Below are 72,089 nucleotides of genomic sequence, written 5' to 3' on the forward strand. Positions count from 1 at the left end.
CGCTAGCAATAGTAGGAACATACGACATATATTCATGGAGCACGTGATTATTACAGGAGGAGCATTTCTCAATAGATAACAATGTCAAAAACCACATCATCCAGGCCCCATTATGCGGTTTCATTTTAAATTAAGAACAAAAAAAATTAAAACCACACCCACAAGGCAACCCACAATCAAAAATAGCAGCACGTGCTCCCCAAGAGGGGTGATCCCAACTATACACAGAAGTGTGAAGAGGGGGAAGAGAGCAAAGCGAGGACTGGGGGACCCAATGCCCGGCAGCGGGGGAATGAGTCGGCTAAGGGGATGGGGCTGGCGAGGGATCAGGCAGCAGCGGTGGCGCGCAGATACCCCCTCGGTAGGCGTTCCAGGGGCCCCATACTTTCACCCATGTCCCAGGCTTACCCCTCGCCACATACACCACCTTTTCGCGAAACATGCACCAGTCCATGTGTTCTTTCCAGGCCGAGACCGTCGGGGGCCTCTGGGATCCCCACAGTTGAGCAATATCACGCTTGGCTACCATATATCCCAGAGTCACCCACCACGTCTGCGGCGCTGAGTAATCAGTCGGTTCCCACACATTCAACAGGCATCTTCTCGCTTCAGGCAGCAGCGCCACATGCGTAACCAGACGCAGCACCTCATGTACACCACGCCAGAACCCCTCTACCTCCGGGCACTCCCACAAAATATGCATAAAGGTCCCCAAAGCACCACACCCACGCTTACATAACCCATCTCCGGCATAGCCCATACGCAGAAGCTTTGGCCCCGTCATGTAGACCCGGTGGAGTATCTTGAGCTGGACGAAGCGAAGGCGAGCCGGTATGGCCACCTCCTTCGGGGAGGCCACCGCAGAGGTCCAGTCCTCGTCGTCCAACTCCAGCCCGTCGGCAACCCAAGCCGCACGAAGGGCAGTCAACAGGCCCGAGCGGTCGTTTATCAGCTTTTTGTATATAAGTGAGATCGTGCTGTCCGGGACGTGCCCATCCAGCACTCTATCTTCCAGGGGGGAATATTCCGGGATGGAGGCAACGTCCGTGAAGACGGAACCCAGCGCATGACGGACCTGCAAATAGCGGAAGTATTCACTGCCCTGCAACTGAAATTCCGTCTGCAGCATATCGAATGTTTTAAATCCTCCCCTCGTCCAAAGATCCCCCACTTTACTGATACCTATTATGTCCCACTTCTCAAAGCCCTTAGAGGTCCACAGGGAACCTAACCGCTCAGACGCGTATAGTGGTGATGCCCAGGTCAAACGATCCTTCCACCCCATAGCTGCATTGGCCGCGTGCCAGACTTGCACCATGACACGCGTGGGGCCCGTCAGACGAGCGTCGGGCGCGCTAGAGTAGAGCGCTCGATTATAGTCGCCACCTGGCAGGAGCATCTTGTCCATTTCAAAAGCCGGGTTTAAGGCGGGCCCGTAGAGGCCATGGTTAATGGCAGCGAGCTGGGAGGCCCAATAGTACCGTTTAATATCCGGGAGGGCAATCCCCCCGTCAAACCATGGGAGCGTCAGCTTAGCCAGAGCAATGCGCGGCCTCCCGTCCCAGAACAGGCGGCGTTGCAGACTCTCCACCTCGCGGAAGTAGCGCGCCGGGACCAAGTCCATAGTGTTCTGCAAAGCGTACAGAAAACGCGGCAGAGACATCATCTTGAACAATGCCGCCCGGCCGAGCGGCGAAAGCGGCAGGCGCCGCCAGCGTGCGACATCTACCCGCAGACGCCGGAGGGGGGGAAGCAAATTCCGTTCATACCGGGCCTCCGGGTCCAGAGTAATGAAGACACCCAGGTACCGAAATCCCTGCGGGGCGATCTGGATCGGACAGCCCCGCGGGAGAATAGGAGCCTCCCCAGAGAGAACATACACACACGATTTAGCCCAATTGATGACGAGACCGGAGTTACGACCAAACAAGTGTAAGACATCAACTAGGACTATAAGTGATTTGCGTGGGGAGGCTAGGTACAGAAGGATGTCATCAGCGTATAGGGATACGCGATCCTCATACTCGGGGGTCCAACGGAGACCACGGATGGAAGGCTCCCACCGCAGCCACTCCGCCAGGGGCTCCAAGGCAAGCGCAAAGAGAAGCGGCGACAGGGGACAAACCTGCCGCGTGCCCCGGCCCAGCTCGAACGGGGCCGATACTCTTCCGTTCACGACCACCTGTGCCAATGGGCCCGCATACAGCAATTTGACCCAACTGATGAATCCTGGGCCAAACCCGAACTTAGCAAGCATCGCCCAGATGTATGGCCACTCAAGCGTATCAAACGCCATGGTGGCGTCTAAGGACGCCAAAATGTCCGGTTCCCGTATGAATGGGACGCGCGCAAGCACCCCATGCAAACGCCGCAGATTAAGGGCTGTATTGCGATGGGGGATGAAGCCAGACTGGTCCTGATGAACCAGATCTCCCACCACACCGACCAGTCGATTGGCGAGTACCTTAGCGAGAATTTTGGGCTCCGCATTCAGTAGTGAGATAGGCCGATAAGAAGTAACCCGATCCCGAGGTCTCCCTTCCTTGTGGATCACCACGATTGTAGCCAGACGCTGGTCAAGCGGGAGGGAGCCCACTGAGTGGGCCGCAAGGAACATTGCGCGGAGGTGAGGCGCCAATGTATCCGGTCGCAGCTTATACAGCTCGATAGGGATACCATTCGGGCCCATGGCCTTGCCAGAAGCGACCGAGCGTATGGCGAGGGCGATTTCGTCGGAGGTGGGAGCGGCGTCCAGCAACACCCTGTCCTCCCCGGACAGGGAAGGCAGTGCGATATCTCTGAGCAGGGCACGGGAATCCTCTTCCGAGCAAGAAGAGACCGGGGAATACACCTCGCGGAAATACTCCGCGAAGCAGGAGACAATTTCTTCTGGTTCAGTTACACACACACCATTCGTTTTCTCAATCAGCGGGACCACACGATTCGCTCTTTCCTTTTTATCCAACCACGCTATCAGTTTACCAGCCTTATCACCCACATCATACAACCGCCCCTGTTGCTCTCTACTAAGGCCCCTGGCCGCCTCCGTAACGAGGGCCCTATAAGTCGCCTGCTTGAGCTGGAGGACATGTAGTGCAGCGTCCGTCACCCCATCTTCTAGATTACCCTCCAGCTCCGCTATTTCAGCCTCCACCCGGGTCACCTCCTCCCGCTCACGCCTCTGGGCGTGGGAAATAAGGGATAGGGCCTCCCCTCTAAGTACTGTTTTGAAGGCCTCCCACAGGGAGATAGCTGAAGGCACTGACCCCACGTTCTCCTCAAAATAGCGCTGGAGGGATTTAATCAAGTCATCGCGAATGGTGGGGTCGCGCAGGTACCAGGAATTGATTGGGACCACCCTGCTCTCAGCCCTCGGAAAGACATCAACATGCAACAATAGCGTGGAGTGGTCCGAGATACCCCGTGCCAAATGGCGCACCTCCCCCACCCTCCCGACATGGGCCGCCGGGACAAGGACATAATCAAGCCGTGAGAGACTACCATGGGCCCCCGAGTGGAAAGTGTATTGCAACTGTGTGGGATGTTTTAAGCGCCAGCAGTCCACCAATCCCAGTGTATCCAAGAGGCCGGATAGCCACGCCTGTGCCCGGGGGAGGTCCCTAGGGGGGTGACGATCCACAGTTCCAGAAACCACCGCGTTGAAATCCCCCCCCACCACCAGAAGCCCCCCCGGAAGGCCAAGGAGGAGGCGCCCCAGATCTGCAAAGGTGGTCGACTGCAACCCCGGTGGGACGTACACTGACACAAAGACAACCACTTTGCCCTCCATTCTACCCACCAAGACAGTGTACCGTCCCCTGTCATCATGGAGCACCTCATCAATTTCTAACGGGAGCGAGTTCTTTACCATGATACCCACACCCCTCGAGCCTGACGTGAAGCCCGAGTGGGCCACAAGGCGGTAGCCACGCCGATTCATGGCGCAGAAGGAATTGCCAATAAGGTGTGTCTCCTGCAGGAAGACCACATCAGGCGAGAGTCGCTTCAGATACTGTAGGACCACACCTCGTTTGAACTTGTCCCCCAGTCCATTAACGTTCCAAGACAACAAAGTCAATTCCCTACCCCCCATCATACACAAAGACCATCATTCGTCCCCCCGAGAGCACAGTAGAGCCTACACAAAAAAAGGGTTGCCTTGTGAGAATAACAAACAACGCCCCATCCCTACCCACCCACCCCAACAAAACTCCCCCCTCCCTGCACCCCTGCATGAGCCCAGACAGCCCCCCCAATGTGCAGTGTGCCTGTCGCCCCATAGATAGTTAAACTAACTAGACCCCCAGAGGAGGAGGGAGAACCCCCAAGAGACCCCACACAACCTCCATAGGAGGGGAAATTAAGCAATCCGACGTATAGTCAAAAGTGGCATCATTTTTGTCCCGAGCGAGGCATAATACTAGTCCCTCAGTCTTGATCCGGCGTGCCCTCTCCCCCGGCCGCTCCCCCCCGCCACCCCGATCCCGATCTCCAGACAGAGTATCCAGCCAGTCCCCGGCCGCTTCGGGACGATCAAAAAAGTGTGTGCGACCTTCCACCTCCACTCGCAGCTTAGCTGGGAAGAGCATGGCGTACTTGATGTTTAGGTCCCGAAGACGGCGCTTGACACCAAGGAAGCTCAGTCTCTGCTTCTGGACCGCAGGGGTGAAATCGGGATAAAAATTAATATCCATATTATCAAGTCTAATCGGTCCCTGTAGTCTGGAGGATTGCAGGATAGCGTCTCTGTCCCGAAAATTAAAAATCCGGGCGATGAGAGGTCTCGGAGCGGCTCCGACCTTAGGCCTTCCCCCGGGAACCCTGTGGGCTCTCTCCACAGCAAAGAATTTACTCAGCCCTCGTGGCTGGAGATGGTTGACGATCAGGTCTTCCACGAAAAGGTCCGCCGCCGCTTCCTCACGTCCCTCAGGCACCCCGATGATACGGATGTTGTTACGCCGGGCCCCACTCTCGGAGTCCTCCAGGCGACGATCCATCAGCGCACTCGCCCGAGCAAGCCGGCGCACCTCCGTTTGCAGGGCCGCCACATCTGTCGTAAGGCCCGATGCGGTGTGGGCCAAAGAATCAACTCGGTCGTTGGTCTTGGAGAGATCGGCCCTTATCAGGCCAACATCTACGAGGACCGAGTCGATCTTCTGCGCCAGTGTGTCAAAACGCTGGCCCACAGAGGCCTTCATCTCGGCGATGGCGCCCATGACATCCCGCAGAGTCAGATCCGTGGGCAGATCGGGGGCATCAGTAGGGCCCTCAGGGGACTTGCGGGGCACCTCAGGAGATCCCTTCTGGAGGGTATAGCGATCCATGCTGTTGGACTGTTGGGCTGCGCCACGCCGGGTCGATTTTACCTTTGCCCGATCGCCATCTTGTTTCGTGGCCATGGTCCCAGTCTCCCGATCGCACCAGCCACGTCGTGAAGGGCAGGCAAGCCGGTCCACGGGCTCCGGGGGGGTGCCACCCCAGATCTGCGGGGCGGATCACAGCCGGCGGGCAGGCGGGGTCCCCCAGAGAGGCCACACCAACACACAAAGCCCCGTGACCCAACCTCGCATAGACAGCCAGGAGGGTACGAAAGCGAAAGTGAAAGTGCGGGGTCCGCGAGCCACCAAGCCCTGCCCGCCGCTGTTATTCACTTCGTCACTGGATCGCCCCACAACGCAAATCCGGGGTTCGGCTAGGAGAAGGCCGCAAACCTTGATCGGTGGTAAAGTCGGTGTCCGAGGTCCGATTTGGAAGCGGAAAACGGGCGCCACCTCAGCTCGGGCTCACCAACACAGTCCCCTCATCTGGGACAGGATATGTTCAGGATAGTGATAGGAGGTCGCGGAGGTCCTCGGGAGCCTCGCACCTACGCGGCCATCTTGGTTGCGCGCTAGGCTCCTCCCCCGTCGTTGACACTCTTAATGCTTCATTTGAATTCTCCACAGTCCCGTCCTGTTGGAAACACGCCATGATTACACCATTGTTAAAAAAGCCCACGGCTGACCCGAAAAGTCTGGCTAACTACAGACCTATATCCCTGCTTCCTGCCTTCTCCAAATGCTTGGAACGTCACGTCCACGCAGTCCTATCCACCTTTGTAGAAGAAAACTCGCTTTTGCACCCCTCTCAATCGGGTTTTCGAGTGGGGTACTCGACAGAAACCACTCTTCTCGGAGTTACGGAACACATCCGTAATCTCCTTGATAAAAGCCAAAGGGTCGCGCTCGTGCTTTTAGATCTGAGCGCGGCCTTTGACACCATATCCCAAGAAATTCTCATCAAGGCATTATTCAGAAATGGTGTCCGTGGTAAAGCACTCAACTGGATTCAATCCTTCCTAGCGGATAGGACCTTCCATATAGCATCCTCATCGGCTTGCTCCGACACCTTCAATGCCCCTCATGGCGTGCCACAGGGGCCCATATTGAGTCCCCTACTTTTCAATCTTTACCTCAGACCCCTAGCTGATTTAGCCGAAGAATCTGGACTCACCCTTATGACCTACGCCGACGATTCCCAAATCATTTTCTCCCTATCTGAAGCCGATCCGACTTCCCCTTCTCCCCTTAAATCAGGGCTTCAAAACATCCTTAACTGGATGACAAGAAACCAATTGAAACTCAACGGAGACAAGACAGAGATTCTACTCTTAGGGAAACAGCGAGATCTTTGGACCCCTTCACATTGGCCCGACCAGATGGCTACTTTCCCTACCCCAGTGACTCAAGTTCGAAATCTCGGAGTCATCTTGGATAGCTCCCTGTCAATGAGCCAACAGGCAAATAAAGTCGTGGGTCTATGCCTCACCATCATCAAATGGTTGAGGAAAGTAATTTGGATGTTGCCCGTTTCCACTCAAAAGACCGTTGTTAATGCCCTTATAACATCACGGCTGGACTACGGCAACATCCTGTACCTAGGTTCAAATAAAACGGTAGTCAATCGACTACAACTTGCCCAGAACGCTGCTGTTCGTTTACTGTGCAGAATCCCTAGAAACTCCGGGGTTTCAAGCTCTCGTCGGGAACTCCACTGTCTCAGGGTGGGAAGCAGAATCTGTTTTAAAGCCCTGAATTTCATGTTCAAAATCAAAGCAGGTACAGCTCCTAAATACCTTCTAGCCTTGGCCCACCCCTATATTCCCAAACGTAATCTTCATTCGCAAGCAGCGTCTAACTTCTGTGTACCAAGATTTAAACTGGCGAGAGTGGGTGGCAGATCTTTCACCCACCTTGGACCATCCATCTGGAACGCACTCCCCCCTTTCATTCGAAAAGAGGAAAACCACGTCAGGTTCCGAAATTACGTCAAGACCTGGCTATTCGAACAATAACAAGAATAGCTAGCAATTTCTCCTGACATTTCTTGCTGTACCTATGCGCCGGGAAACCCTTTTTGGGTAGCTGTTGCGCTTTACAAATCTAAAAAATAAAATATAATAAATAAATAAATTAGCGGTGATGCAGGGTGTAGAGTGGATTGTGAACATTTTTTGCCGATACAGTTTTTTCAGTTGTTTATGGATGATGTATTTTTGGGTGAGATTGTTGAGCAGACTAATTTGTATGCTGAACAGTTTTTGAGGGACAACAGTGACAAACTTAGGCCCCACTCTAGAGCTACCCGGTGAACTCCCACAAATCTGGAAGAGTTTAAGAAGTTTTGGGGTTTGACTTTATTGATGGGTTTGATAAGGAAGCCTTCCCTGGCTTCATATTGGTCTACCAGTCCCTTGATGGCAACAGCCATATTTCCTGCAGTTATGACTTGTGATCGGTATCTACTTTTGCTACGTATGCTGCATTTTGTTGATAATTCTTTGGCGTTGCCACGTATTCACCCTGACTGTGACCGTCTTTTTAAGATTTGGCCTGTTCTTGATCACTTTGTAGATCGATTTTCAGAGATCTATACTCCAGGGAAAGAAATGTCTATTGATGAGTCGTTGGTCTTGATCAAGGGCTGTTTGGTTTCTAGGCAGCACATCCCCAGCAAGAGGGCATGCTATGGAATTAAGCTGTATATGTTGTCTGAGAGTAGGACAGGATAGGTTTTTAATTTCCGTGTGTACACTGGTAGAGATTCCACTATTGACCCCCCTGGTTGTCCGTCCACTTTTGGAGTTTCAGAGAAAATTGTGTGGGATCTTGCTAGAAGACTGTTTAACAGAGGCCACCATTTGTATCTTGATAACTTCTACAATGCTGTGCAATTGTTTAAGGAATTGTTTAAAGTGGACACTTTTGCATGTGGCTCAATCCGCTCTAACAGTAAAGCTTATCCAAAAGAGCTTGTTTGCAAAAAACTTCAGAGGGGACAGTGCAGTTCCTTGCGTAGTGATGAACCACTAGCTGTGAAATTTTTGGACAGGAGGGATGTGTACATGCTGACTACCATCCATGATGAGAGTGCTTCACCTGTGCCTGTTTGGGGTCAGATTGCTGAAGTGCGCAAACCTGTGTGCATTCTAGACTACAATAAGCACATGGGTGGTGTTGACAGAGTAGATCAGAGGTTGGAACCTTACACTGCTATTTGTAAGGCTTCTGTTTGGTATAAGAGGTTGGCCATTCATCTCTTCAATTTAGCAACTTTCAATGCTTTTGTTGTGTTCAAGGAGTGTTCTCCTGGGTCAAAGTTGACATTTGTTCAGTTTCAGCACTCTGTGATAGGCTGCCTTGTTGTTGTGGAACAGGCAAGTGTTCCTAGAGTTGCAGTGGTGGAGGATGTGGCTCGATTGAAAAATTGCCACTTTCCTGATTACATTCCTCCCACATCTTCAAAAGACTTTCCCACTAGGAGATGTAAAGTCTGTTGGCGAAGAGGTTTGCGGAAGGAGACTCGTCTTTTCTGCCCCGAGTGACCTTCTAACCCTGGGCTGTGTGTGCCTACTTGTTTTAGAGCGTACCACACGCAAAATAATTTTTGGGACATCCATGAGTGGCAAAGTGAACTGCCTGGTCTGTATTGTTTAAAAAAATGTATTCTGTTTCAAGGTTGGCATTAGTGCAATGTATTTAGTTTCAGATTTTGTGTTAGTAGATTTGTATCTATTTACAAATTGTTTGTGTTTTTTTTTGTATAAAAAAATCCTAAATGTGATGGTGGTGTGTGTAGGCTGGCGTTTCTTCTGGCGGTGTGGTTGGACTTGCGCTTGACTGGCGGTGTGCATGGACTAGTGCTTAGCTGGCGGTGTGTGTTGATTGGTGCTTGGCTGGCGTTGTGCGTGGATTGGTGCTTGACTGGTGGTGTGCATGGATTGGTGCTTGCTGGTGTTGTGTGTGGACTGGCGCTTGGCTTGCGATGTGTGTGTGCTGATGCTTGGCTGGCTGTGTGCGTGGATTGGCACTTGGCTGGCGTTGTGCGTGGACTTGTGCTTGGCTGGTGGTGTGTATGGACTGGCGCTTGGCTGGCGTTGTGCGTGGACTGGCGCTTGGCTGGCGGTGTGCGTGGACTGGGGCTTGGCTGACGGTGTGCATGGATTTGCGCTTGGCTGTCGGTGTGCGTGGACTGGTGCTTGGCTGGCGGTGTGCGTGGATTTGCACCTGGCTGGTGGTGTTTGTGGACTGGCGCTTGTCTGGAGTGTGCGTGGACTGGCGCTTGGCTGGCGGTGTGCATGGACTGGCGCTTGGCTGGCGGTGTGTGAGTAGTGACTTGCTGCTGGTCACTACACACACTGGTAGCTGAGCGCCACTCCACACAATCCATCAGCTTGTGTGGTTGCTGTGTCAGGAATGTGGACGTGTGAAAGTGATTGGTCCTTGAATGGCGCTGTCTGCTGGTGTGAGTGTTGTAATGTGATGGGCCCACGGCTGGCAGTGTGAATGGTTTTGTATGTGTCACACATATGAAAGGTGTATGAATGGCCTGTAAAGTGGTTGGTGCCTTGTCCTGGCTTTACAGCTCACGAGCTGTGAGTCAATGGTTCAGTTTCTCATCCTTTCAATTATTAACAGTGCATTTCATTTTTGTGAAATCACTTGCTAATACAATTGTACATACTGAACCATCACTCACCCTCGTGCCAAATCCAACCAGTATGTGTGTGTGCCTGAGGATTAGATGGCTGTGCAGTAATATTTGTCTTTTTTGTCTTTCTGAAGCAGGGTGTACCTTGTCCCTTTTTGTGAATGTTGTAATATGTTGGTTTCGTGCCTGGTGGTGTGAATGGTCTTGTGTGTATCACGTATGAAAGGTGTGTGAATGGCCTGTAAAGCGGTTGGTGCCTAGCCGTGGCTTTACAGCTCACGAGCTGCGAGTCACTGGTTCATTTTTTTGTCTATTTAATTACTGACAGTGCAGTTCATTTTTGTGAAATCTCTTGTTAATGAAATTTTATATACTGAACCATCACTCGCCCCCGTGCCAAATCCAACCAGTATGTGTGTGTGTTTGAGGAATAGCTGGCTGTGCATGAATCTTTCTCGTCTCTCTGCCAAGGTGCACATTCCATCCAAGATTAACCTACCAACTGGAGATATTGTCGTAAACCCACGGGAGTACATGGTGATGTCTCTCTTGTGAATTGCAACAAGTTATTTTATCCACAATGTCCTGCAAACCTCAAAATGTCTGTCACATTTTCCTTGCAATATTGTGCCAAAATTCTCACGCTGCAAAAATAAACAACTAATTATGTCAAAACTATTTGGTTTTGCAAGGGGGGTCACCTGGGATTTTGGTCCTGTGCTCGGCGGCCATCTAGGGAAACCTACCAAACTCACACATTTATGAAAAGTAGACATCTGGGGGCTTCCAGGGAGGTATTGGTTGCGTGGATTTCCCCAACGTTTCCTTACCCAGCATCCCTTGCAAACCTCAATTTTTGCTGAAAAAATCACTTTTTTCACAAACGTTTTCCTGTGGGAAAGTGTGGCATACCCGGGCTCACACAAATTTCCTACCACCCAGCATTCCCCCAGGTCTCCCGATAAAAATGGGGCCTCACTTGTGTGGGAGGCCCACGTACCCGCGACAGGCAAGGACCCAAAACGTAGTGAGGCGACATCAAAATTGCCTGTCTCAAAACAACCTGGTTTTCCAAGGGGGGTCATCTGGGTTTTTTGGCCCCGTGCTCACGGGCCATCTAGGGAAACCTACCAAACCCACACATTTCTAAAAACTGGAGACCCGGGGGCTTCCAGGGAGGTATGGCTTGCATGGATCCCCCAGCGTTTCCTTACCCAGAATCCCTCACAAACCTCAATTTTAGCTGAAAAAATCACTTTTTTCAAACATTTTTGTGTGGGAAAGTGTGGCATCACTGGGCTCACACAAATTTCCTACCACCCAGCATTCCCCCAGGTCTACCGATAAAAATGGGGCCTCACTTGTGTGGAAGGCCCACGTACCCGCGACAGGCAAGGGCCCAAAACGTAGTGAGGCGACATCAAAATTGCCTATCTCAAAACAACCTGGTTTTCCAAGGGGGGTCACCTGGGTTTTTGGCCCCGTGCTCGCGGCCATCTATGGAAACCTACCAAGCCCACACATTTTTAGAAACTAGCCACCCGGGGGCTTCCAGGGAGGTATGGCTTGTGTGGATCCCCCAACGTTTCCTCACCCAGTATCCCTTGCAATCCTCAATTTTTGCTGAAAAAATCACTTTTTCACAATTTTTTTCTGTGGGAAAGTGTGGCATCACCGGGCTCACACAAATTTCCTACCACCCAGCATTCTCCCAGGTCTCCCTATAAAAATGGTGCCTCACTTGTGTGGGAGGCCCAAGTACCCGCGACAGGCAAGGGCCCAAAACGTAGTGAGGCGCATCAAAATTGCCAAAATGACAAAAGGCTGTTTTTTTCAACTAATTTTCAATTTTTCCTATATTTAACTGTTCGTTTCTATAAAGAAACCTTGATGGAGCTACACAAAGTACCCCTTGCTGAATTCAGAATTTTGTCTACTTTTCTAAAATGTATAGCTTTCCAGGATCCATTATTGCTTTCACACCCATTTCTAGCATTAACTGGAAGGAGGTTGAAAGCACAAAATATAGCAAAAATAGGTACTGTCCGAGTAAAATGCGATAACTGTGTAAAAAATGTTGGTTTTCTGACAAAAGTCTGTCATTCCGTAAAAGCTGAGAACATTGTGATTTCAGCCCCAGAAACCCTTTTTTTGATAAAATTTGCAGGGAAAAACCCAGACGCTTTCATTTGCAGCCCGTTTTCCCATTTTTCCCCCAAAAAACAAAATGTTGCCGAAATTTTGGCTAATTTCTGGGATCCCTCCAGGGGAATCCACAAACCCTGGGTACATTTAGAATCCCCATGATGTTGGAAGAAAAGGACGCAAATTTGCCGTGGATACCTTATGTGGTCAAAACGTTACAGGGGCCTAAGCGCGCACTACCCCAAATAGCCCAAAAAAAGGCTTAGCACAGGGGGGAAAGGCCTAGCAGCTAAGGGGTTAATCAACATTCTTTTGCCATACGTACTTTACTTTAAATAGTAACAAAAATAAGACTGCATCAAATATAGTGTGCCTTTTCATTTCTCTGTCTGGCTTTAAAGTGCTTACTCTGCAGGTGTTAACACATTAGGCCCAGAGCTATGGAATGAACAAATCTTGTTCTACAAGATTCAAATGCATCATGGTTCTAGCAAGGCCTGGGAAACAGAAGGGTTATGAAAATGTTCACCATGGGGACAAATAACAAATGGGAGTGAGTTCTGTTGTATAATATACACAGGAATTGAATTGCTCAGAAGAACTTTGATGAATTCAGTTGTGTATATTTTCTCATAAAAAATGTATGAATTGCTAGGGTATGTGGATGAAATATACATACAAGTAAATGTGAATGTAAAGTCATCCGGGTGTCTGTGACATCCAATTAACTGCCTACTTTAGTATAGTTATACTAATATAGCCCACTATTTTACAAAAAAATATATGTATATTTATTTGCACTATTTGCATTCACAAGTGTTGTTTTTAGAATAGAGTATTTTCTGTGTATTTACTGCTGCAATATAATCAAATTGTTTTATTACTGAAATGTGCTTACTGCAGAAGTATTCATTTTATAGGGTTCAACCTACATAAAGAAGGATGTTGACTACTGTGACAATGCAAAAAATCCACCTGCGAAGAGATGGTCATTCCTCGAGGGAAGGGAGACGTCAATATGATGAAACCCATATTTGTTTGGCATGTGTTAGGTACTCCTTACAAAATCTGATTTGTAATTTATGTCCCAATTTGTTTGTTGGTGATGTTTGTGATCAAAATATACTTTTAGATACTATGATAAGGTTTAATTGTTGTAAGGCAGTAGCTTAGTAATAATTCTGTAAGCCAATCTATTGCATCCAGTGAGACACTAAACAATAAGAGGCTCCTGAAATTGAATGTGCTTAAAACATCCAGATAATTCCAGGCTCTAAGTCTGCCTTCTCTAATGCAAGCCAGACCTCATTGAGTCTATTTGTTTGTGAGTGCATAAGTCTTCTGTCTATCATACAGGAAATGCATGCCATATCAGTTTCTTCCAAATCATTCACTGACACGATCTAAAACTCAGTGTGGGGAGGTAGGAAAAGGAAGTGACATGTACAAAAATGAATGCCATTGAATTTTCTTGCCACTCCCTCTGGGTCCGTTTTCTAACATGTCATGCAATGCAGTGCTGCACAGCAAGACAACTTGCTGCTCTAAGTTGTGTGAAAAGACGACATCACAAATGCACTATATTTAAAAAGATATGGAGCATTTCTGCTACCTCCTTGAGCTGGGGCACTGTTTGTAACCTAGCACCAATGCAGCACTCTTGTATGATGGTACAGGAGGGACTATGTTATGGCACGGATTGTGTTTGTGCAGGAAGAACCACCTTCCTGCACAGAAATTATCCTTAAAAGCATTTTCCTTTTTCTAAGTGTGAAGCGGAATGCATCACACATAGAAAAAGGAAGTAACATGGAGAAATAATGATATTTCTCCTTGCAACACCTGTGTCTGAGAGGTGTACTATTTTGATTAATTCCCAGGTTTACAACTCTTTGTAAATCTGGGAATGGGCCAAAATCCATGGTTGGATGCGTGGGAACGCCCACATACCATCCATAGAATGCATCCCTGCTACAAGGTAACTCAAGGCAACAAAATGCCTTGCCTTTGCGTTACCTTGGATTTACTAAACCACGCACGGCCATGCAAGGTAGCATTGTGTAGCTTAGTAAATCCCAGTTAAGGGCTTGCATTACCTTGCATCACCTTGCATGTTGCAAGGTCATTGCAAGCCCTTAGTAAATCTGGCCCTCAATGTCTATATTCTCTATTGCAGTTAGCCTTTGTAAGTGGCTTTTGTAGCTCTCCCCCGACAGTATTGTCAGCTACATTCGCCAGATACACCTCTTGAAGCTACACACTGGTGCTTGTAGGCCAGCAGTCATAGTAGAACAGTGACCACAGTTCATATCTCCTACTTGTTTTGTAGAGGATTGGTTGAGTTCCCTTCTCATACAGAAGAAAGCTGCAAAGGGCACATCACCACCTGGTGGCCCTGCCTCATGCATTACTTGCACAACCAATTGAAATTATATATATTAGCAACTGGTGGCAGCCAACTGTTCTTTGTTCTCACCGACAGCAAAAATAACTCACTTATACTGGCCATTGTGAAATCGGGGAAGCTGACCAGGAACACCAGCCCATAAAGTATAGTATATAGTACTTTATGGATGAGTTGACATCCGAATGAATAGAGTTATAAAACCATATTTAATTTATCACAGTATTAAATATGATGCAGCTCTGCTTCTACCTGACTCTACTCCATGATCCCTTCTCCACAAAACTTCAAAGAGGAGTCCCTCTTGTGTTTGGCTCCAGACGTCTGGCTCCTTTTCTTTGTTTTCTATAGTGATAGCTGTTCAGCAGCAGCCTGATTGTAAATGGTGGACACTGCTGGTTGGCACTCTCAGTCCATTTACCATGAATTTACCATGATTGAGACTCGCTCACAGGTAGTCAAAAGCAAAAAGTCAAGGGGATTAAATGGGTGGAACACATTTGCAATAGGTTCCATGTAAAGGGGGTGCTATGACATTCTTGTCATTTACCTCTGAAATATGTTTTCACTGTAAATTCCTTAGGATGAAATAAGAAAATGAAAGAGCATGCACACATTAGAGGAAAAAAAGGGATATTCAAAATCCTAGAAACTGTTCAAGACACATGCAAGAGGAGTCTTAGGCTACAATGTCACCATTTTAAATTGATCTGTCAGTAACTTTTGAGGGGCCAGGCAACTTAAGTATATGGCACTGCAAAAGCACCGCAAAAGCATCCTAAGCTCCTTTTGTGATATATATTTACATTTAGTAATGGGGCATGAATATAACGAAGCATGGAACAAAGAAGTCCAGCTTCTCCCTCACTGCAGGGGCCCTAAATTGAAAATATAACAAGGGATGCTCAGGGATGTCATGAAATAAAAACGTCTTGACTGAAATCACCCTAAATGCTTTGCGTAAAACTAACAGAAGAATGATGTAGCTAAAGTGAGAATTATAACATTTCTTGGAAAATTAAGAATTAGGGGGCAGATTTACAAGAAAGTGACGCATCTGTACAGATGCGTCACTTTCCCTGCGCCACCCTTAGAAACCCTTGCGCCACCATAGATGCGCCGTATTTACAATACGGCGCACTATGGCGCAAGGATTGACAGATGCGTCAGAAATTCTGACGCATCTGTTGACGGAAAAGTCACGCATTGCTGGAGTCGTGTCGCAAGCACGACGCAACTCCAGCTATGCGTGTTGAGGCCTATTCCCACTACACTGCGTCCCTACTTACGCCTGCTTGAAGCAGGCGTAAGGTTTTGACGCAGTGGCGTCCTAAAAGTGGCGCAGTGAAATCTTGTAGATTTCACTGAGTCACTTTTACGAGGCCTTCCTGCGTGGGAACGCCCACCCTGCATACATTATACCTGATGCAGGTATAATGTGACGCAAAGCTTTACAACGTGACGCATCTCCCTAGATGCGTCACGTTGTAAATAGGCCGCATTGTTTGCGCCGCTATTGCGTCAAAAAAGTGACGCAACTGCAGCGCAAAAGTCACGCAAGGGGCTTGTAAATCTGCCCCTAGGTTTCAAGAGGGAAACTAGGGCTAAATACGTTTTTTTTTATATTTGCGGATACGACGATGTGCAAACTGAATGGGTCTGAAACGGCATATTAGCGAGTGAATTATCTTGCTATGTAATTGTTGTTTCATATTTGAGAAGCCGGGAGTTTGTAAGTCATTTATTTTCCCAACTTAGAGGTCGATTCCGATCCGGGTCGGAAGTGCACCGAACGCGATCCGGCCGGAAAAACTACGAGCCGAACGCGTGTTTTCCGGCCAACTCGTTCAGCTGTACGAGCGAGCAAGTACGATGCGAGCTACGTGTAATTCACCGACCGAGTCGTTTCCGGGTCCGAACCGCTCTGTACATCTCGGTCATTAGCTAACCATGGTGTGCAATGGATGCGATTTACGACCGAGCCAGTATGATGCACGTGTCGGACAGCCTGTGCGAGCCAGAGTGTCCGGCTCGCAAAACATCCGGGTGGTTGCCTTTGGGGGTCCACGTCGGACCCCCTGACACCTGCAGCCCTACGACTCGGACACAGGGGGAGACACATGGGTCTCCCCAACACAGGCATGTACGGTGCAGATGGCACCGACACGTACCCACTATAGGGGGCGCACATGTCCACGACGTACTCATTCAGTTAATGCGAGCCCATGTACACGTCGTACGACCGGCACCCATTGACTCCTATGGGAGTCTGGCCGAACCGAGTCCGGCAGCATACGGCCGCATCGTACTCGCTCAGTCGGACTGCAGGCCTCCGGCCCTGTCGGAAAACACTCCGGATCCGGCTCGGTCGGAGTGCTTTCTGACCCGGATCAGAGTCGGCCCCTAATTGTTGTTTTACCCACTGGATGTTATCTCCGTACATAAAAGAAACATTTTGAACAACGGAATATTAATTGTGCAGTAGGGAACGAGGTGCAGTGCACTCATTCACCGTGTATCTATAAAAAGAAGTACATTTGAAGGTCTTGATTTGCCGAAGTGTTAGTATAAAGCTAGAAACTTACACATCATAGACTTGTGCCTACAATTGAATTGATTTCAGACTTTTTGGAGGTTTACAAAAAATGTCTGGAGTACACAAATATTCACAATTTATACATTGGCATGTGTATATTTATTCATCAATGAGTAGCCCTGTGGCTTGTTAGCCGGGTGGACAGTATGCAGGAGTACAGCTACAGGAAATGTGCATTATTGTTTTTCTTTTACTTTTTCACTCCACAGGGACCATGTTATTCCCTGACTGGAGATAAACTGCTTTTCCAAGATGAAATATAGGTGTGCACTTTTCGCTGTTCCATCCAGGAAACACACTTGCTCGTGCAGAAATATTTTTTTTATAATTTTCTAGGGTAGTACACATCCTGCACATTGAATTCTACAAGCCGTCCACTGGCACTCTCTCTTCCTCCCACCTGTAAACGTTGTGTGCGGACACTCAGCCGTTCTCGCAGGTTCTCTGCGGTTCCATCTGTGGGTGGAAATATCTGTTGATTGGGATTCTTTTAATCAGGAGCAAAGCAGCTGAACTCGTTAATGACGGCTGTGCCCACTCACATTTCCCTCAGGTGTGATAACAACCATTGGACTTGGATTAAAACGGTAGGAGTGTGCATGACGCTCCTAATGAGTCGCCATCACGAGTTGCCCTAAGAGGTATTTCCACTCCAGACAAATGCAAGTTTTCCAGTACAGAAGGATGTGTCATGCACTCCCCTGGATACGCACAGATGCCCCGTGGGCTTTGAGCTGCAGTGCAATGATGGAACAGGGTGTTGTCCTTCTTGCCAGTGTGGTAAGTCTCGAAAACTACTGTTCTGCATTGAGCTGTTTCACATGTACACATAACATGTTTATAATCTATATCCAAACCCCTCTCCCCTCGTTCTGCTGTTCGGCAATATTTACTAATGACTGGAATGAAATGACAGGCGAAAGAAGGTTCTACTTGTGAAAGTTAAATAGGGAGCAGTATTTATACTAACAGGTTAACACTCTGAATAATTAATGGAATCTGTTTTCTCAGAAATATCAGGTTAGAAATTAATACAAGTTATCGGCAGGGGCCAAACGGCTGAGATCAAAATATGAAATGTGGGTCCAATACGAGAGACCTAAAGAAGCTCGTATACAACGAGTGCAGGATACCTTTGGGAACCCACAGCGCTATGACACATAAAACACCCTAAGAAATGCAACAGCAGAATTTTTCGAGAAAAAATAAGAAATTCCATTGTCCAAACCATGTAACTTCAAGCACCAGAAAACACCCGTAAGTCTTTGAAACTACTTCAGGAGGGCCATCCGAAATATGAATTAATATTAATATAAAATATTTTTTTGTCTTCAATCACGTTCAGTATTAATATTAAAATCAAACTCTGCAAAAAACAACATTACCGCAGAAAGCTTGCAGTAAGTAGAAAATTGGACTACTCAAAGGGTAAACTCATGTAAAATGCCTGCTCCAGTAAACTTTCAACTTAATATCACATAATTTACATTTTTGAAATAGTAAGCAGAAGACATTAATAAACAAACGTGGCAAACAATAAAGCAAAGCCTCCAACAATTGTGTTAACCTTCATTACTATATTACCTAGTCATTATGGGGTAAAGTTTACCAACTGAGAAATTCTATTTGTATAAATATATGTTATTGTCTTGCAACGTGTGAGTCCTTGAATCTCAGTTGTTGTAATTAAAATGAGCAAGTGATAAAGGTATGCACTGCCCATGCAGGACTAGAGAGGTTAGAAAGGTAAAACAAACAACAGAAGAGATCTGTGAGTGGACAGGTCTTAGCAACAAAGCCACTGCATCCTTCAAACACGTTCTGAAAGAGATGATAGAACTGAACTCCCTCGTTATAAGCGGCCCCCAGAAGATTGGACAGTTTGGGAGGAAATTTTACTTCCTCTGCAAAACAATGAGTAGTAAAGCAGAGACGTAATTGCTAAGAAGTGGAAGTTCTACGCTATCACTACTGGGGCATTTGAATATGTCCCATTAGTACCTGAGAATATAAAGAGCTCCTATAAAATAGGGGATTTGGAAGATGCTGGTTAGTGAGCATCTTTATTGAGCCGTTGCCCATTTTATTTTAGTAAGATGTATCCTTCCCTCTAAGTTCACATACTCTTTGGTTGAGACCCACAGTGGTGCATCTGTGCCGCTCTCAAATATGCCTCTCATGATAGTTGCATTCCCTGTTTCTTGACTTCACGGGTCTAAAATCTGGAAAATATGCTCTTATTATCATAAGGAAGAGGTCTTTGAATCTCATTGCTGCTTTAGAGATCCTTTCTCATTGGTGTGCACATGACCAACCAGAGACATGCCCTTTTCATTAGACTTTGTATTCTCCCACTAGGTCTTTGGTATTGAAGAATCCTTGAATCACTTTTTGTCATGTTAAGCACGTGCACTAAACGTTGTACACTTTCAAACTTGAGATTGGACTAAGTGAAGTTGTCAAACTTTCCCTTTTTCCTTAGCTCTGACTTACATTTTTTATTTACTATTTCAAATGGTGCATCTGAGAATCCAGCTGAAGCACCATGTTTCGGTAGTAATGTGTCCTCTCAATAGTTTGGGGTCCTCAGTATTTGCTGGGTTTGCACAGTCTTTCGGGCTTGAGGAATTGCTGTGGGTTGCAGTGTGAAAAAGCACACTTCTTTTCTTCTGCTCCTCTGCTCTCAACTGGCACTACAGTGTCCCAAGACCAAATATACCGCACTGTGTCTGGACTCTTCAGTAGGCTCTAAGATGATCTCCGTGCCTCTTTCTTTCAGGTTGCGCTGAGAGGTACAGCATTTGTCATAGGAGGATGGAGCACAGCACCCATGAATTTTCCCAAACCTGTGCAGGTTCCTGTGACTTGGGGCAAAATCCATAGGTAGTCCACCAGTTACAACACGCAGGATGGGTGCTAGCGTGCCAGAGTTCTCAGAGATTTTAATTGTATCTTTTAATTGATACATTTGGGTTCTTCCTAACCGTCTTGGTTATCATTCAGAGAAAAGACTTGGTTTTGCTTGCCTCCTTCCTGGAGAACAGAACTTTCCAGGTAATGGAAGGGGACTGTGTCTCAGAGCACCTCCCTATCACATGTGGTGTCCTGCAGGATTCATCCCTTAGCCCGACCTTATTTAATATCTATGTACGACAGCTGGCTGAGTTGGTGCAGTAATTTGGAATATCAGTGGTGTCTTATGGTGTCTTATGCTGTCTTATGCTTAGGCTCCAATCCTAGCAATGATCAGCTGTGCGTTTATCTGAAGAAAGTGGTCAACTGGATGTCCAACAGCTGTCTGAAGCTGAATGGTGGGAAAACAGAGCTCATGCTGCTGGGAAACCTGGACATCCACTCACCCCTGACACACCGGCCCAACTGTATAGGAGATCCACCTCTCCCCAAACCAGCCATGAAAAACCTTGGAATTTGGCTGGAGGATACCCTCACACTGGATTACCAATCCAAGAAGCTTTCAGGGACATGTTTTGCCTTTCTTAAAATGCTAAGGAAAATCATTGATGTGGTTCTTGAGCACCTGAAGAAAACTATGATTCAATCCCTCCTTATCTCACGACTGGACTATGGTAACATGCTGTATCTGTGTTCACAAAAGTATGTTATAAAGAGACTCGAAGTGGTACAGAATGCGGCAGCTAGACTCCTGTTGAAAATCCTCAACTGTGTTTCTGCAAATGAACAACCCAAACAGCTGCACTGGTTGCCTGTCAAAGCCAGAGTTAAGTTTAACATCCTCTGCATAGCTCGCAGGGCCATTAATAACACTGGGTCTGAAAAGCTGAGGAATCTGATATCTGGGTACACCCCGACTAGACACCTTAGATCCTCCCAACAACAGCTCCTTAAGACAACCAGAATAAAAAGGGCTAGATGGGACGGCAGATCTTTTGCATATCTAGTACCCAAGTTGTGGAATGCCCTCCCACTTGAAATCTGAGCTGCATCTAATGAAACCTCTTTCAGAAAAAAGCTGAAAACCTGGCTATTTCCCCGCTAATTATGCGGTGGCTCAGCATTTTACTGGTAGAATTCTCCTTTAGCGTTGGGAAGCCCTCAGGCAGCTATACGCTCTACAAATCCCTTAAATAAATAACTAAGTAAATATATATCTGTTGAGAATAAATATATTGTGCTAGAAACGGTTACAATGCCCAATGCGTTTCGGTCCTCTCCTTGGACCTTGATCAAGGGATGTGCAACATTTGACCCAGGGCATCACTTATTTCCATTACTCATTTCACTTCCTGTTCAGCCACATTGCATGATGGAACATGTAGTTTGGTCAATAATTTAAAGTGACATTGTGCAATTTGTACAAGGTGTTACAACTTCTAATTTTAAGTGCCAAAGTGCTTATGTGCAATTATAATATAAGAAAAGTTAAAAACATTTATTTTCTATTTCACATTTTTTACAGATAATGGCTTTTGAGGTATATCATTTGACATCCATCACAGCACATTTTTAAAGCCCTTTAGCAAGCTGAATTCTTGCCATTCCCCATATTATTTTTTGTATTTTAATTAAAACTTCATTAATATTTGTACAATCTCGGTATTGTCTGTTCTGGATGCACTGATGTTTCATCCATATTAGTACTAGATTGCAATGTGATGTTTAGCTCTCCAGTGAGCAGAGTCATATATTCAAGGTTTTCATGAAATTAGCTGTTTTCTTTATCGCAATACATTATAATGTGTACCCTCCAGTGGGTATAATGTGGTATGAATTATCACCAATCTCAATGTACTGAGTTATTCATTGTTTGTTTCATTAATGCTGTCATCAAATTTAACAATTTCTTGCTTCCAAAATTGATTAAAAACCCAGTGTTTTCACAGTAATCTAAAATGTTCATTGTCCACAACGATCTTTATAAAAGCCTTTGCCGATCTTCCTAAAACCATGATTTACTAAAACCATAATTTAATGTTCAACAATAAGTAAATAAATACTTTGCGATTCTCACTAATGCCCATAAAGTTCCTCATCCTGATTTAAGTCTTTTGGAGTAAGAGTTTTCATAGATAATATGTACCTGGACTCTTTCTGGCGCAGGAGTTTTTCCCGATTGCCTCCTCTTTCTAGTATTGGTATCTGTTCAATGGCATAATACTGTAGATCTTCCCAACTGCTTTTGTGATACTGCTCCATATGTTTTGAAATGATCGTCTTTAGTTGTTGCTCTAATGAGCTCCAGTATTCTGTTCTTAATTTCACATGTTTGACTTCCAATATATTTCATTTTACATGGATATTCAAACACAAACATTTCAAATCTGCTCTTACATGATATGTGTTGTTTTTATATTCCATTTAGTGACATTTTCCAATGACAACCCTTTTTTATTCCCAGCAATTTTGCAAGCTTTACACTGTTTACATGGCCAGAATCCTGCAGGTTTTGTCCACATGTTCATGTGACCTGTTCTAAAGTGACTATGAATTAGCCAGTCCCTTAGATTACGTGCCCTTCTGTACGGTATATTTGGATGGTCTTCCATGATTACCGCAATGGTGGGGCCTACTGTCAGGATCCCCCAATGTTTTTTGATTATTTGACTTGTTTTGCTTGTTTCTGCTGAGTATGATGTAATTAATCCTATTTTTTTATTCTGTTCTTTGGCTGGTTCTACTGACCCATGTAAAATCTGTGCCCGGGTTTTTGTTTTTGCTCCTTGGAGACCCTTTTCAATTATCTCTTTTGGGTATTTTTAGATGCTGGAACATTTTTGTGCCTCATGGCTGTGTTTCTCAAACTCTATATCAGATAAGCAATTTCTTCTTATCCTTAGAATTTCTCCGTAGGGAAAACTCCACTTGAGGGTTTTTTGATGGAAACTTTGAGAAAGTAAAATTGCATTTGTTGCAGTTTCCTTCCTGTGCAATGTTGTTTGTAATGTTTTATTCAACAAATATATTTCTGTGTCCAGGAGGATGACTCTGCTGAAGACATTTTATATGTGAACTTTAGATTAGCTGTGTTGTTATTTAGTATTTGATAATATTCAGCAAATTCTTCATCAGTGTCGTCCAATATGAGAAAAAGATCATCAAAGAATCATGACCACATTATTGTTTTCTGCATAAATGTGTCATTTTCGGGAATCCAGGAACACTTTTGTTTATACCATCCCATTGCCAGATTTGCATAATTAGGGGAAAAGGAAAATCCCATTGTGGTACCTTTTATTTGTTTAAAGATTTTCTTGTTAAACATAAATATACTATTGGTGAGACACATTGTGATAATTTCCATCAGCATTTCATTATGTCAATGGAACTGAATGCTCTTTTTTCCAAGGAAATATCTACAAGCCTGTAGACCAATATGGTGTTCTATACTTCTGTATAATGAGACCACTTTCATTGTTATGAATTTGTTAGAGAGCTACCATAGGATTCCATCTAATCATTGTAATGAACCTATAGTTTCTCTTAGGTATGAACTTAGAGGCTGATTATGATGGCAGGCCTACTTTCATAGGTGCCCCCCAAAATCCACAGCTTAGGGCCAGTGGGGAAATGGGGGCCCACTATGGCCTCAATGTCCCTTCCCGTGGTCCTTTCCATGGTGGATAAACCACCATGAAAAGGTGGGCGGAAAGGGACATCATAATCCCAACGGCGGTCCCCTGTAGGGATTGGATGTGCCTCTAAGGGTCCAACGGGCTCCTTGAGCCCATCGGATCCATGGAGATCGGTCTCTATGACCACCACCTATCCGCCCGCCTTCCTAAAGTGGCGGACGGGAAACATTGTTGAGACCGCACTCGATGGACTATCAGTGGCAGTCCCACCACCATCGTAATTGGGCCCTAGGATCTTTGACTAGTGGTGTGAGAAAGAAGTCTATATATTTGGAGATGGGTTCTAATATTGACCCCTTTGCTGACACATTTGGTCTTCCTGGAGGGTTGTTCTTATTCTCATGTATTTTCGATAGAAAAAATATGGTTGCCAATACTGGCTAGTTTGTTGATAAATACTTTAACTCTCGATTTTTTTAATGGAATTATGTTTGAGACACTCATAGCATGTTTGATCCATGAGTTGTCTGTTTGCTTCTTTTATATTATCCACCTTGTTCAAAATTATGATATTGCCTCCCTTGTCCGCCGGCTTGAGTTCTATTGAATCATCTTCCTGCAGTTGCCTTAGAGCTATTTTTTACCTTGATGATAAATTATTCATGTATTTAATGTTTTCCATTTTATATAGCTCTTGAGTGATGGCCTCATGAAAGATGTCTAATTTGTTCGCCGGCGGGAGATTGGGATAGAAGTATGCTTTTGGCTTTAAACACTCTCCAATTGTGGGAAATTCATTCTTCAATTCTTCAGACTCATGGTCTGTTAGCTACTTTTTCATCATTTTTTTTAAACTTTATTTACCATTTAGTACATCATACAGAAGAATGTCATAGGCGGTAACTGTCAAAGCCATCACAACAGATATAGAAAATATGAAGCAGAAGGGATCAGTACAATAATCGGACTGAAAGATGGTTGTAAGGAAAAACACAGTAGAAATGTATATAAACACAGTACAATAGGCCGTCACCTCATCCCAATGGAACCCCCCCCCCCACCCAGCAGTGGATCTGCATGCCCTCCAGTGCCCATCCCCCCGAATAAAATAGCATGGCGGAAAGAATAGCAGCAATGCTGGGGACCGTAGAATAAAAGAAATCAATTATATGGAAAAGGCAATGCAAGTCACCCGTCCCCAGTAGGGTCAATGCACCGTTCCAGATAAGAGCCAGCGGCGTGTCGAGCTTTATCTACGTAGGTTCTATAGGGACCCCAGATGTCCTTAGGGTGAGAGGAGCCAGGCAGGGTGCAGGTATAAAGTTAGCTATTGACGTTACAAAAGGCAACACTGTTTAGCCAGCCTTGCAACGTGGGGACTGACCTACGGCCCCAGTGAATAGTAATTTCTCTTTTGGCATGCAACAGGCAAAGAGATACAAGCCTTCTAGTGGCTTTAGGGACCACATACCCCATTAGAGCCACTTCAGGTATGGGGACCAAGGACAGCTTAGTTATGTCACCAAGTGTTGCGTGTACCCCCGTCCAGTATGATTGTAGTTTTGGGCAGGTCCAAGTGAGGAGTGCGAAATCAGCATAAGGGGCATCACATTTACGGAAGGAATGGGGTCTGGACGGGTCAAGTCTATGTGTTCTGACTGAGGTGACATACATTCTGCGTAGGAACTTAAAGTGAGGTAGCTTATGCCTGCTGTTGAGTGACACTTCTTTGGTAACTGCACAGCACTTGGCCCACAGTTTGTCTGTGATGGGTCAGCCTAAATCCGCCTCCCAAAGCTTACGGATCTTGTCATCATTGACCAGTATCATCTTGGAACACGCCTTATATAGTTTCAATATGAGGTGGACCCCACTCTTGTTGTCGGTGACAAGTGAGAGCGGAGAGAATGAGTCCGGTTCGATGGGGAGACCAGGTACAGTGGCACGCAGCATCGAGCAAATCTGACCTAGAACAAAACTATCCATAAACATGGCGACGTGGAAGCGGGTCTCCTCCGTCGCCGAGAAAATATGGCCATCAGGGTACAGATCACCCAGTTTAGTGATTTCAAATTTGGCCAGAGTGCGCTGCACCAGTTTTACACCAGTGATTGGCAGCCAGCGGGCATTAGAGAGAGAAAGGGCAGAGGGGAAGGGCAGAGGAATAGAGCAAGGGGGCACTTGCTACTCAACGTAGCTTCCCCCAGGCCCAGCTGGTGGTGGAGACAGTCTGAATACCATTAGGGTCCCTGGTAATGCCTTTGGGAAACACAGTGGATAACCGCTCTGGAAGTGCAAAATCAGCCTCCGGGCGGAGGAAAGGCATCTTGGCATCGGGGTGGTACCACACATAGGCGTAGCTGCATTGGGCACCAAATAATATAAATGAAAATCTGGCACTCCAAACCCTCCCCGGTCATACGGAAGAGTGAGGACCCGCCAGCACACATGGGCCCGTTTGCCACCCCTAACCAATCTGATAAGGTGAGACCGCAATGTCCTAAAGAAGCTGTTTGTGAGGGGTATGGGAATATTGTTGAAAAGATACAAGAATTTAGGGAGCACCACCATCTTAATGACTGCTACTCTGCCGGTCATGGACAGTGGCAACCACAACCACCTTTCCACTTGAGCCTCCAGGGCACTAATTGCCTGCCCATAATTGAGGTGAAGGATTTGGGTGGGATCGAGATGGATGTGTATGCCTAAATACTTGACAGAATCTGAGCACCATTCAAGGGGGAACTAGCAGTCTCACGTTGCTGTGCTGGGGGTTATGGGAAAAATTACCGATTTTTGCCAATTGATGCCCAGGCCAGAGTATTGACCGAATCGGATGATCTCCCTAATGAGGGGCTCCAGGTTCACTTGGGGATCCCTAACATAAAGGATTGTGTCGTCAGCATAGAGTGAGACCAGAAGAGGGCCAGTGTTGAACTGGAGACCTCTCTGAAGATGTCTTTCCTGAAAGTGTCTAATTAAGGGGTCCATAGTTAAAATAAACAATAAGGGGCACAAAGGACATACCTGGCGGGTGTCACGAGAGAGAGAGAAGGGACAAGAGAGCGTGCCGGTTAGGTGGAGTTACGATGTGGAGCGGCAATATAGCAGCGCAGTGGTAACAATAAATCCCACAGGCATTCCCATACGATGCATAACTGAAATAAAAAAGGGCCACTCCAACGAATCAAAGGCCTTCTCGGTATCCAACAATATTGCAGCGGCGGGAATCATAGGGTTGATTCTATGTAGGAATGAAAAGAGAGTTCTGAGATTCAAAAAGGTTGATTGACGGGGGACAAAGCTGGGTTGAGCCGGCGAGATGATATATTCCATCAGCTGGGACAGGCGATTGGCGATTAACTTAGCTAAAATCTTATAATCTAAGTTCTTTATGATCCACACATCGCTTTGTCCTTGCCCGGCTTAGGAAGAAGTATTACTACCGCCTCTCAAAGAGTGGGGGAAGGATTTGTTTCTCGAGGGCCTCCGAGTATACCTCAATTAGTTGCGGGGCCAAAATATCCTTATATGCCTTACAGAATTCTCCTGTAAAGCCGTCTAGCCCGTGGGCAGAAGAGCAGCGGAGGGTGTCGATGGCACCAAGGATATCTGCCACAGAGATTGGCTCAGCTAGGAAGTCCTGCATGTTTTTCTCCAGGTATACCAGGGCGATCTCCGATAGGTAATCTTCCTGAGCCGCGGGATCATGCCAAACCTTGGAGGTATAGAGGGATGTAAAATAATTCCGAAATTCATCTCTGATTTCCTAAGTGCCGGAGAGCATCTGGTTTGTGGAGGATCGCAGTTCCGTGATATAAGCCCTGTAGTGAGGAGGTCTAGGCATCTGAGCCAATACACTGCCCAGACGTTTGCCCTCACCGTATCGCCTAGCAGTGTGGAACTTGCCTAAGTAAAGGATCTCAGGATCTGCAGTGTCCCTGTATTCAGTGAGAAGGGCCAAGCGTAACCCAGCAGTGTCAGGGTTAAGAGTGTGTGTCATAGCATTGTCTAGTTTGGTCAGGTCACACTCTAAATGTGCAAGTGCTGCAGAGATCCTTGAGTACCCAGGCATGCTTGGCGATACAGACTCCCCTGATGTACGCCTTGAAGCCCTTCCATAGAACCGCCCAGGGATCAACTGAACCCGTGTTGATATTGATATAGTCGCTATTTTTCCATAGTTAATAAAGTAATTAGAGTAGATCTAAGTTATTTTTTGGAGTGACCCTTGTTATTTCACTTTGTTTTGATGTTTTCTCAGCAAATATTTTAGCTAATTTTATTAAATGTATTTGTATATATCAATCCTAGTTTGTGCAATGTCCAGATGTGCAGTAGGGCAGAAATTAAAACCTTCCTTTAGTAGTTTTATTTCCTCCTCGGCTATGGTTCTTCCTGAGAGGTCTATGACATTTAATTGTTGTGTCTCATCAGTTCTTATTTCTTGCCCTATTTGACACTGCTTCTCATTTGAACTCCTGGTTTTGCTCCTTCTATATATACATGTATATTCACTGAAAAATAAGATTACAGGGATGTTATAGTTAGGCTCTGACTTCACTCATATAAAACCAGTGAACTTCAGCAGTTGTATTTACCTGAGCTAACTATAACTTATTCCCCCACAAACCACTGCTTAAGACCTCATATATTACATAACTCAAGAAATGGTCAGTGGCATTACTGATGAGATCTCAAATGACATCACTGATAACATCATCCAGTGATTGTGAGTGTTTTCTAAATGTTTTTGTGTATTCAATGTATATACTTAGGTACCACACAAGTTAAATTAGTATACTTTGTGTACTACTGAGTGATTTCGTTTTTTAACATAGTTAATGTGAGTTGCTGTGTGACTGTGTGAATCTGTGTTGAGTAGGTGTCTGAGCGCCTGTATAGGTATGTTATGTGTGAGTGGCTGTATGGGTATATAAGTGGGTGCCTGAGAAACTGTGTGGGTGACTTAGTGGCTGTGTGAGTGACTTTATTGGTGAGTAGTTGGGTGTGTCAGTAGCCAAATTGGTGGGTGAGTGAGTGGCTGTATGGGTGGGTGTATGTGTGAGTGAGTAGATATCTGAATGGTTGTATGAGTGAGTGACTGGTTATGTAAGTGACTGTATGGGTGAGTGAGTGGCTGTTGAGTGAGTGTTTGGTTAAGTGAGTTGGTGTGTGAGTTGCTGTATGGAAGAGTGAGTGTCTGTGGGATTGGATGTATGTGTGAGTGAGTGGCTGTAGGAGTGTTTGTATGGATGTGTGAATAGGTATGTAAGTAGTTGGGGGTATGTGAGTGGTCTATGGGTGAGTGAGTGGCTCTGTTGAGAGTCTACATGGGTGAGTGAGGGTGTGTGTGAGTGGCTGTATAGATAAAAAATGGATGTGTCAGTAGATGTATGCATGAGTATGTAGCTGTGTGAGTGTCTGTATGGGTGAGTGACTGGTTGTATGATCATCAGGCTCTATGAGTGAATGATTGGATGTGTGAGTGGCTTCATGGATAAATGAGTGGTTGCATAAGTACTTGTAGGAGTCGGTGAATGGGTATGTGAGTAGTTGTGGGGGGTATAAGTGGGCATATGAGAGGTTATATGGACAGAGTGGTTCTGTGGATGATGATGTTATCAGTGATGTCACTGACCATGTCATGAATGATGAAATATGTGAAGTCATAAGCAGTGCATTGCGGGGGCGCAAGTTATAGTTAGCCCAGGTAACTATAACAGCTGAATTTCACTGGTATCATCCGAGTGAAATTTGAGTGTATAATGTCCCTGTAACCTTTGGTTTTTTCATTGAATTTCAAACGTTTTTTTCATTCTAATTCCTAACTATACCATCCCTGTAACCTTTGGTTTTTTGAGTAAATTTCTATGTTTTTAAAATTCTATTCCCTAACTATAACGTCCCTGTAACCTTTGATTTTTTAAAGTGAATTTATAAGGCTTTTTTGATTTCATTTCCTAACTGTAACCACTAACCTTTGACACTGAGTTTGTGACTGGTGACTGGCAGTAGGTAGTATATACATCGATATATATATATATATATATATATAGAGTGAGAGAAAGGTACATATATATATGTATTACCTACTGGCGGTCGCCAGTAGGTAGTTATAGTTAGGACCTAGTTACTATAGGAAACTGGCAACATTCTATTTGCAATAACTTTGGCGCCGATTGGTGAATCTTCGCAAATTTTTCAAAACTAATTCTTTGTTGAGATCACCTCCTATGTTGAAAGTTTTGGGGTGATTCACGAAGGGGGGCTGAGAAAAAAGGGGGTCCCAAAAAGGGAGAAGGGTCTTGGTCTAGAAAGCACGCTTTTGTTTATTTGGTGTAAATCCGTTCAGTAGTTTTTGTGAAATATTGAAATTTACAGATATCAATATTTGGGAATTCTGCCATCTGATTGGCTGAGGTGTTACGAGGACGAGCTTGCTGGTGATTGGCTGCGAGCGGTGCAAGCAATAGCAACTAGGAAGTGTTGGCCACCATTTTGTGATTACGTTGAAGCGAGTAAGGGGAAAAAAGGGAGAAAAAAGTGGGAAAGAGGAGGGTAGGAGTGCTGTGAGGTTTGTAGGGTGGGTAGGGTGTGCAATAGAGGGAGTGTGAAGCAAATTATTTATCCCTACTGGTGTGAAAGTACTGTTTTGCCCACTGTGAGATGGTGCTGAGGTGAGGTGCCGGTACAGTCTGGGATGAAAGCATGCATCTAAACTGTGAGTTGAGTGCTGTAAAGTGATGTGCTCTGGGTGCTGTAGCATAGTGGGCGCTGTAGCATATCTGTGCAGGTGGTGTTAGTATGCTTTTAGAGAATAGCGGAAGTGGGAAGCAAAGTACTTAGTGGTATCAGCATGAAGACTAGGGGATGAAACTGTGAGTGTAAGTCGTGAGTTTATTGCTGTGAAGTGATGTGCTGTGGGCGCTGTAGGATAATGGCCGCTGTAGCATACCTGTGTAAGTAGTGTTAGTGTGCATTTATTCTATACAGGGAGTGTGAAACAAACTACTCATCCCTATTGTTCTGAAGAGTGGAATGTAGTGTTTTAGGAAGCAGGAATAAAGGAATAATCATGAAGAATATAATGCAGAATGTTGCAATGCCAGAGAAGGAAAATGGTAAAATGAGTTGTGTCTAAGAAAGTGGTTGCGTGTAATAAAGGGATGGAGTTTGAAAATTATATAGAAAGTGTCTTTATTTCAGTGCCATAATTGGACCCACTGGTGCAAGAGCTAGGGTATCCCGCTGATGCAAAGTTGAACCACTTCTGCTGTATTCAAACGTAAGCTCCAGCATCAGTGAATTGTATAGTACATGTTACAGTTACATGTGAAATAAACAATAGCTATTACACTTGAATGACTACATTCTATAAAAAAGTAAATAAAGGTAGGATACGATTAGTACATGTATCATTTAAGAAAATAAATAAATAAAAAAGAAATTGCAAAATGTAGTCATCAAACTTTTTATGTACCTTGGCAGTGATTTTTTGTAGCAGAAAATTAACAACAGTAGAATAGTTAGAAATCTGTAGTACAATAAATTCAATGTGGTGCTTCTCAGAATTGGTACTAGTTCTACCCACATTTGAACTTTGAGGATGAATACAAACATTTCGCTTCGGAGAAGCACATTCGGTACCTTTATAGTCAAACCGTACATTATTGACTTCGGCTGTTTAAAAAAAACATTCTTGTGTAGAGAGCTAAGGCATCAAGCTTAGACAAACTCCAATTGCTTCTGCTGTAGTCAAATAGTATCTCCTGCATCAGTGAATTGCACATTATATGTTACAGTTCTATGTGACATACAGAATAGCAATTAGACATGAATAAATACATTGTATAATGAAAATAAAGGTAGTTTACGATTACCACACTGTGCCAACCAGTTCCTAAACAAAGTCGTCTTTTAACACTTTTTATCGTGAGGGTCTGAGCAGAGGCTGACTTTGAGTAAAATTGTGTGAAAGGGCTTTGCGACTAACAGGCAGGCAGAGAGGTGTGTGCACAAAGAATAGACGTGGTTTCTAAATGGGTTTCAGGTTTAGGTTAATTTTGGAAGTAAATAGCGTATTTGCATAGGCCATACATCATCGATTCCTGGTTACACTGGAGACGTAAGGGGGAATAATGAGGATAGAGTTCAAATGTCTGAGTATATTTAGAAAGTTATTATATCAAAGTAGCAGGATTGAAGTGTATTATAAAAAATGTAAAAGAAAAAGTCAAAAAAGCTGGAAAAAAATCCATTCAAGAATAATGTGAGTTTCTTACAAGTCTTGGAGATTCCAGTCCAGAAGTTCTTCAGCTGCTTGAGATGCGTAATGTTCCAAAAGGCTATTGTTGCCATCGTGTGAGAAAAGCAAAGTGATCCAATTTATATCCTCGATGGGACAGTAATGTTCCTCGAATGTTGGAGCGGCAATCTGCGATGTTGTGAAAGGTCGCACGTTGCAGGAGATCTTTCGCGGCTGCACAGAAATCCCATTGCGCTGCGATTCCTTTTTGAATTGCATTCGCCATTGCTCCGCTGCCGGAACAATCACGTTCATGGTTTTCAAGATACTCCATTACCTGCTGGATATCTGGAGCGATTATTGAGATGTTGGCAAGGCATACATCCATTCTCCAGTCAAAAAGGCAAGTTTTGCAATCAAACGATGGTTGTACGCATATTGCATAAGTGTAGATAAATGTTATGTTGCAGCTAGCTCTGATAATAGATAGAGAAAGGCTGCCAAAAAGTTTTTCCGTTTTTTTACAGTATTGATATAGCTTGGCGTAGAGGCGTATTCTGTCGGACATAGTTGTTACCATAGAGAGCGTAGCCATCTCTATAAGTAGAATTAGTAGTAGGATGGCCGCAAAGAGGGTGAGAATTATGTGCACTGTTCCTGTTATTCCAGAGATGATCGAAAGAATGTCTGAATGTGGTCTGGTATTAAAAGAAGAACAGTTTGAAAGCGTGTTAGAAAGCTGTAGGAGACCGTGTTAAAAAAGTGTGCCAGACCGTGAGTGTGACATGTGTTGAAAATTGTGTAACAATTCACAAAGTGTAATGGGAGGTTCGTATTTAAAAGGGAGTGTATTTTACTTGAAGTTCATGGTATCTGCAGTCGATAAATTTCTTTTGCAGAAGTGAGGGACACTTCTGCTGTGAACAAAAGCGCTTTCAGTTTGGTTTGTTTAATGAAATCTGTTTTCAAAGTAGGGATTGAAGGCCAAGTTGAAGTTTGGAAGTTAGTTTGTGTGGGTGGGAATAGACATTGCCACAAGAAGTTACTCAGTTTGAAACAGTAAGGACATACGGTATGCCATCTTACATTCCGTAGGAGTGCATGTTATTGAGAAGCAGATAACTGCCGTTAGAAAGCTGTGTGAATGTTGGTCTGATTGTGGGAGTTGGCGTCCTTTTAAGAAAGAACGCAAGATTGGGGGCTGTAAGCTTAGAAGCGTCGTGTAGTTGGACATTCTTGGATAGTAATGAATGACTGCTGACGCTGTGAGCGAAGGTGGGTGCGTGAATGATGCTTCAACCTGCTGGTACTCAGAAACCGCCATGGCCGCTGTGACGCATATATGCCCCACAGTTCACCTTTCGACACCGCTGTATGTGAAAGAGGGCCGACCACGTGCCGGCGGAAGGTCCTGGGCCAAGGTCTGCGAGCTCGGAAGGCTCCTGAGATTAACACTGGCTACCGCGAAACAGGCACACAGAGCTCAGCCTGATGCCCAGGAGCGTGGAGTGCTCTGCATAATAGTAACACAGTAGTCCGACAGGTACCGACAGTGGAACCATAGTGGACGATGTTAGAAATGTATCTGAGAGTGGAGATGAAGGTACTCCCTTCGACCAGCTGTAACCAACTGTAGGTTCCAACAATGGAACGGTGTCTTGATCCCATAATGGACGATGTCTGATATTACCTGCTGCTGAGTTTTCAGAGAACTCCCTCCGTTGAGGTGCATCACACTCTGTGCTTCCATATCTAACTGCTGCACATGATTTTAGGGGTTGGCTGACTGCAGTCGGTGGAGTACACCGCGGTACAGCAGGTCTGAACAGTGGAACGGTGTCTTGATATCACAATGGATGATGTTAGAACTGCATCTGAGAGTGGAGATGAAAGTACCCCCTCCGATCAGGTGCAACCAACTCTAGGTACGAACAGTGGAATGGTGTCTTGATCCCACAATGGACGATGTTAGAACTGCATCTGCGAGTGGAGATGGAGGTACTCCCTTCGACCAGCTGCAACCAACTCTGGGTCCCAACAGTGGAACGGTGTCTTGATGCCATAATGGATTATGTTAGAACTGCATGTGAGAGTGGAGATGAAGGTACTCCCTTTGACCAGGTGGAACCAACTCTAGGTTGCAACAGTGGAATGTTGTCTTGATTCCACAATGAAAGATGTCCGATATTACATTCTGCTTAATTTTTACAGAACTCCTTCTGTTGAGGTGGATTAGACTCTGTGCTTCTGTAGTTAACTGCTGCGCATGATTATTAGGCATGGTTTATTGCAGTTGCAGCGGTACAGCATTTTCAAACAGTGAAACAAGGTCTTAATTCTATGATTGAGGATGTCGGAAGTTAAAGTGTGTGATGATTTTTGTGTATAGCTTCTGATAAGGTGCAACCAACTCTAGGTACAAACAGTGGAATGGTGTCTTGATCACACAATGGACGATGTCCGATATTACCTGTTGCTGGTTTTTCACACAACTCCGTCTGTTGAGGAGCATCAGATTCTGTGCTTCTGTAGTTAAGTGCTGCACGTGGTTATTGGGCTTAGTTGACTGGTATTGCTGGAATACATCGCGGTAGAGCAGGTCCAAGCAGTGAAATTTGGTCTTGATTCTATGATTGAGGATGTCATAAGTTAAAGTCTGTGATGATTTTTGTGTACCCCCTCTGATCAGGTGCAACCAACTCTGTGCTTTCGAATCCAATGGTATGTGGCTGTGAGTTGTGAATGACCACTGGATTTGGTGTAGACTGCAGTTCGCAAGGGTCACAATTTAGATTGCGTGGGGATTGTTTAATTACAGAATCCAGTAGTTAAGTAATTAGAACGTCTATTGAAATATACACAATATTGTTTTAGTATACTTGCTTCAAGGAGTTTTTTTATATCAGTTTTAGGTTTAGTGAAATGACCAAATTTATCTTGGAAGTCCAAAGGAACAGTGAATAGTGTAGACTGTGGAGAGATGAAATCCATATTCAAATTGTTTTGATTTATTCATTGTACAGTTCTCTGTAATTTATGTTGTTTTATTTTGTAAAGTGGGAGTGAGAAAAGTATTGATGGTTGTGTGTGTGAGTACTGCTTTTAATTAACAATGCAGACAGTAGTGTTCACAATTCAGATCGAGTTGCTATTGTACATGATGCAGTCCTGTAAAAGAAGAGATTGCTGTAGTGTGCTCTGTCTGCACCACTCATACGCATCATTGCAGGCTCCGCACATGTTTTCTTTGCTTCGTGTATTGCAAACTGTAGCGCTCAAGTCAATGCTACATGACTGTGGGCCCCTGCTGAACGCTCTCTCTGGCCTATACTGCAGACTTCAGTGTTCACATTTGACATTGAGTCGGTATTGCAGATGATGCAGTCCTGTAGGAAAAGACATTGCTCCAGTGTGCTCTGTCTGCACTACTCATATGCATCATTGCGGGCTCTGCACACTTTTTTTTGCTTCGTGTATTGCAAACCGTAGAGCTCAAGTCAATGCCACGTAGCTGTGGGCCCTTGCTGACCACTCTCTCTGGCCTATACTGCAGACTTCAGTGTCCACATTTGACATTGAGTCGGTATTATAGATGATGCAGTCCTGTAGGAAAAGACATTGCTCCAGTGCGCTCTGTCTGCACCACTGATATGCATCATTGCAGGATCTGCACACATTTTTATTCTTCTTGTATTGCAAACTGTAGATCTCAAGTGAATGCCATATGGCTGTGGGCTCTTACTGACTGCTCTCTCTGGCCTACACTGCAGACAGCAGTGTTCAGAATTCAGATGGAGTCACTATTGTAGATTAGGTAGTTCTGTAGGAAAATAATTGCTCCAGTGTGCTCTGTCTGCATCACTCGTACGCATCATTGTAGGCTCGTACACGTTTTTTTTGCTTTGTGTATTGCAAACTGTAGAGGTCAAGTCAATGCCACGTGGCTGTGGGCCCTTTCTGAACGCTCTCTCTGGCCTATACTGCAGACTTCTGTGTCCACATTTGACATTGAGTCGATATTGTAGATGATGCAGTCCTGTAGGAAAAGATATTGCTCCAGTGTGCTCTGTCTGCACCACTCATTGCAGGCTCTGCACACTTTTTTTTTAGTTTGTGTATTACAAACTGTAGAGCTCAAGTGAATGCCATGTGGCTGTGGGCCTTTGTGACCGCTCACTCTGGCCTACACTGCAGACAGCAGTGTTCACAATTGAGATTGAGTCGCTATTGTAGATGAGGTAGTCCTGTAGGAAAATACATTGCTCCAGTGTGTACTGTCTGCACCATGCATATGTATCATTGCAGGCTTTGCACACTCTTTTTTGTTGCTCCGCTGATGACAAACTGGGTAGGTGAAGTCACTTTACGTATCTGTGGGTCCTTTGTGATCACTCTCTATGGCCTACACTGCAGACAGCAGTGTTCATAATTCAGATTGAGTCGGTGTTGCAGATGATGCAGTGTTGATGGCAACAGATATTGCTCCTAGTACGGGCTGTCTACAGCACACATTATCGGTGGCTGTGCACATGCTGAATGCTTTTGATGTGGTTATGTAGGTGCACTAGAACTGATGGAGCGTTAATCATATAATCTTTTTGTGTATTATTTCAGATCTATTGATTGTGTGTCAGTATACCACAAGTTGTTGTTCTTTTACGATGGAATTATTTCTGTATTATTTCACATCTACTGTCCCTACCTTACTGCAGCATAAATTATTGATTCATTTAATATTGAATCTCTGTGTTTGATCCAATGATTACTGTTGTAGTTGATGCTAGCAGCAACCATTGTCTGAAGGCTGGTTTAGACTTACCGCACACACATCCAGCACAGAGGTCACTGGATATGTCACAATGGTAATAAAAAAAGTCGAGCGTACATGCCCGTATCCACTTCCACCATCTATCTGTGTCCGTGTGTTCATTATCTATGCATGATACTGTCTCTGGGCCGTACTATATTACGTTGTGTTGTGGACAGCGTATTGAACCATGTTACCTGTGGTATTGGATAACATTTCTGTAATGTAACTTTTAGGTGTGTGGGTATCATAGGTGGAAGGTTACTTTAAAGAGCATGAATATTGATGAAAATTATGGTTGCATGTTGTGTGTAGTGTAAGATATGTGTATATTGCAAATAGTTTTGAACAAAGCTCTCTAAGCAGAAGAGGTGTGTCTCATGAAATGCAGTACAGATATTGACTAAAATGGGTGGCGTTTTCGAACTGTTACAATGGGAAATGTTATGAACTAATGAAATGGTTTTTTTTATGGTTACATGGCAATCGCGCAGCCAGTGTGCAATGAGACCGCACCCGATGTGATTTTGAGAAAATATATTTATTATAATATAAGTTTATTAGAGTTAGAAATATATAACTGGTTAAAATATTTGTAATTATTGCTAGCTCTCATATACACATTTTAAAGTTTTTTAGATATAGTTTTGAGACAAAAAAAATGAGGGAATGGCGTATGCGGCGCGACATCATACATCTATGACGTAACACAGGGCATGGCAACGTGCACTCGTCGCATACGTAAGACGCAGCGGGTGCGATCCTATACCTACATGACGTAACGTGAAGCTTGGTAGTGCGTACCCGTCGCATACCAAAGTAGCAGCTGGCGTGACCTCATATGTACATGTTGTTACGCGGGACGCGGTGCCACATACCCGTCGGATACAAAATGCGCATCATTTAAATGTGGTGGATAGGATTTGCATGTTGATCGAGTTTGGTAGACAACCGGTACGGGACTGTACTTTTCTCCCAAAAAAAAAGATATACATATTTTGTTGGGAAGATATAAAAGATTCCATAATTTGTAAAGTTTAAAAAAGGATGATAGAGTTGCAAAATATTAAAAACAATTTGAAAAAATATAGGTTTTATATAATATTAAAATATGAAATTAACATTTAAAAAACATTTGAAATTCACTGAAAAAACCATAGGTTTTACAGACGTTATAGTTAGGAATTAGCATTTAAAAAACCTTAGAAATTCACTGAAAAAAACATAGGTTTCAGGGACGTTATAGTTAGTTGGACATTTGACTCAGATAAAACCAGAGAAATACACCTGTTATAGTTAGTTGAGCTAACTATACCCCCCCACTCCTGCAATGCACTGCTGATGACGTCACATATTACATCACTCATGACATGGTCAGTGACATCACTCATGACATCAGTGATGACATCTCAAATTACATCTCTGATGACATCACTGATGACATCATCCACGTGATAGTCTGACACACCTCTTCACACTGTAATATAACCTTTGATAGACACACTCTAAAATACAGACTACCGTTTTGAAAACCATAGACACACCAATACCAGATACTAGATAGGGGTGGGCGGAATTTGCGAAATTCTCTTTCGCAAATTATCGCGAAAATGTTAAAAATCTCCGCAAATGCGGAAATATCGCGAAGATGTGGACATTTTTTTCCCGCCCGTTCGCGGTATTTTCTGCGTGGTCGCGGCTCGCCAACTTACCCATGCGGTTGCTCGCGGGCGCGGCCATCTTGTTTTCACTTGTGTCGTCTTGCATGATCGCGAGAAGAAAGACGTGATCGTGCGACGAATGACGTTACTGCGGGCGCGAACTGTCGCGAGACAGCGCAAATGGCTACCAACAATCCAACATCTCGTGGAGAATGCGACCGGATCGGGCAAACTTGTCGGCGAACGGGGGGATTCAGGTAAGGCGATCACGCGCACGCGAGAATGTATTATTTGACAGTGCGAGCAAGCAAAAAATTTCCGGTAAAATGCGGATTGCGGAAATTTTGACATTTTCGCGCTCTCCGCGGAACGCGAAAATGTCAAATTATCGCAATTTCCACGAGTGGAACGGAATTTTAGCCTAGGCCTAATACTAGATATCCATCCACTGATTCCTATCTATATATTGTAAGCCAGATATACAGTGATACAGTCACTCATACATGGTGTCACTCATCATTACATCAGTATAATATCCACTCATACACGTATATATACATTTACACAGTGCTACTGATCCATAGAGTTACTCACACATCTATTCAGTCATGCCAAAAATCAATTATACACCCATGTACTAACCTATGCAGATATATACACAACACCTGCCTTATTTATACACACATCACTTTCCTTATTTATATAGATACTATCACATACTTACTCTCCTATACAATCACAAATACATGTACACATTTGTCTATGTAGACACTCTTGCAATCACTGTCTTTCACATAGTCAATTATACACCCCAACACTCACATATAGGTGCCGATTAGGATCCTGGAAAAAAATTCCCCGTACGACTCGTATCCGGTCTTTTTACCGTACGAATCGTACAAGTGCCGTACAAACTGCCAAGTACGATTCGCATGGGAAAAAGTCCATACGAATCGCATTGGGAATAATTCCCCACACGTCCTCGGGTCGGAAAATGTGTACGACACGTCCCCGGACGATTTACCCTACAAATGTGAAAAGTGAAGTCTGACCGCGCAAGTACGATCCATCCCGTGCGTCCGATGGTACAACCGGATGGAAAAAACACCGTCCGCACCGAACTCCTATAGCAACCATGGAGACATGTGCCCGCATACGCGCCCAACACTCCCCCCAGCCCCCGTATGTATGCGCCCAACCACCCCCCCAGCCCCCGTATGTACGCACCCAACCACCCCCCCAGCCCTCGTATGTACGCGCCGAACCCCCACCCATGCATGTACACCCCCGTACGTACGGACCGTACACCCACCCGTGTATATACACCCATGTACGTACGGCCCCTACCCCCACCCGCGTATGTATGGAGCGTACCCCCACCCCAACAGTGTATGTACAGCCCGTACCCTCACCCGCGTATGTATGGAGCGTACCCCCACCCCAACAGTGTATGTACGGACCGTACCCTCACCTGCGTATGTATGGAGCGTACCCCCAGCCCAACAGTGTATGTACGGACTGTACCCACACCCGTGTATGAATGGACCGTACCCACACCCGCATATGGATGGAGCGTACCCACACCCGCGAATGTATGGAGCGTACCCCCACCCCAACAGTGTATGTGCGGACCGTACCCTCACCCGCGTATGTATGGAGCATACCCCCACCTCAACAGTGTATGTACGGACCGTACCCCCACCCGTGTATGAATGGACCGTACCCACACCCATGAATGTATGGAGCGTACCCCCACCCCAACAGTGTATGTACGGACCGTACCCCCACCCATGTATGAATGGACCGTACCCACACCCGCGAATGTATGGAGCGTACCCCCACCCCAACAGTGTATGTACGGACCGTACCCCCACCCGTGTATGAATGGACCGTACCCACACCAGCGAATGTATGGAGCATACCCCCACCCCAACAGTGTATGTACGGACCGTACCCCCACCCGTGTATCAATGGACCGTACCCACACCTGCGAATGTATGGAGCGTACCCCCACCCCAACAGTGTATGTACGGACCATACCCCCACCCATGTATGAATGGACCGTACCCACACCCGCGAATGTATGGAGCATACCCCCACCCCAACAGTGTATGTACAGACCGTACCCACACCCGTGTATGAATGGACCGTACCCACACCCGCGAATGTATGGAGCGTACCCCCACCCCAACAGTGTATGTACGGACCGTACCCACACCCGCGTATGGATGGAGCGTACCCACACCTGCGAATGTATGGAGCGTACCCCCACCCCAACAGTGTATGTACGGACCGTACCCCCACCCGTGTATGAATGGACCGTACCCACACCTGCGAATGTATGGAGCGTACCCCCACCCCAGCAGTGTATGTACGGACCGTACCCACACCCGCGTATGGATGGAGCGTACCCCCACCCGTGTATGAATGGACCGTACCTTCACCCGCGTATGTATGGAGCGTACCCCCACCCCAACAGTGTATGTACGGACCGTACCCCCACCCGCGTATGTACGGAGCGAACACACACCCCACCAGTCTAAGTACGGAGCGCACCCCAGGCCCCAACACCAGCACCCTTACCCAACATCGCGCATGTACAAGTCGTACCAAGCCAGAGACAAGGACAGCACTGTACAACAAAATGGCCGATGTACGCACCGTACAGATGCTAAAAACACACGTACACAACCAGGACAAAGCAAAACAACACAAGAAGACTCCATTTGAATCGCACAAAGCCACAAAACATGTCCAACAAGCACAAATACAACCTATTCACTGACCTGCAACTGCCAAACCCCCAAACAGAGGCCCAAAACACAACCACTCCTTATAACACACCCACCCAAAGTTCAAACACAGCCACACCCACCAATGGACCAATAAAAAGGCCCAACACACACAAACCATGATCCTTTGCAACAGACCCACTGCTGCCAGACCACACAGAGAAACAACTGCACCATACTACAACCTCCACTACACCTTACACCTGCACACCTTCACACAACCACCTTCACAAACACCCCCTCATCACATTCACACACACACCTGCACAACCACACCCACACACCCACAACCATCCACACCCACACCCCCCACAACCATCCGCACCCACACCCCTCACCATGCCCACTAACAAGAATCCAAAGTTCACTAGCCTAGAGTTGGTGGTCCTTGTCGACGAAATCCTCAGAGTCGAGCCACACCTCTTTGGAACATTGGTCAGACAGACCAGCATTTCCGAAAAAACAGCCATGTGGCAGACGATTGTCGATGCTGTGAATGCTGTTGCGTCCACCAGAAGGACCAGGCATGAATGCCAAGCCAGGTGGTATGATCTGCGGAGGACGGTCTGCCGCAAAATGACCGACGACCACAACCAGGCCAACATCACTGGAGGAGGGCCGGCCCGCAGACGCGTACAATACCATCCCTGGGAGGAGAAGGTGATGACCATACTGCCGGTGGTGGCAGTGGAGGGAGTAGAAGGACTCCGAGAGCCTGGTGAGTACACAAACAACTCACCTCACATGGGGGGAACGTCATCCACAACCAAACTCACAATCATGCACGCAACCACCCCAAAGCTATCGCATGACTCAACCACACTCCATAAACACGCACATGCCACTAGCGCCACTATGCCCCATGCACCCAGCTGGACAATGCCAAGTCACAGGCCACAGAAAACACCAACACAAGACACGGTAACCCGGATGGCGGGAGTGTGGGCCTCAAAAATCACATAGTGCAACTCAGAAGCAGAGAACAATGCCCTCTGCCCATATGGCCTAGGTCAAAGCCAGACAAACAGTGTGTCCCCACACAGGAAAGACTTGCCTGCAAATGGCGGACGCCTTGCATGAAGACATGGGGGTGAAGGTACTTTTTGCACATGACAGCAGCCAATGAACAGCCAACACTGTGAAAGAGTGGCAGCACACACCACCACAGCAGCAGCGCAGACAGACACTACACCCAATGGGTGCCTGGAGATCAGAAACAAACTCACATGAACAAGCCAAGGGCCATTCAAAGATCTGCAAAAAGTGTGTGCCTAGGAAGCTGGGCTGAGGTGACAGAGGGTGACACACAGAGGGAGGGAGAGGGGGAGAGAGAGGGAGGGAGACACAGGGAGACGGACAGAGGGAGGAGGCTGACACAGGGAGGGAGGGAGAGGGGGACAGAGAGGGAGTGAGAAAGGGAGACACAGGGAGACCAATTCAGCCTTGGGTGGTGTGGGAATGTCTGCTCGTCAGCAGGTGGACTGCGTGCATGTAGACAAGGGTGGCCAGTGCCTGAATCCCCCTCTCTCCTCCATGGCAAAACACTGGGCCATGTCTCAACCTGTGCACGAGCACAACGCCAGCTACCATTATATAAGTGTGTGGAACAACTCCATGTGCCCATGTACAGTGCAACACGGAAGGCGCCAATGCATGGCTCGCCACACCTGCTCACTCCACTGCTGACTGCAGTCACAATTGATGCAGCAAGTAAGACTGTGTCACACATAGGTAAAGTCTCAAAAGCTGTGGCCAAGGGACATACCCATGCACAAGTGCACTGGGAGTGGAATGCAAGACATATCCAAATACCCAGAGGAAATGTGCCAACTTTGAAACTAATGAAACATGGATGTTGCATGGAACAAAAATAACATTGTCTCTCTCACACACAGGTCAACGTCGTGGATCACCCCCCAACACTGGGGGGGAAGACTCACAGGACCTGGCTCTGCGGGAGGACGATCCCACCGGCAGCCACGACTCTCACCACTCTGTGGACGACCCCGACCAACCTGGCCCCTCTGGTGTCCAATCACCTGCAGCACCTGCGTCAGGTACAACTGGGCCAATCACCACCCCCACTCCTGCCACATCCCAGGAGACATCCAGGATCCCTGCCCCACCAACACAACGCAGCCAGGCTGACCAGGAGGAACACGTTGTACCGGGCACCCAGGAAGAGGCAGGCGACAACGCAAATGCCACCCCTCAGGGGTCCCGGAGACCCGATGTGCCCACAAGGGCAGGCCAGGTGCAAGTGGGTAGGGGTGGTGGGAGTGGAGGACGGCGGAGGCGCGAGCCTGACTAGTTGGCTGCGGAACCGGTATATTCCCATGTAAGAAACATCCTGGACACATACCGGCAGGACACCACGGGCATGAGCCAGGTTGTGTCCACCCTCAACGAGATGAAGGGGACCCTCAAGGAGATCAAGACCCAGCAGGCCCAGCAACATGCGGAGCAACATGCCTGTCAACAGCGACACCAAGGACGGACGGAGGACAGACAGGCTGAGCTCGTGACGGTGCTCACGGGAATTAACCGTTCACTCCGTCGGATAGCCGACAACATGGGCAACCCTCCCTGTGCCACCAGGCGAAGAACATCACCACCCACAGGGAGGGAGCAGGAGGAGGAGGAGACATCCGACAGAGCATCCCAAACATCGTCACGGCCTGCTTCTGAGGGTTCCCGCAGGAGGGCGGGTCGTCCACGGAAAAGACCGTGAGGGTCGGCCCCACAGCACCATCTCCCAGGACACCTGGCCTGGCACCTGGCCCACTGGCCCAACAGCAGCACATCAGCAAATGACATTCTCTGCCACAAGGACTTGCTGGTCACTGTCTGACCAATGTTGACAAAGACTGAGGCATGGACTCTGATGATTTCCATTGGCAAGGACACCAACTCCCCCAGTGAACTTTGGATTCCACACACCCGGAAAGCCCCTCTTGTCATACCCCCCCCAACACGTACCCCAACACAAATAAAAACTTACACGATCAAGAGATGATGCCTACATTTTGCATTATTACCTTTCATGTGTTTTGTAAAGTCTAACCATGCCTGAGTTCTCATATGACTTCAACCATCCATACCCTTGGGCCTGAGTCTGGCACAGGACACACATGGGTCACAATGTATTAGGCAAGACAGACATGGAGCACCATACACACCCGTGATTGGCCCAACCAGCTGAGGGGGTGGCCGCACAACCGTGCCGACAGACATATTGAGTACAGCAACAGTCATGCGCAGAGGTCAGGGATCATGTGGAGTGTCCTGGGGGGCACCCAGGTATGTGTAGACAGGTGGCAGCACCATGTCCTGCAATCTTGAGTCAGGTGGATGCAGAGAATGGGGGCCTGGCCAACGTTGGATGCATGGGGATGGCACATGTCACAATACCCACACAGTCATGGACATCATGCACAATACAGAGTCTAATCCCAGACAAACAGCTTGCATCTTGCTACTCTCCACATAGACACATAGCCACTATCACTGAAAACCATGCCAGACATGCCGTATGCACCGTGGCAACACACCAGCATTGACTGAGAAGAGGCACCTTGGAGGCATAGGGACACCTTTATTAGTCATGTATTCCGGAATGCAGAGGCAACTCGGAGTACACATACACAGGTCCATGTGGAGAGACATGTGGGTCCAACACTGGCACCCCCCTTCTGCACCACAAATGCTTGATATCCATGGAACTGGCACACAAGTGTCGGGTAACAGCTAAACACCCCCTGCTGCTCACGGAGAGCCTGCCATACACCATTGATCATCTGATGTGGAAGTCCCACACCATGTCAAGCCAATGCAAACCGTATGTGTCCGAGGGCAGTGTTACACACATTGAGGCCATCATCACAATCCACTATCCCATTACAGATGACTGTCAACAAGTCTGACCATCTATTCAGGTGTATCCAGCGACATGTCATGTGTCCCATGGTGATGCGACATGTCTGCAGAGGAACCAAACTTCGACAGGGGCAGTGTGCACACATCGTAAACAACTGCCACACCCAATACACCCCTGATGCATCCCTTACCCTAAGGAGACTTCCAAACTTGTCCGTGCGTGTAACGCTGAGTCAGCACACGATGACGTGTCCATGAGGAATAGCAGTGCCACAACAATGCAACCAGCAGACGGCATGCGCAAGTACCTGGGGATGAGAGACACACAAGAAGTCAGCCACAAAAGGCACATCCACTTGCATGTGCATGTACTCGACACATGTAAGGAAGACAACATGCTAGGTCACAATTATGACTGTGGAAATACACTCATCACTGGCACCATCACTCGAGTGACACATCCACACACACCTCTGACTCACGTGGCATACATGCAGATGGACACACACATCGCAACACATGCCACACGGGGACCAATGCGTGCACACTCAGACACTGGTACTCACCACTAAGCAAAGAAGTCGCGTATGAGCCGACTCCGGATGTCCTCTTGCGGAACCACATCCTCCACATCACTAGCCCCATTGCCAAGCCCTTCGTCCTCCACGGGTGGATGGTCCTGATCATCTTGATCCAGGATGAGTGGCACAGCTTTCTCAACTGCCATGTTGTGCAGCATGCAGCAGACCATGAAGATTTTGCAGACCTTCGCCGGTACAGGCGTGTGTACGGTCCGTATCACTATAAGTACGCATACGCGAGCACACCCATAGTGATACGGACCGTACACACGCCTGTACGCTCACTATCACTATGGGTGCGCTCGCGTATGCGTACCCATAGTGATACGGACCGTACACACGCGTGTACGGGCCGTTGCCATGCATTTGGGGTACCCTAGGGCCACGGAACACACCGTACCCGTGTGTGAATCTCCAAATTACATAGGGGACACATGAGGGACAAGTATAGAGCCCTACATGCATGCTGGTTGTCATGGAGACCAAGTTTAAAGTTTGAATTTTTTTCATCAGGTGCCCAGCAAAAGTCGGTTTGAATGAATCTACTTTGTTGCAATGTGGTTGTGGAGTTTACATCATGCTCAAGAAAAAAAAATTGCAAAGCCACTGACTGTGCTAGGTTTAAATGGATTGGAGGAAACATAGGATGCAAATGTGAGTGACCAATCACTCTGTACTCCTGTGCATGAAACAGGCCAGCAAGGCAGATATAAGGCAGCCAGGTCCCATGAGAGAGCACTTGCCTGCACATCTTTTGATCCTACTACACTGCTGCTGCTCGTGATTCCCTGGTACCATGTCAAGGTCTGTGGAGAGGGCCCAGCCATTCACCCTGGAGGAGAATCTGGCATTGCTGGATGTGATCCTCCCACAGTACCCCATGCTGTATGGGCGACCAGGGTTTCAGGTGAGTGCAGAGTCCACTAGCACAGACTGTGTCCCTTTTTTGTGACTGGGACTTCTGGCATCGTGTCCAGGTGTGACACACATGCATTGTACTGTAGAGTGGGTCCCAGGGGGGGAATGCCTGATCTCTCCCAGCCAGAGCATGCTGTGGTGCATGTCTGCCGTCCTCACTTGCATTGTGTTTACTGTGACAATCACTGCATGGTGCATGCCACATTCTGCCTGTCTAAGCCTCCTGGGAATGTTGCTTCTACAGTCCTCATGTGATTATGTGGTCAGCCCAGTGTGACTGGTGACTGTACCCACAGATGTGTGTTAGTTCAGTGTACCTGTGCTGAGAGTGTCCACATGATGTGTTTGTACCCTGGACATCGGTGTGTGTGTAAGTCCCCTGTCATGTGGGTGGGTGCATATGTGGAGTGTAGCGCCCAAGCTGCATGAGGGATGGATATACCCTGCCCATCTGATGCGAGCAGGGAGCAGTGCTGTATGTCTGACGTGCAGAGCCAGCCCCACACCTGTGAGCCCCCCCCCAGTCTAGTGGCACATGTGCAGAGTGAGGTTTGTAGCTGCATTTGGCAATGGCAGGTGAATGTCCTGTGCCTGTGTGTGTCTGTGTACTCTGCTGAGGTAGCGTCACTGGCCTGTGGCATGTGACTGCTTTGAGGTGCTGCACATAATCCTGGTGTACCTTCTGTTGCACAGTGTGAGTCTGGATCATCTATTGTGTCGTACCCCTCATGCCACCTGTGTACTTTCAATGGCACGTGGTGCATTTGCCATTACACAGAGAAAAATGTCCCTATGACAAAGGTGCAATGCTTTTGCTGCATACTATGCCTTGTTGAAACCAGCAAAATTGTACTAATGTGTGTCTCCATGACATGTGGAAGGTGTATTGATGTAGTCTCACTTTTTCAACCCCACAGGTAGGCGCCGCTGCCAAGGAGCAGATCTGGAGGGACGCCGTCAGTGCCGTGAGGAGGACGGAGGGTCGCAAGCGGCGCCTGGCCCAGGTGAGAAAACGCTGGCAGGATATCCGGTGCTGGACGCGGAGGATCGCACGGGTCCTGCTGGGGGATTCACCTGTGGGCCCTAAGAACCATGGGCGTCGCCGTCTGACCCACATCCACAAGCGTGTGCTGGCGGTGGTCTTTCCAGACATGGACAGGCGCTTACAGGAGAAGCAGCAGCAGGAAGGGGGTAGGTACATGTGTGTTTGTTGTGTGTCACCAGCATTTGTAAGTGCGCAGTTGCATGGATCCACTGCCAGTGTTTAAATGTGCGGTGTAGGTACTGTCATCCACAGTATAGCGGTGCTGTCCTTCCTCCCTTCCCCTCCTTGCCATGTGTTCCCTGGTCTGTGTGTAGTCACTCTTTCACAAGGTCATCTGGGCTGCCAGTTTATCCACGTGACCAATGCTTGCAGCATCATGTGTGGGGGTGGTGTGTAACAGGTTTTGGGACCTTGCCTGTGCCCTGTCCAGTTCAGTACTTGTGGGGTCCATGTCAATTGGCAATGATGCTGAGTCCAGACATAGGAGTATGTCTCTGAAGTGTAATGCCTTACAGCAAGCATGTCCTATGTTGTGGCCTGTGACATGATGTGCATGAGTGTGCGATACGCAGAGTGCAGGGATGGTGGCCTGTGTTGCAGTCATTACCATTCAGGACCATGGAATATTGTTGCCACTACTGTCCCCTGGGGCATATTTTGCTAGGTATCATGTGTGTCATCACAATATGTGGACACTCTCAGTGTCTACAGCATAGGATGTGCTCTGTGCCATTGTCCCCTGGCACCATGTATATTTACGTAACGTGTTCTACAAGTGTCCACTGTACAGCCTGACCTATTTTTCCTCGTTCATACTCACGGTGGCCAGTGCCTGTGTGTCTTGTTACAATTACTGATGATGGCGATTTGTAAATGAGATCGTTGTACAGGCGCACATGGGGTATTTTGGGTCCAATATGGGTTTCTGGCAGCCCATGTGTATTTCTCCCAGACTAAGAGATGCAAGTGCTTCCTGTGTCTCATCAAATTGTCTCATGTAGGGGGTGGTTGGTGCGGGCAAGGCCTACATGTCGACACCTGAAATCTCATTGCTAAGTCTGGCCAGTGTGTGATGTTTGTCTGGACATACACTCAGCGTGCAGTGTCCCATTCATGTTGGGCATGTCTTTAAGTCTTACCTTTGCAGCATGTGCCTCAAGTTCATGGAGATGGTCCCTGCTCATCCCTAGTTACGGCAACGCTGTGTTGTGCAGATGCAGTGCTGGATTGTCCCCAGAGCCTGGCTCCTCTGTCCAAATCCATATCATGTCATTTGCAAATGTGTCATGCTCTCCGTAGTTTCTCAGTGGCATGGTGGGAGAACCAACTGTGTGTTGCAGGGCCTATATATGTACCTTGTATTGTAGATGTTACTCATCTTTCTTTTCAGGCTATGCACTGTAACCTACGTAGATTTGACTCATGTGACATATGTATACAGGTGTCTGATTAATTCCTGTTTATTCACCTTGCCCACAGCATCGTCGGGGGACATGGATGGAGACACTGGCACGGACCGTGCAGAGCGACCGGGCACCAGTGCCAGCAGTGACACCTTAGCTGGCACATCGAGTGGAACAGAGGCCGAGGGGAGTGAGCCAGAGGACCTGTCCACTGCCACCACAGATTATGAAGCTGACGGGTCCGAGGCTGAGCACTCCGAGGGGGCGGAGGCTGCTCCAACAGCTGACAGCAGCACAACATCTCTCCCTGCCCCCTCCATTGCCATCGCCGGCCTCCCACTTGCTCGTGTCCCTTCCTGGCATGCTAGGTCACCACGTGTCTCCTTCCTGCCAGGCACCGCACCCCCTGCCCCTGTCTCCAATGCTGCCGCCAATGCCGAGTCTGTGGACATCCTGTGGCAGTTGCAGGTTGGTCAGGCTGCGATGCTTAATGTCCTCCATGGCCACAGCCAAGTGCTCACCAACATGGAGGCATACTTGGAGGGCATTTCGGCATCGCAGTCTGACCAATGCAACTTGCTGCGGTCTATTGACTCGACACTGACTGCAGCAGTGGGTCTCCTGCAGCACTTCGTCCCACCCCCTACCCATGCCCCATCCACACTTCCCACTCCCATGCCTGTCCCACGTACACCCAGACGTCAGCATGCACACACCCCACCAGACACAGGCACCACACCAGCAGGGAAGGACAAGCGCACACCTCCTGGCACGCACACACAGGGTGAAGTAGGCACACCCACTGGGTCGGGGGGAAAACGTAAGACACGCAGCCAGAGTGGGAGTCCGCATTCTGCAAAGTCCACTCCCTCCAAATCCACTCCCCTCAGCTCTCCTGGCCACAAATCCAGCAAGGACTCCTTCATGGCCGCTCTGTCCCTGAGCCCCACAGTGACACCACCCCGCAAGCGGTCAAAGGAGTCCCTGGTCAGGGTGGTTGAGTCCCCCCCCCTGTCCACACCCTCCCCGGGTAGCGCTGCGACCCATCCCTGTGACCCCCCCTCCTTGGGGCCTGTGGTTCCTTCGGGTGCAGGGGAGACGCTGGGCGACCTGGCAGTAGTGTGCAGCGCCGTGCTCGAATCCACCTTTGGCGCTGCCCCACCCCCTGTGTTGGAGTCGTCCGTCCCTGCACCCACAACACCTCCCCTTGCCCCTCCTGTCCCTGCGGTGCCTGGGCCTTCCCCCCAACATGATGCCCCCCCCCCTGTGGAAGACAAAGGAGTCTGACTGTGCAGGCAAGCTAGAGGACACACGTCCCACTGTGTCCCCCATCCGGATTGGAGTCATGGACTGCCCTATGGGGCTTGTATATATTGACATTTATGATGCTTATGACTTACATCCTGCTGAATAAAGCACTTTTTTTTCCCTTTGAACACTACTGTTCATCTGGTATTGCTGTTGGTGGACCTGCTCCATGATTTTGGGTGGTGATAATGTGTTGGATGTGTGGGAAATGTAGTCTTGTGCTGGTCATAGGGTGGACCCTGGTATCTGTGTGCCATCACAAGCTGTTGGCTAAATTACTTTGTTCATGTGAACAGTTACTGCATGGTGACATCGTCCCAAGGTGTGTTCCTTCCTCTGTGTAACCTGACATCTTCCCTGCAGGGTGTATCCACTATGTGGTGCTGAGTTGTGTCTACATCAGCTGGGGGTGTGAAAGACTCCTTCAACTTTGCACATGCATGCTGAGAGATGTCTCCACCTGCATCATTCGTGGCATCCTTGGTGGTCACTGTACTTGTGTATGTAGACTGTTGACATGACTTCATGTGGACATGTTATCTTTTAGGCGCTATGCATGTGTGTACTCCCAGCCTCGCACACATGTGGTACATGTACTGCAGGGTCTTTGTGCACCTGACTGACATTTGTGGGCATTGTATCTGTGGGTACTCCACCATTTGCGTTCCATGGGCACTGCTGGGAGGACTCTACACCCACCCCTCCTGTGGCTGGGCACTGCTGGGAGGACTCTACACCCACCCCTCCTGTGTCTGGGCACTGCTGGGAGTGATAGGCCCCCACCCCTCCTGTGTCTGGGCACTGCTGGGAGGACTCTGCACACACCCCTCCTGTGTCTGGGCACTGCTGGGCGGACTCTACACCCACCCCTCCTGCGTCTGGGCACTGCTGGGAGGACTCTACACCCACCCCTCCTGTGTCTGGGCACTGCTGGGAGGACTCTACACCCACCCCTCCTGCGTCTGGGCACTGCTGGGAGTGATAGGCCCCCACCCCTCCTGTGTCTGGGCACTGCTGGGAGGACTCTGCACACACCCCTCCTGTGTCTGGGCACTGCTGGGCGGACTCTACACCCACCCCTCCTGCGTCTGGGCACTGCTGGGAGTGATAGGCCCCCACCCCTCCTGTGTCTGGGCACTGCTGGGAGGACTCTGCACACACCCCTCGTGTGTCTGGGCACTGCTGGGCGGACTCTACACCCACCCCTCCTGTGTCTGGGCACTGCTGGGAGGACTCTACACCCACCCCTCCTGTGTCTGGGCACTGCTGGGAGGACTCTGCACACACCCCTCCTGTGTCTGGGCACTGCTGGGAGTGATAGGCCCCCACCCCTCCTGCGTCTGTGCACTGCTGGGAGGACTCTACACCCACCCCTCCTGTGTCTGGGCATGTACGCTCCATGCATACACTGTTGGGGTGGGGGTATGCTCCATACATATGCGGGTGTGGGTATGGTCCATTCATACACGGTTGGGGGTACGGGCCGTACACCCACTGTTGGGGTGGGGGTATGCTCCATACATACGCGGGTGGGGGTACGGTCCATACATACACTGTTGGGGTGGGGGTACGCTCCATACATACGCGGGTGGGGGTACGGTCCGTACATACACTGTTGGGCTGGGGGTATGCTCCATACATACGCGGGTGAAGGTACGGTCCATTCATACACGGGTGGGGGTACGTGCCGTACATACACTGTTGGGGTGGGGGTACACTCCATACATACACGGGTGGGGGTACGGTCCGTACATACACTGTTGGGGTGGGGGTACGCTCCATACATACGCGGGTGGGGGTACGGTCTGTACATACACTGTTGGGGTGGGGGTATGCTCCATACATACGCGGGTGGGGGTACGGTCCGTACATACACTGTTGGGGTGGGGGTACGCTCCATACATACGCGGGTGTAGGTACGGTCCATTCATACACCGGTGGGGGTACGGTCCGTACATACACGGGTGGGGGTACGCTCCATATGTACACTGTTGGGGTGGGGGTACGCTCCATACATACGCAGTTGGGGGTATGGTCCGTACGTACCCGTGCCCACGCTGTGGAGTGCTTGTGCGGCCCATACCCAGGCCTTTGGCACATGGGTACGGGCCGTACCGCCATTGTTGGGGTGACGTGGGTGTGGGCGTGGTACAACTCGTACCCACGCTCTTAAGGCATGGGTACGGTACGTACCGGTATTGTCGTGTTGCCGGTTCGCGTCGTCGCTCACTTCCGTTGTGGCGGACGCTGGCGTTGCTGGACACGCCCCACCCCCTCAAAGTGACCAGGGCCTGGAGGTCAGGTATGTCCAGGGCATGTGTGCTGTGTGACTTGGGTGGGGGTTTTGTGTCCTGCCCCTGCCTCCCCCCCTCCTTTGCCCCTGGGTGTTGTTCTGACCTTCTGTGGCGTCTGCGTCGGTACCTGTAGAGGAGGTCGACTGCTATGAGGGCCGGGATGACACGTAGGTTCGGGTCCATGTCTGTCCGTCGCGTACAGGTGCTCCTTGTGCGCGTCGTCCTGATTTCCCGGCAGTTTTTGGCTGCCGGAAAATATTCTCCGCGCGGGCGCTTTTCCGGATGTCATTTGTATGTTTATTCTCCTCGGTTGGTGTTTTGGACGAATCGTACGGAAATAGTGTTTCCGTGCGAATCGTACTTGCATGTTTGTAAAGTTTTGCAACCGGGTACGAGTCGGCAGGAGAATACGCTCCGACCGACGGTTTGTACCCGGTTTCTCCAGGATCCTGATCGGCACCATAGTGTGTAAAAACATATACTTACTCACATATATACAACTGAGACATCAATTCACTAATCAACACACCTATTTACACAGTCAGCTATCTATACAGCCCTTCTGAGATGCACTTTTGAATCCATAGAACCAGTGAATCGGCCATTCAGACACCACCCACACACTCACATAGACAATCAGACCCCCATACAGATACTCATACAATCAATAAAAAACACATATACACACTGATGTAGCTACTCACCAAGCCATGCACCTGCTTACACACCAAGTGAGAGACTAAGAGAAACATTCACACAGTCTAGTCACTAATCTATGCATTCAGTAACATACATTCAATCAGTGACTTATAGAGTCAGTCATGCATCTATTAAATAATTTATTCAGGCACTTTTACATCGACTTATTCTTAAATAGACCTTGGCATGAATATATATGAAAAATATTTAAACTTTACAGAAAGACACATTCACTGGATGACATCATCAGTGATGTCATCAGTGATGTCATTTGAGATGTCATCAGTGATGTCATGAGTGATGTCACTGACCATGTCATGAGTGATGTAATGTGTGACGTCATCAGCAGTGCATTGCAGGGGCGCAAGTTATAGTTAGCTCAACTAACTATAACATGCGAATTTCTCTGGTTTTATATGAGTCAAATGTCCAACAAACTATAACGTCCCTGAAACCTATGGTATTTTCAGTGAATTTCTAAGGTTTTTAAATGCTAATTCCTAACTATAACGTCTGTAAAACCGATGATTTTTTCAGTGAATATATATATATATATATATATATATTACCTACTGGCGGTCAATAGTAGGTAGTTATAGTTAGGACCTATTATCTATAGGAAAATCGTAACATTCTATTTCTAATAACTTTGGCGCCAGTTGCCGAATCTTCACGAAATTTTCAAAACTAATGGCCTGTTATGCTCCTATCCTGAACGTTTGGGGGTGATTCGTCAAGCGGGGGTTGAGAAAAAAGTTGATCCCAAATCACATTTTCCTCATGTTATTTCCCATAGGAAATTTTAGACACGGCTACAGCCCGAACTGCTGAACGGAATTACACCACATTTTGCAAAAAGGTAGCCCTTGGTTCAGAAGGTGGCCTTATTTTAAATGGTGTAAATTTGTTCAGTAGTTCCTGAGAAATTAAAAAAATAGTGGTGAAAAAATCATTTTCCCATAGGAAACTTTAGACACAGTTATAGCAAAACCTGCTGAACTGAATTACACCAAATTTGGCAAAAGGGTACTGCTTGGCTCAGAAAGCGACATTTCAAAAGATGGTGTAAATCCGTTCAGTAGTTTTTGAGAAATTAAGACATAAAGATAGTGATATCTAGTGGCACCGAGGATCCGCGCACCCTCCCGATCATGAGCTTCATGCTAATTGGTAAGCAAGGGCGGCAATTTCCGTTCCACTCGCGGAAATAGTGAAATTTCGAAGCGAAAATGTCAAAACTGCCGCGATCCGCGGAGGAACGGAAATATGCAGGGCAGGATTCATTCTGGCATGATGCTCCTGTCATTCTAAACCTCAACAGGAAGCACTTACAGATTTAAATAAAACAGGTGCCCGAGTTGAAGGTCAAATTCAGTAACACATTAAACAGCACAAAAGATTCGTGAGCAGTGAGGCTAGGCAGGTGTGCTTTCTCCCCATATCTACTGTCAACAATTTGTTGTAATCCTTGATGGAGGTCTGTGCATCCATGAGTTTCTCGAGCGCAATCCCCGTGTAATTCCTGACACCAGGAGGTTCTGTCTCCTTATCTGCTGCTCTGGTCGGTCTCACTCTGACCCTTTATAAACAAGAGGCATGTGAACTGCATAGGAGCCCCGCCGTTTGGCCCCAGCCCACACACCAGCGGTATGCAACGTCTTCTCGCCCTTTCCCCACTATGATGGACAGCTCACTCGAGGGACCCCGGCGCCCATCGGCGCGGTGGCAAAAGTTACAGACACACATGTTCGCTGGAGACAACTCTCCTGGCCCTTTACGCAGCTGTAGTGTAGGGAAAGCACTATACATTTACCCACTAAGGTAGCACTTACTGATTAGCCAGTAGAAAGTACTCCAGTTGAGTAGAGGTATTGCACAAAACGGTGGCATATTCTTGGATAAATATGCAGGGCAGGATTCCTTCTGGCACGATGCTCCTGTCATAAAAATTAAATCGAGTTGAAGTTCAAATTCAGCAACGCATTATTCAGCACAAAATCTCCACGAGCACGCAAAATTTTGCGTGTTCGTGGAGATTTCTTGCTGTTTCCCGTGCTTCGTTATAATTTAGCCCCCGGGTGGGCCAAGGACCTAGCAAAGTGAAGGGGACCCTTATCTTGTGACCTGGTACCGGGTCACAAGAGGTAGAGCCAGCACTGGTCATACACGTCTGCCGCAAAGAGCAGAAACGGCCTTCCTAACACCCGATGTAGCCCGAAACCAGGGATACAATGTTCTAATCGAACGAAGACAGGTGGAATAATCATCCCACCTTTTCACTGGAGACCCCCCAAGATAAGGGTCCCCTTCACTTTGCTAGGTCCTGAAGAAAGCCCACTTGACCCTTAGGGGCATTATAGAGGGCTGAAACATGTCGACCTTTTTATGGACACTCTACAGTGCACTAGACCATAACTAGTCTATCTTGTGCATGCTAAGCATTTTTTAATCCTCTCAAACCCAGTTTAATTAAAGGTGCGTACTGGTTTTAAGAGTTTTTTAGAATATTTCACTTCACGTAACTTCACCATTCACCAACACCTATTTTTAAGATCACTACTGAAATAACCAGTGGGATAACCTCCGGGTGGAGGAAGCATATTATTAACCCAATGATGATGCTGTCACGTTGTTAACAACAGAGCGGAGAATAGAAATATACCGCTTTAATCCACCTGTTAAACGTGAATGAGGGTTTCTTAACGGTACATGGTACTGTCACTGCAAACCCTGGTTTTTTCAGGCTTAGTGATCCACTCTCCACCTGTTTTTTTGACATTTGAGTAAAAGAAGCTGAGTGGGTCATATGCTCTTCTTTCTCACTCCTATTTGATTATAACTAGGTTAGAAAGCATACACATTTGCAGGGTTAGTTGGATACCAGTCAACAATGTGAACTTTAGCTAGGAGGCTGTACTATGTGAAAACTCCTGCTTTTTGTTTAGGAGAAATGAATAGAGAACTTTTGTATGATACTGTGGCAGATGTAGAAAAGGATTGTGATCATTTGCAGTCTCATTTCTTTGGTCCTCAGCAGGGTTCTAGGGAAAGTGAAGATTTGTTAAGAGGAGGAGTTGTAGAACAGGACACAGATATTACAGTTGAGAGTTTTGAAGATGAGATTACAAAATTGTACACAGTGTGGTCTAAAAAAGCAGAGTATGATTGTATATGTTGTCAAGGCATTCACTGGAAGATTTAAACACAGACTGTTGACTTGTTTTTAAAAAGTGAAAAAGTAAATAATGATAACTGGCAAAAGTTAGCTGTGAATTTATTTGTAGAGGAATGCTTTGAAGTCTTCATAGGGCAAGTTATATCTAACTAGTATTATAATAAATTAGCAGATAATAAAATGAACAACACATAGATATTAGATACCCTTTTGGTAAGATAATAAAATGCCTGCTAAAGTAGAAAAACTATGAAGGGCCAAAAATAAAAAAATAAACATTCACATTTATGATTCTTTGCAGCATTGAGAAGGACTCATATGGACTGCTCTCCAGCACTCACTACAATTCCACAATCCATGCAGTATGATGCCATCTGGGAAAACTCTGGAGCCAAATCTGGAAGTTGAGATTGGCCCTCTGAAGGAACACTCTGCCCCAGTGTTGTTGTGGCTGGTATTGAAGTTTCCTTCTTGCTCCTTTTACACTATTGCTTTGGTGTGTTTTTAGAAGTTAAAGCATGGAAGTAGTCCTGCAAAGATATTTTTTATTTTTACCCCTTGACATTGTCTTGTGACATATTGTGCATTGCGCAAATCTGCTCACTAAGCTCCTAAAGTATGTTCAAGAAGATAAATGGGCTTGTTCTCTTTATTTGAAAAGTGTATTACCCAATGATATTCCTTTATTTCCCAGTGACATGATTTTCTGTTTTTTTTGTGGTTGTGTACATGGCCATTCTTGAAATCTCTGGGGCCATATCTATTGCAGTAGTCTGCACCTCTCAAAGGACTTTCTGGTTGGGTATTGTTTCTGGTGCTACTGATGTAGATGGTTCGCCAGCTTTCCTCTACTTGATTGCCAGTTATAAAATGTTTTCTATGTTAGGTTTTAAGATAGTAAACCTAAACGTCATCTCACATGAATATTTTTTATTCGTCCCCCTAGAATGTATTGTACTAGTTTTGGAGCAGTTTTTGATTCTTGCTGAGTTTGGGTAAGAATGGGTAGTTTTATGAGTCTTTCAAGGTTATGTTTTATTAGTGATTTCAGATGTTGAAAGTTATTTTTAGAAATGTTTTTTTAACATGTTGTTAAAATAAAGTTAAACAATTATATTACTAAACAGCTAGACTCAAACTTTGTGTAAAATATGTTTAAATATCTGTTTAAAATGTATGTCAGTACTGATGACTACTGATGTCATTGCGAACTGTGTTGGTGTGAAGAAGGTAAATGCATTGTTGATGTAGTTATATCGACAAATGTATAGGAAGAGGAAAGTTAAATTAGTATCTTAATAAATAGCTACACTGAAACTTTATGTATGTCTAAATATGTGTTTTACACTTTGTCAAAAACACCCGGTATTCGCAGTACGTCCTTGGCAATGGCACTCATAGAATCACACAGGCAAAACCTGTGCAATCATGAAGGATGTACTTTCTCTACCACTCTGCAAACATGCCTCCTGGGTGGTTGAAGACCTCTTCGCTATTGAGGGTCGTTAGGGGGCAAACAACCCTCCTGTTACATCCAGCAAGTCCCACACAGTAAGGGCTATATATACAATGAAGTGATTTAGTGTGGTGTTAGCCTTCCTGGCTTAACGTCGCACTCCACCACTTCAGAAACACAGAGCTGCACCATATTTGCAACAATATTGTGCAGCCCCGTGTTTCCCCCTGTACTGGTGCTAAACTTAGCAGCCCAGCACAAACACAGGCATCCTTCACCATAGTTCAAGGGTGTCTGCGCTGAGGGGGAGATGGTTTATGTGCAGGAAGGTCATCCTTCCTGCACATAAACAATCTTTAAATGATGTTTCATAACTTTTATGTGTGCTGCCTAATGCAGCACACATAGAAGTTGCAAGACGTCATTTTTTGTGATTGTTTACGTGCAGGAAGGGTCGGTGGAAATTTGCTGTTTCTATTTGTACTGCACAATGCAGCACACATGGAAACAGCAAAAACGAGGAGATGTCATCAGTGATGTCATCAGTGATGTCACTTACCATGTCATGAGAGATGTAATAATTGAAGTCATAAGTGGGAGTGCTCGAGGACATAGCGCGTCTAACGCGATGCAGCGGGAGAGAGACAGGAGCACTTCTGTACTCCTCCTGCCCCTCCCCAGGCCACACACGCTTGCGGCTCCCGACCGGAGTCCAAGCCTTACCTGGGGAATGTGCAGCCTCGCTCTCTCTCTTTCCCCGCTCGTCGGACGTCCTGCTGGGCACTCCCGATGACGACGCAGCTCCAAAGCAAGGCGACGCTGTGGCCAGACAGGTTACGGCGCTGCCTTCTCCGCTGCTGATGATCTTGGACAGATTCCTATTGCGAACAACGATCACGATTGCTTCATGACTTCCATAGGTTTACGAAATCCTTCAGCACGTTTCGGCTTGGGCCGGCGGCAGCAATCTTGATCCGCAGCCTCAGTTACGATGAAGGCTCGGGCCACAAACAGCTGCACAGCAGCGTGGATGATGATTCACGCTGCAGGGGCACTGCAGTCACTGGGCACTTTCTAACTAGCACCACGGACCCCATGGCAGTCTCAGGCTGCACATGCACAAAGCGTCGCTGAGACTCGGTTGAGTTTTGGGCCACACAGTCCCGGGGCAATGCTTACAAAGGTCTCAGGCCACAAAAAGCACATGCACACAGTGCCACTAAGACACACTTGGTAACCTTTATGTTCCTGAGTTTCCACAACCGGGAGCCAGCTCTCCTTGGGCCCTTGGGGACAAGTTACTTCAGGACACAGCACACAGCAAAGTCCTTTCAAGCTGGGGGACACAGCAGACAGCAAAGTCCCTTACCCTCTCCTTGGTTAAATCAGCAAACTGCATGCCAGCCCCAGAACACACAGCAAGGGTCAATCCTTTTCTTCAGTCTCTTCAGCTGTTCTTCCTTGGCAGAGGTTCCTCTTGACCACGAAGTAGTTTCAATCCTTTTCAGTCTTGATCAGTCCAACGTTCAGGGGTTTCAACTCTCATAGTTATACCCCTAAATGTCTTTGAAGTCTTTGTGTTCAGAGGGCACTGACCCCTGTCTAAACCGGTTCTGGGTGTCTCCCGGCCAGTGACGCCTTCTTCCTTTGAAAGTGGGGGTCTGGTTCCTCAATCACTCAGCAGGAGGTGGAGCCATTCTTTTATGGCAGAAGCACAGGTCTCTTCACATCCAGGGGCTTCTCCTCCCCCCTACACTCCAGATGCAGGTCAGCCTGTTGCTGTCCCACCTACTCCTCCCCTGGGTCAAGACATTTCCCAGATCTTATCTCATTCAAATCTGGACAGTCAATCCACAACCAGGCAGAGACACACAGAATTGTTAGAACAAAAAAACCCAGCTAATTCTAAAAGCGTGGTTTCTAAACACACAATTCAAAAACCACCCTCACAAAAAGATGTGTTATTAAATTGTGAGTTCAGGCACACTAAACCTCACCTCTCCATCTTAAGCCTATGGGAAGATAGACTGGACACATATTCCACAGCCTTCCCCATTCTGTCCTATGGGCAAGATGGCCTTGCAACAGTGAAAAACGAAATGGAGAGAATTTCAATGTTAGGACATGGTACACACCTCAGTACATGTCCTACCTTTCACAGACACTGCACCCTGCCCAGGAGGGTACCTTGGGCCTACCATAGGGGTGTCTGATGTGCATGGAAAGGGAAGCGTAAGGCCTAGGAAGTGGGTGCACTTGTCAGGACAACATGGCAGTTAGCAAACTGCGCGCAGGCACTGCAGTGGCAGGAAGCCGTCGCCAAATGGATGAAAACAGCTGCCTACAACTAAACACCAACAAAACTGAAGTACTCATCATGGGCCCAAACCCAGACGCCTGGAATGACACCTGGTGGCCGCCCGCTCTCGGAAGCCCGCCCACGCCCACAGACCACGCACGCAACCTGGGAATCATCCTGGAATCAGAGCTCAAAATGGACCGCCAGATCAACTCCGTCTCGTCCTCCTGCTTCCACACCCTCCGCCACCTACGTAAGACCTTCAAATGGATCCCCCTCGAACACAGAAAGGCCGTCACTCATGCCCTGGTCACCAGCAGTCTCGACTACGGCAACGCACTCTATGCCGGAATAAAGAAAAACCTCACCCGCAAGCTACAGAACATCCAAAACGCCGCCGCAAGATTGGTCCTCAACCTGCCAGAACACTGCCACATCTCCCATCACCTGCACACACTCCACTGGCTCCCCATTGAAGCTAGAGTCACCTTCAAGATGCTAACCCATGCTCAAAAGGCCCTCCACGACACCGGACCAGCATACCTGAATAGCCGACTCAAATTCCACGCACCCCAAAGGACCCTACGATCAGCCCAGCTCTCCTACGCCGTTGTCCTCCGCACCAGAAAGACCAGATCGGGAGGCAGCTACTTCTCCTTCCACGCGGCAAGAGCCTGAAACGACCTTCTGCTCCACCTCAGACAGATAACTTCGCTTCCCATCTTCGCAAGAAACCTCAAAACCTGGCTCTTTGACAGACCCCCTCTTTGATTAACTGGAACCTGCGAACCCCTCTCCCCCACAACCCCTAGCGCCTTGAGACCCTTACAGGTGAGTAATCGCGCTTAACAAACACCTGATTTGATTTGAGTTGATTTAGGCCTGAGTTCTCTCTTTAGGGCTACTTATGTCGGTGGCACAATTAGTGTTGCAGGCCCACGAGTAGCATTCCGCATTACCAGCCCTGGCACACATAGTGTACTTTACTAGTAAGGCAAACATACCAATTATGGACAACCAATTACCATAACACTTTATACAGGGAGAACTTTCACTTTGACACTGATCAGCAGTGGCAAAGTGCCCAAAGCATGTAAGCCAGCAACACCATGTCAGAAAAAAGGTCTGGGCGGAGGCAAAAAGTTTAGGGAAATTTAGCCAAAAAGGGCTAAGTCCAACAGTATGCCGTTATAAATTCCATTGTTTTGGCTGGTGCACAGGGTACATTTGTCCCGCCTCACGGGCGTTTTCTCCCAGCCCTGGCGATTGCCCCAGCTATATGGCAGCTTTCAGTTTGGGTAATTTATTTGGTTTCACTGCACTTCTGTTTGTTTATTTTGGGCGTTTTATGGGCCAAGACAGTGATGCAGCGTGGAATTTTAAATCCTCCTTTCGTCACAGATCAAATATCACACCAGCATATTCACTCAATACATTCATTGGTGGGGCCCATAACACCAACACTCACACTTCATTGATCCGTTCTCACGGGAGAGACATATTGTCCAAACGCTGACATGAAAGGAATATCTTTTCAACTAAAGAACCTATTTTACCTGAACATACATTAAGTACCTTTATTAAACTCAAAACCTCGAGATATTCCCCTCATTTAGCCGATAGATCAGTTAGTTGAAAAGGGATATTTGGTGACTCAATTCTTTAATCTACATTTTAATCTGATTCTAGTCTCTTCAAATAAATCACCCAATATATTTGTTTGTTAAAATAATAATTTTGTTTACCTAATTAATTTCAATTTCAATCAGTCATAAACCAAACCACGGAACATCATATTTACCTAATCTGGCTATTAGTCGTCCTCTAAGTCAATCAAATCGTAGAAAAGTCTTTAACTCATCAAAGTCAGGCAGCAATTCAGTCTGTCAAAGATTCAGGAAAACAGCTGTCCAGCAGTGTCACAGTCCTCTCCGTCAGCATAACGTCAGGAAAAAAGAAAGTTCGCTCAAAGAGAGGGTTTTTAATTCGCTTTGTCTACCAACTTTTATAATTAAACTAACATCAAAATGTAACAAAGTCAGTTTTAGGCAGTCCTGATTGGCTGGTTTGGGGTCCTTCGGTAAAGTTCTTACATAGTCCGTTAGGTTAAGACATCACACTTGCTGGTTCCGGTTTTAAAGACAGTCCTTTGTTTCATGAACTTGGCGATTGTCCCAGTGTGACCTTGATGGGTACATCTTGTCTGGGTCAGGACGAGGCCACTTGTTGCTGGCGGTGGCGCAGGCGCACTTCACCGAAAACCTCGTGAAACTGTAGTAGTCGCGTTGTGTGTCTTGGTCAGCCACCTTTTCTTAGGCCCAAATGGTCAACTTAAGCAAATCAAACATAAAACGTAATTAAAACATTGAAATGGCTAATAAAATGTTAACCCCTCACTAATTCCCCTATGTGTAAGTAATTATCTAGCATGATAGCAACATTTAAAGCATTTATATTCACCCAGTGATGTCATCTGGTGCAACTTACAGTTACGTCACAAAAGCAACATATATCATGCAATATTCTAATTTTCTACCATTAATATGCGTACATATATTAGTATACAGTTAGTTTAGCCATGCAAATGCAAATCCCACGTGTAATTCTTTCATTAATATAATTGGTGAGTTATCACTTCAAACAGATTAATAATATTACAATTAATAGATTATTCGGATTAATATAAACATGCAGAAATGGGGGGGTATACAAAATGTTGTACTACCCGCTCCAGCAATCCCCCCTTTGGTGATTATATCACCACACCATCAAAATGTTGTATCCCTCTTACGGAATTTCAAAGTGATTTCTTGTTTTTATTCATAATTCAGTTTTTCCTGTTTCTTCTCTTTTTGCTGATTTGTACATACTCTCCTTAATTTCTTCCAATTCTATCTCATCAAATTCTCTCTCTTGTTTTACTTCTTTTCTCCTTAAATTTTCTCTTTTTTACTTTTTCTGGTTTTTATTCTTTTTACAACAAATACACCCTAATCTTATCATTAATACTATAAAAATCACACATGTTAATGGAAATATTATCTTACCTAAAAAGGTACTACCTAAATTTAATAACAACATTTTTAATAGCTGATATCTTCCTTCCAATCTTTTCCCATACACCTTCAACCTCCGGTGGTACAATTTCGTCATGCAATTTTCAAATCGTTACTTTCATCAGGAATGTAAGTACAACAATGTTGAACTTTCAGCATTCCACAGACTCCATCCTCTTTTGCCAATAATATATCAAGGGCAAGTCGATTTTGCATTACCATAGCACGCATGGCAACCATTTCAGTGTTTACTAATAAAAATCCTCCAGCGGTGCTTGTTGACAAGCGATGCACTACTGTTTAAAGTCTTCTAATTGTATTTGCATTCAGAGATATTCCCACTGCCGGTATCAATGCTCCAAAAATATCACCTACAATTTCTGCCGAAGATTCTCTCTTACTACGTACTAAATTACTACCTAAGATATGTACACCATCTTCTCCTCTATCCATGTGAAAAATCTTTGGAAAAACCAGGCCCACATAACATGTGCCATACCAATGGCAAACGATAATATGCCCTGTTCCCACAAATGAAATATAGTCCAGGAAAAACTGGATCTTTTCCACCTTTAAAGCTGAAAAGGTTTTATCTGAAGCATCATCTAGTTTTCGATACCATCTACTTTTCCATTTGTCCACAGCTCCCCATTTTCTCAACAAAATAATTATTTCCTTAATCTGACTCATTCGTCCTGTGGTATTCATATTTTCAATGTCCTTTTCAGTGAAATCTATTCTATATGGTTTCTGTAGGGCTTTTACCTTTTCAATATCTATACCCATTTCATTTGCTACTTCTTCTAATCTTTCATGGAGACTTTTTGCTCTCCAAGTTATGCTTTTACACAGAAATAACAACTCCTCATCCTGGTAGGTTTTTAACTTCTCCGCAGGGATAGTTCCAACTATTAACTCTTCCAGTACCATTCGTAGTTTGGCCACATCTATTGACTGAGATTCTTTGTCTTTCTTCTGCAAGCTTCTCAACCATTCACTTAATTCCTCTGTAGATGGTCCTACTGACTTCTCTTCATTACCTTGTCCAGAATCCTTTTGTGTTTCTGATATTGACTCCACTGTTGTTATACGTCTTTCTGCACAATTCTGGCCTACAAACGGATCATTTGAAACATTTGGTTCAATCATACTTATTGTCTGTCTCCATGGATTGTCATTTTGACTCAGTTTTGGCCGTTCAACCTGTGTATTGCTTTTATAAGGGACCGTTAAACAATGTTCGACATCAAATTGCTTATCGAAAATAGGCATTACTGGACCTATTGTTACTAGAACTGTTACAGCTTCCAGATTTTTGGTTAATTCTCTTATTTTCTCTGTTAATTCTAAGGTTGTCTTTGCTAGTTCTGCTGAATTTTCACCATTTATTCTACTTTCGGACTTCCTTTCTACCACTCTAATGGAATTGTTTTTTCCCAAATCTCGGAACTCTAGTTCCGATTTTATGATTCGTAAAGTTTCTTTCATCGGAGCACTAGGTGTTAATATTTCTGGTTCTGGCCGATATGGGGGTGGATTTTTATAGAACATGTCATCAAGAACATCATCTTCTGATTCATTCACTCCATACCCTCTCGATTTCACATTATGTCTCTTTTCTGCGCATTTTCTTCCTTCATTTTCTCCTGCAATTCTTACGGGAAACAATCCCTCAGTCATGCTCGCATTCCGCCACCTTCTCATTCGATCATCATGATTCTCATGTCCGTATGACCTACCAAACATGTACCTATACCTTCTGCCACTTCTCTGTCTTTCTCGGTCATGCATATCATCTTCTCATTCTGTCAATGCTTCAAATTGTGTCGGTCTAGGTCTTGGTTCTAAATTCGTCATTTTCTCTCTTAAATTTCTCAAAACTGCCAAATTAAATGAACCATGTTCTGGAAAAGCCAAAACTCCGTCATACTCAGTATACTTGACCCAATTGTCTAACCAAACACAGGTGTGATATCCATATTTCGCAACCATAAATGATGCGGGGTTTTCGGTGGAGGAAGCAATTGTCCTTCCCTAGTTATAATCGGTTTGTCCTTTTTAAACCACTTTTTAATTCTATCAAACCAGGACTTCTTCTCCTTTTCGGGGGGGGGGGGGGGTCGTAATACATCTTTTCTGCCTTTTCATGTATCTCTAGTTTCTCCTCTTGACCATACCGCTTTTCTGTCCAATTGTAGCGTTAACGCACCAATCCGGAACGTCTACGTCACTCTGTAATTTTCCAATCCCAGCGCAACCCACACTAACGCAACAATCCGGAGTGTCTACCTGTGATTCTCCACTCCTAGCGCGGCGTACATTAACGCACCAATCCGGAGCGTTCTACGTTTCCGACTGACTGGCCAATCCCAGCGCAGTCGTTCTGACGTCGGCAGCCGCTGCCACAGCTCCTGCTCCTGTCTACCCCTCCTTTACAAAATTCACTCGGTAAGTTTTTTTTCAAATTTACAATTCTCTTAGTAACAACACAAAAACACCACCATTGTCCGCTTCACTAACCAAGGAATAGCAATAGACCTTTCTCACGAGAATTCCGTCTTTCCCGAGAGCAGTGCTTACCTCTGCCCTACTACAGATTCGTTACTTCCGTTGATAAAGTAGCACATCCCTCTACCTTACCCTTCTAACCAGCATTAGCTAACCGTTCCTCCAGATTTAAGACACTTGGTTGGAGACCCAATGCTCCTGAGAAATTAAACTAGAGTTTCACAATTAACCCGAAGGCCTTCACATTCACGCACTTTCACACGAGAAAATGTAGTACATTCACACAGAATCCTGTCTTTCTCGAGAACAGCGAACAGTCTGTCCTACGACAGAATTATGACATACGTTGATAAAGTAGCACTTCCCTCTACTTTATCCTTCTAACAAGCTTAGGGAGCACCTATTACCTTTCTAGTGATAAGCGTTATCGGAGTGCCATTTTGACTCCTGGTACCTAAGACCAAAACTTCACAGGTGACCTTCGCTACCATACACTTCTTTCATCCAGGAGTTATTTCTGATGGCAACACGCGACAATGTCACCGGATCGAACCCAGACAATGTGTCGTTCAACTTTAATTCCGTCTTTCCTGAGAGCAGCGCTTACCTCTGCCCTACTACGGAACCTTTACAGACTTCCGACTTCCTACATCCCAGAAGCTGTGCAAACAACATAGAACTCGACGCAACTCAACATAGAGTGTTAATACATAAACCAATATCAATCAATAACCAATAATCAATAAGCAATTTACAAGCTATAATCATCAAACCAAAACATTAACAACCATCATTCTGCTACCAGAAAAACTGATGCAGCGTGGAATTTTAAATCCTCCCTTCGTCACAGATCAAATATCACACAGCATATTCACTCAATACATTCATTGGTGGGGCCCATAACACCAACACTCACACTTCATTGATCCGTTCTCACTGGAGATATAAATTGTCCAAACGCTGATATGAAAGGAATATCTTTTCAACTAAAGAACATATTTTACCTGAACATACATTAAGTACCTTTATTAAACTCAGAACCTCGAGATATTCTCCTCATTTAGCCGATAGATCGGTTAGTTGAATTTGGATATTTGGTGACTCAATTCTTTAATCTACATTTTAATCTGATTCTAGTCTCTTCAAATAAATCACCCAACACATTTGTTTGTTAAAATAATAATTTTGTTTATCTAATTAATTTCAATTTCAATAAGTCATAAACCAAACCACGGAACATCATATTTACCTAATCTGGCTATTCATCATCCTCTAAGTCAATCAAGTCGTGGAAAAGTCTTTAACTCATCAAAGTCAGGCAGCAATTCAGTCTGTCAAAGATTCAGGAAAACAGCTGTCCAGCAGTGTCACCGTCCTCTCCGTCAGCATAACGTCAGGAAAAAGGAAAGTTCGCTCAAAGAGAGGGTTTTTAATTCACTTTGTCTACCAACTTTTATAATGAAACTAACAGCAAAATCAGTTTTAGGCAGTCCTGATTGGATGGTTTGGGGTCATTCGGTAAAGTCATCACACTTGCTGGTGCCGGTTTTAAAGACAGTCCTTTGTTTCGTGAACTTGGCGATTGTCCCAGTGTGACCTTGATGGGTACATCTTGCCTGGGTCAGGACGAGGCCACTTGTTGCTGGCGGTGGCGCAGGCGCACTTCACCCAAAACCTCGTGAAACGGTAGTAGTCGCATCGTGTGTCTTGGTCAGCCATCTTTTCTTAGACCCAAATGATCAACTTAAGCAAATCAAACACAAAACGTAATTAAAACATTGAAATGGCTAATAAAATGTTAACCCCTCACTAATTCCCCTTTCTGTAAGTAATTATCTAGCATGATAGCAACATTTAAAGCATTTATATTCACCCAGTGGTGTCATCTGGTGCAACTTACAATTACGTCACAAAAGCAACATATATCATGCAATATTCTAATTTTCTACCATTAATATGCGTACATATATTAGTATACAGTTAGTTTAGCCATGCAAATGCAAATCCCATTTGTAATTCTTTCATTAATATAGTTATCACTCAAACAGATTAATAATATTACAATTAATAGATTATTCGTATTAATATAAACATGCAGAAATGGGGGGGTATACAAAATTCAGTACTACCCACTCCAGCAACAGCCTCACACAAACGCTGCACTTCATCTTTAACAATGCTTGTGTACGAGCACGTCACCAGCTTAGCGAGCATTGTTAAAGATGAAGTGTGGCATATGTGTGAGGCTGTCTCTGCCACGTACAGCCGCTGTGCAAAAGTCACATGAAAAAAATTAACATGAACCCGTTCGTGAAGCTGCATTTTCCAAATAATAGCCTGCACTGTGCCCACAGAGAAAGCGAGTGTGAGTGTGAGCCTGGCTCTGTAAACATCATGTGGCAACAACGTGGATCTGTACTAGTAATTGTTTTGTATATATGGAGATAATACAGTTTCGTAAACACCCTGCATACAGACAGAGAAACTATGGGGCATATTTACAAGCAGGCGATAAAAAATGATCGCCGCTTTTGCGGCCGTTTTCGGCCGAAAAGCGGCGATAATTTTATCGCCTAATTAGCAAGGCCACGCTAACGCATGAAACCTTGCTTTAGCATCAGGATTCCTAATGCCCAGCTTTGCATCTCTAATAAGATGCAAAGTGGGCGTTCCTGACCTAACATGACAGGAGAAATGTCGCTAAGCGACATTTCTCCTATCATCAAGCCCCACGCTATGAAGCATAGCGTCAGGAAAAGTAGCGATAACCCCTGTTATCGCTACTTTCCTTACGCCTGCTTCAGGACTGACTTAGCCATGATATCATATGGAAGGTGGATATCATGGCTAAGTTTGTGAGTCCCTATCAGCAAGCTAACGCCATATTGCATGAGATTATCGCTGGGTTTCCAGCGATAATCTCACGTTAGGCAGTTAGCGTGAGGATTTTTATCGCTGAGGAGATAAGCGTTGCTAATAGCACGCTATCCCAGAGATAAAAATCCACGTTACCCGGCGATAATTATCCTCATGCTAAGAGCACTGAGCGATAATTATCGCCGGGTGTTGCTGATATGCGCCTATAGTCTTTGTTGTGGGAGTCCCCTGCTATTTAATCCTACTCTTTTGTGATTTACATTTTACACGATGCCAGTGAACAAGGATCAGAAATCATCTTGTAATTAAGCACTGGAACTAAATTTCACAGTGAACTGAGTCCTGCGAGTGATTTGGACGGCATTGCATGTGAGGGGTAGATGCTAAAGAGCCCTTTAAGAGTGCCTAGGTGCGGGTAAGTGTGCACTTTTTCATTATACTTCAGCGCAGTCTGAGTGTGCACAATAGTGTGCGTTGGACACAATTGCATGAGTTTGCAGTAACCATGTGTAAAGGTGCTCTTCCCTCACACGAGGGAGCCGAAATGCTGCTCTGCTCCTTTGAATTTTTTGTTTTGCCACTCTTCTGTAGTGAACGACTCATAGGGGGAGTAGAGTTGAATTCAAGTTTATTGAATAAAAGCTACACAGCAGACGAGAGCAAGGGCCAGCCACCTCCAACACCAACCGCTCTCCTCGCTCATTTCAAACCCCCACAATTCTACCCATGGTAGCTAGGCAACATGAAACATTCCAGCATTACAATGGCAAGCAATGGTAAACCACTGTGATAGGATAATCTATAAAAGTATAGTGTATAACATCTTCTCACACAGGAGCCCAGCAAAGCCGCCAGGCTGCCGCACCTGCTTGGCGCTGCACAGCTATTTTTTCACACAGGCTCCTGCCCCGCAGTGCCTCTTTGTTTTGGCAGGCGCTCTTTATAAATGTATGTGCTCCCTGTCGAAATGTATGGCTGCCCATGCGTCTCGCCACTATCTTCAGTAAACCGTCAGGCGTCAAATGTAATGTGACCAAGAGAAACGGTGTCCAATTATTTTAGAACCAAGATAGGCCAGCGGACCATCGCTCTGTACTTTATAAGAATGGGTGCTAATCCTATGTCAAGACACATGTTTGGGTTTACGTTTTTAAATATTTAAAATGTTGTGAAAGGTTCCTTCATTAAATCTGTAGTGAGTGATTAAATTCTGTTAAGGAAGTATTTTATTTACAGTAGTTCATTTCCCCTTTCCAATATAATACTTATCACGACTCAAAAACAACATTGCTAGAGCCAGGAGTGACAGTTCCCAGGGCCATCAGGGCACCAGGAGGGGCTCCTCCCATATCAACTTTATCCCCAGGGAGGTGGTGGTTTGCCCCAGAGAGGTTGTGGTCTCCAGGGCCAGGGGGCTGCAACGAACCTTCTTCATTATTGTGTTTGTGCCCCAGGGAGGTGGTGGTCCCCCGGGGCTGCGGGGGGTAGGTGAGCTCCCGCATTCCTAATAAGTGCCCCAGGGAGGTGGTATCCCTGGGGCGGCAGGGGAGGCTGTAGGGCATAACATTGTTAAAAAAAAAATAGGGTGCCCGGGGGAGATGGTCGTACCCGGGGCTGCAGGGGAGGCCATAAGTAAAGGGTAGGACATACACCTTTTTTAAATGTCCTGGTAGTGACAAACATCCTATTTTGCTTTTTACTACTGTGAGGCCTACTCTCTTATAGGCTGGCATGAGGAATTCCTTAATACACTCTTAAGCTGTAACTGCTGATCAGGGAGGAAAAGCGTTTTCATGTTTCAAATGTTTGGAATGGTAATTGTAAATCCTGCTCACTGGTGAAGTTGCATTTAACATTGCTGTTTTATAAATGCCACTTTTAGAAATTTCTCTGTACTTACGGCTCTGTGTGGTTGACTCATCACAGCTACACTTTGTCCATTCCCTCTAGACGGCCACAACACATGAAGGATAGGTGTGTCTGAGAACCCATCTACATACATCTACATTCTTATGGTCTTGTCTAGGTAGGAGGGAAGGGAGGGACTAAAAATTCATTTGAATAGGTAGTGTCCCATCCCCACACGAAGGACTGATTTCCAACCACAAATAGCCTGGCAGACAGGGCTTGGTTGAGAGGGATACTTGGCACTTCATAGAGCTGCTTGCAACTCAGCCCCCAACATTAAAGACACTTTTGGGTATTAATACTGGGTCTCTGAACCCCAAAAATCAGACATTACTGAACTTGTAACTTAAGCTCGTCCGGAAGAACTGGTGTGCTGCTTAAAGCATTCAACTAGACTGCTGATATGGAAGGCCTGCGTTTCTGCTTGTGTCCTTGCTGTCTGCTGCTCTCTGACTCTGTTGAAGGAGAGCTGGCCTTTGTCTTCATTCAAAGTGATCATCAAGTGCTGGTTGGACTTCCTCCTGTTTTTTGTGACTCAGGGACATTAAAGTCTCTACCCCAGCTCACTGGAAGTGGTCCAGATACTTGCAACACAGATTTTGATGCATCTTCTGTCTTTGTGTATTGAACCTTAAAATCGAGCCGTTTACAGGACAAAAATCGTCACATCACATTGGAACTAGCTCTTTGCCTCCAAAGATGTATACATTGGGCAGCGTATCAATGCAGCTTGGTGAGATCAATGCATCCCCTCAACTGCGTGGCAGAATCTGGTGCATCGCTCAGTGCGTCTCGACTCCAACACCCATCTTCAGAACAGATGCATTACCTTCACTGCGTTGAGAAGATCGGCGCATCGTGCTGTTTGTTAACAGGAAAGGAGATAAGTTCACCACGGCCTGCGTGGGTCCTGTAGCCGGCTGGCGCTCAATCACAGTTGACCCGAACTTTGGCTTTGCCCCAGTACAGCAAGGCCTAGTGTAATATTTTTCTGCTACTTGCTTCTAAGCACTTTACTGCATTTATTATATTAAAATTCAATATTACAACTTCTATACGTGGATTTTTGTCGTTTTGGTCTCGTTTTTTCAGAATATAATAATGTATTTTCTAAACCTGTGTGGAGTTTTTTTGTGGTGTATTCATTGTGTTACTGTGTGCGTGTGTGTCTTGCACAAGTACTTTACACATTACCTCTTTAGGTAAGCCTGAGTGCACTGTGCCAAGCTACCAGAGGGTGAGCACAGATAATTTTTTTGTGTGTATCTAGCTTACCGTGACTAGAGCTGCAGTTCCTGCCTGCCCTGAGTGCATACCTCAGCCTACCAGCAATCAAATTTGTTTTTTTTAAATATATTTTTATCTGAGCAGATGAAAACATTAAATTACAAATTCAAATAGTGATAAAAGCATAGCAATCAACATTTGTTCCCTCAAAAGTCTCGCTATATCAAAATATCTGTGTGAAAACAATGTCATACAAAAATTCTGGGGGAAATGTATAAATATCACT

This window comes from Triturus cristatus, chromosome 4_1 (assembly GCF_964204655.1).
Source record: "Triturus cristatus chromosome 4_1, aTriCri1.1, whole genome shotgun sequence".
Taxonomy (NCBI): Eukaryota; Metazoa; Chordata; class Amphibia; order Caudata; family Salamandridae; genus Triturus; species Triturus cristatus.